General features: G+C 37.6%; 1 protein-coding gene across 1 annotated transcript; it reads left to right on the top strand.

The window, feature by feature from the left end:
• The first annotated feature begins 22,090 nt into the window (after positions 1-22,090).
• LOC140498849 (vomeronasal type-2 receptor 26-like) lies at positions 22,091-68,736 on the top strand. Its single transcript, XM_072599637.1, has 6 exons — positions 22,091-22,302; positions 24,874-25,165; positions 49,332-50,135; positions 62,700-62,921; positions 64,098-64,221; positions 67,772-68,736. The coding sequence occupies exons 1-6, from the start codon at positions 22,109-22,111 to the stop codon at positions 68,734-68,736; spliced, it is 2,601 nt and encodes an 866-aa protein (XP_072455738.1). The 5' UTR covers positions 22,091-22,108.
• The last annotated feature ends 3,353 nt before the right edge of the window (positions 68,737-72,089 follow it).

Genomic DNA, 72,089 nt, shown 5'->3' with positions numbered 1-72,089 from the left:
TTAGAAATCACCCAATAAGTTTTGAGGCCAAATTTGAACTCAGGTCCTTCTGACTCCAGAACCAGTGTTGTATCCACTGTACCACCTACCTGCCTACATCAATTACTTTCTACATTTTAACTCAACTTCAGGAAGGCATAAATTGTACCTTGATGTTAGTGCCCAGGGACATGAGAGGATCATGTTGTCACAGTACAAAATGGAACAGTTGGAAAAAGAAGGGAAAAAAAATGAAAAAAAAATATACCAGTCATCCCAGAGTGAAGGAAACAATGAGTTCTTGGGTACATGGAAAGCAGATATCTCTTCCTCAATTATAAAAATGTTGTTGGGCCTTGAATAAGATGCTTTTCAGGACATGGAAATGAGTGAAAAGGAACTGAGGATTCTGTCTTGAGATACCAATCTGTTTGATGGCAAATAAGCATTCTGAGTTTATATGAGAAACATGCTTGCCCTAGAAAGAAAATACTCCTTGTGAAGCCAGAAAGTTATCATTCTACATTGAATTTATTTTGCATTCTTCTGAATGAATAACTACCTAATGGAGCACACTTGCTCAGATAACTGTAAGGTATTTTTATTTCCTGTCACCAATTCATATTTCCCCTTTGTTCCCCACTGACTAGATGCTATTTCCTAGACCATGTCTTCCATGTTGTTCTGGATATGCTCCCCCTCAAAGAGCTTGTTAAGCATGCTTACCGGTTTCTGACCTTTTAGTTGATCAGAAGCCTGGTTAGGGCAGGTCATAGCGCTGGTTAGAACCAGTCACCTCTAACACAACCTGTTATCACTTCTGCAAAGCTGGGAGTAGTTTTTAATCCTGTGGAATTTTGTTTGTCACAATTTGTTTGTCACAAAATCCCTTTGTTTGTCACAATTACTATGGTCTCAATACTGTATTAGTTCCTGGAGATATCAAGGAAGGGAAAAATAGTCCCTCTATTCAAGGAAGTCAGACTATAAATGAAACACAATGTCTAAACTACTAGTAAACAGAAAATATATGCATAAGGGGTGAAGGTAATTTCAGACAAAATGGCCAAAGCAGCTGCTTGGACTACAAAAGCCTTCCCAGAAGATAAGGATTAGCCTTTGTCTTGAAAAGGGCATAGAATGCAAGGGACAAAGGTGAAAAAACAGAGAGCTTTCATAACATAAGGTACAGACTCCTATATAGAATATTAAGAAAAGTGATAAGTAGGAAAAATATTTGTATCAGATTTATTTCTTAGGAAAAGCTTTGGATTTACATAAGAGATGTCAAACCCATGGTCTGTGAGCCACATGGTGCCTGCCAAATTTCCTGGTAGGACCAGAACCAGATTAAAATGTCATTGGGAAATGTTTAAGAAAATTAATAACAGTTCAGTGCTTCATAAATAATGTTTAGTTGTGATTTTCTAACTCACTATGTGGCCTGCAGGGATTTATTTCTACTTGTCTTTTCAAGCACAAAATCCCTCAGATCACATCCGATTTCCATATGCATTCATAGACTATCTTGCTTCACCTATAAGGGAATTCTTTGGTAGTATCCCCTTTCACTGACCAAGGGAGGTCCCAAGAGTACAGGACAAGAGGAAATGTGCTCACATTTCAAGATAAGAATTAATGAAAAAAGGAGGGTAATTCACAGCTATTGTAATGCATTTGTTTGTCTTAAAGATCTCTCCTTAGGCATGACCTAGAGTTTTTTTTTTTATTTCTCTGCCCTTTGTAGAGCTATGAATTTCCATCTGCATCTGGTCTGTTCTTTGTTTCCTGGTGGCTAGTCATTATGCAGGCAATACAAGCAAGCCAGAGAAAAGTCCAGGTCCTCCTGATCCCTCTCAGTTAACAAGATTCTCTAGGCCAAACGAGAAAGAGTTAGTCTGTGACCAAGTCTAAGGCTTAGCACTTTACTCTTGTCCAAGCAATACATGACATCTAAGAGGACTGATCCTCTCTCTACTACCAACAACTGGTCTTTCTGATCCCAACTATTCCCTTGGAAGTATACAGCCTCCTGCAAATGAAGTTAATTCCCACAATTCACCCCATCAAATTTCCTGTTGCATCTAGAGATGTTTCCATTCATCAATCACACTTAGTGAAAAGCTGAGGTGTATTATCACCAGACAAGGAATCAGGGAATAACCCATTAACATTTAATTCAGTAAGGGTAGATGGTTTGACTGATTTACTAATTTGCCTTCCACTTCGACTTGAAGCTGATAATGTTTACTATAAATTTTTGGAATAATCTCTTTGTTCTCTCTGAAGCGGACTCAGAGAGTGCCTCTTCCTGTGTCAGCAAAAGCCAGCCAGAGCTGACTCTGCACTCTTTGGGAGACCTTTAACCTATGACATATCTTGAATAATGGACACATACTATGTTATGGGATATTAATGGTAAAGAAAAATAGGCATCCTGGGTTTCTATTGAACATTGTTTGCCCTTTCCTGCATCAGTTATCTGTTTGGGGCACGAAGCCTGCCACTTGCTAGTGGTGGGATTTCCTTCCTTCCTTGTCACCGAGACATATGTTTACCCAGCTTGGAATCCCAACATTTGATTGACATTGCTTTGTTAATTGTCTTGTCTTACTAAATTTATGATTTGTTCAACTAGGAGAGTTCCTTTCTCACGGCAAAATGTATATAAGTCAGAAGATTTCTGCACTGGGTAGCCAGAACATTTCTGGCTCCACAATGCATTATGTAACTGTTTTCTTTATGGGGAATTGATCAATTAATTAATTAAATCATAAAATGTATGCATTTAGCCATGTTGCCTTTCTTCAACAAGTTTTCAGGTCAACAAAGCATAGAAATGTATAAATTTGCTGGATATCACCATAAAGACCATTTTTAAAAAGATAAGATGTTGTACCAATACCTATATCCTAGTGAAATATAAAACCCTTATGAGAAGGTATTGTTCAGTTCTTTGGGTTTACAACTCAAGTTCCTGGTCCACAGCAGATAGTTAATTGTTGATTTATAACTTAGTATCTAGCAAACTTATCACACCATCCCAATCTAGAGTTCTTGCTACCATATAATGGATTCAGAAAGGATTGGATGAATGAAAGGAAAAGGTTCCAGTTTCCATGTCATTGTACTGTAACAATACATCGATAGCAAAAGTCCATATTCAGTTAGAAAGTCTGAATACTGGAAAATGAAATAGGATTTAGCAATAATAAGCCTAGTCAGAATGAGCCTGTATTATGTATTAACTTCTTTTTCAATATGTCTCCTTCCTCATTCTCATCTTCCTCAATACTCCCACCATTGTCCTAGTCATTATTTGATACTCCCTTCCACTTTGTCTTTTGGAATATCAGCTGCATAAATTACAAAAGTTCTTTCATCTTAAACTTCTTACATTCTCACTCCTTTCATGTTCAAGCACTTACTGAGACATACTTCTTTCCAGATGAAACTCATTCCTTCAACACACTTTCCAGTACTGGCAAACCTTCTGCCATGCCTCCCACATGCATTGCTTAATTCACTTGTTGGAGTGTGGGTTTGAGAATATTTTTTGCTCCACATTGCTGATCCTTGGCTTTCTTTCAAAATCCATCATTCATCAGCACCTCTATCTTTGATATTCTTATTATCCAAAATCAGTCAGCCAGGCTCTATTCCCCTGGCTATTATATGACATGTTGCCCACTTTGAACATTTTCCCTTCATAACTGAATTCAGTGTTTGAGGCTCATTTATCTTTCTGTTCTTCAGTTCCTGATATTATTCTATTTGATTTCAAAAGGGCTATTGATATTCCTTCTAATGCCACAACTTACCCATTCCTCAGTTTTCATGATCAATTCCTCAGCTCTCATAAAAAGAGACAGTAATTACCCTCATCTTGCTGACACAGTTTTGCACTCATATTCATGAACTGCAGTTCCTTCATCTGAATGTACTCATTTCTCTGAACCAGCAAGTTTAATTTTTGTATCTTTAGTCTTATTTTTATTTTCAGTTCAAAATTCAGTTCTTTCTTCTATCCATCTCTCCCATATTTAGGAGGCAAAAATTATGTCCTCATTAAAACTATGAAGTCACAAAATATATTTTCATTTTACCTATTTTTCAAAAAAAACCCAAGAAAAATAAATAGAGAAATTTAACATGCTTCAATATACATTCTGATTCCATCTTTTCTCTATGTGGAGGTGGATAACCTTTTTATTTATAATTATTTTCTTTTGAAATTTTATTTAATATGATTTGAAATAATCATTCCCTTTGCAACTGTGGTAAATTATTGCACTGATCAGAATTCTTAATTCTTTTTTTAGTTTATTATCTTTACTATTATTCTCATGGTTCTTCTTACTTCATTATGCATCACTTCATCTAAGCCTTTCCAGGTTTTTCTGAAACCATCCCTTTGTAATTTCTTACAGTACAAAAGTATTCCTTCAGAGTCCTCTGGTGCCAAGATGGAGGAATGAGGAAGAAACCCTGTCAAACCTATTAACTCCCCCTTCCTAGAATACCTCCACACAATTGATCTGGGAGCAAGGAAGCAGCTGAGTAGCCCAACAGAAAGCTCTGTCTCACTGGGGTGGGGTGGGGAGTGAGGTTCAAGCACAGCATCAGCAGTTAGCCTCATGGCAGGGGGCCAGTAGTTAGGCTCCCACCCTGGAGCAATCCACCAGTAAGACCCCACCCTAATGCAAACCAGCAGCCCCCTAGACAAGTGAACAGTCTGTGCAACTCAGCAAGTTCCCACATTAACCCCAGTACAAGCCACCAGGGAAATCTTGATCCCATTGCTAACCAATAGTGAAATGCCACCCTTGAGCTAGCAACTATCAAGGCCCTGTCACTGGGGTCTCCCAGCACAGATACCTGGTTTGCATTGTAACCAAGCATCACTTCCCTATCCCATGGGCAGGTCAGCACCAAAATCACTCCTCCTGGATCAGACACCAGTTAGACAGTCACCATAGCAGTCCAACAGCAAGGTTTCACCCCTGGAGAAGGGCAGCAGCTAAATTCTGCACCAAGGGGAGTCCAAAGCAGAGACCAACACCAATATAAAAACAATAAGGGTAGCCTTCTCTCCAGAGAAAGCAAGCAGCTAAACCCCAACTACCAGTGAAAGCCAGCTGTAAGACCCAGAACCCCAGCAAAAATAGCTTGAGACAGGGCAGGACCAGAACTCAACTCTCATGTGAACACACCAAGTCATGGGGGCCAGAGTCAAGATGGCAGAGTAAAAGAAAGAACTTTCTTGAGTTCTCTCCCAAAGTCCTCCAAATGCCTGCATAAACAGGACTAAAGGAATTCTAGAGCTACAGAACCCACAAAATGACAGAACAAAATAATTTCCCAGCCAAAGACTACCTGAAATGTCAAGAGGAACCATCTTTTGCACCAGGTAGTGGGCAGAGAAAAGTTGAGCATGAGCTCCACCAGTCAACAAACAAATACAGGAAGGTCAGTGGGAAAAATCTGTGGGATCTGGGTGAAGGAGGAGCTTGCAGTCTGCCAGGGTTAGGCCCCAGTCCCAGGATGGTGGAGGTGGGGGTGATGGTGGCTGTGGTGGCAGTGGCAGCAACAGCAACAGCAGCAGTGCAAGAGGCAACTTCCAGAACTCTGGGAAGATGGTGTCCCTGAAGGCTGGGACAGTACACCTACCTCCACCCCCACTGGAAGCAGAGTTATACCTTGAAAAAGAGGTATAAAGTCAAGTGCTTGGGTGGGAAGATGAGTAAACATTGTAAAAAGAATTCAGACTACAAAATCTTACTTTGGTGACAAAGAAGACCAAGGCATACAACCAGATGAGGACAGTAGAAGCAAAGCTCCTATATCAAAAGTCTCTAAGAGGAGTATGAATTGGTCACAGGCCATGGAAGAGCTCAAAAAGGATTTTGAAAATCAAGTAAGAGGAGTAGAGGATAAATTGGGAAGAGAAATGAGAGAGATGCAAGATAATCATGAAAATTGAGTCAACACCTTGCTAAAGTAGACTCAAAAAAATACTGAAGGAAGACCTTAAAAAACAGACTAATCCAAATGGCAAAAGAAGGCCAAAAAAGCCAATGAGGAGAAAAATACCTTAAAAAAGCACAATTAGCCAAATGCAAAAGGAGGTCCAAACCCTCATCTAAGAAAATAATTTCTTCAAAATTAGAATGGAGCAAATGGAAGCTAATGATTTAGGGAGAAATCAAGAAATTATAAAACAGAACCAAAAGAATGAAAAAATAGAAGACAATGTAAAATATCTCACTGCAGAAAACCACCAACCTGGAAAAATATATCCTGGAGAGATAATTTTAAAATTCCTGAACCACTTTCCTTAATCAACAAAAGAGCCTAGATATCATCTTTCAAGAAATTATCAAGGACAACTGCCATGATATTCTAGAACCAGAGTGTAAAACAGAAATTGGAAGAATTCACTGATCACCTCTGGAAAGAGATCTGAAAAAAAAAATCTCCTAGGAATATTATAGCCAAAATCCAGAGTTCTCAAGTCAAGGAGAAAATATTGCAAGCAGTCAGAAAGAAACAATTTCAATGTTGTGAAATTACAGTTAGAATAACACAAGATCTAGCAGCTTCTACATTAAGAGACTGAAGGGCTTGGAATATGATATTACCAGAGTTCAGATTTAACTAAGAATAAAAGCAAAAATCACCTCCTTGACAAAACTAAGTATAATCTTTCAGGGGAAAAAATGGAAATTCAATGAAATATTGAACTTCCTAGAATTCTTAATGAAAAGACCAAATCTGAATAGAAAATTTAACTTTCAAATATAAGCATCAAGAGAAGCATAAAAAGGTAAACAAAAAAAGAGAAATCATAAGAGTACCATTAAAGTTGAATTATTCACATTGTTACATGGAAAGATGATATTTGTAACTCATGAGACCTTTGTCATTATTAAGGTAGATGGAAAAAATAGATAGACAGATAGATGAGAAAAAAAATTCACCCCAAACCAAAAAAAGAGCTTGATTATAGAAATTTATTGGGGTGACAGGGAAGATCAAGCCATAAACTTAGAAGAGAAAAATAGGGTCAAAATGGCTACATATGAAGCCTCAAAGAAAAATGTAACTTGGTCTCAGGCCCAAAAATCATCTTGTAAGACCTGCAAAATGATTTGTAAAAGCAAATTATTAAAACAGAAGAGAAATTGGGTAAAGAAATGAGAATAATGGAAGAGAATGATGAAAAAAGAAGTCAACAGCATTAGAAAAGTTATACAAAAAATTACTTAGGAAAATGACTCCCTAAAAAATAGAATTGGTCAAATGGAAAAGGAAGTAAAAAAGCTGACTGAAGAAAATAATTATCTAAAAATTAGAATAAAAAAAGTAGAAAATAATAATTCCATGAGGCATCAAAACAATATCAAACAAAATCAGAAAAATAAAAGGAAATAGAAGAAAATGTGAAACTTCTTGTTGGAAAACAAATGACCTAGAAAATAGATCCAGGGGAGATAATAGAAGAATAATTGGTCTACTGAAAACCATGAATAATAAAAAAAGTCTGGACAGCATATTTCAAGAAATTAGCAAAAAAAAAAAAAAAAAAACAAATTCCTTTATATATTAGAACCCAAAGGCAAAATTGAAGTTGAAAAAATCCCCCAATCAATGACAGAAAGTGATTCTAAAATTAAAACTCCCAGGAAATCATAGCCAAATTCCAGAGTTCACAAATCAAGGATAAAGTATTGCAAACTGACAAAAGGAACAATTCAAATATGGTGGAGCTAGAGTCAGGATTCGGCAGCTTCCACATTAAAGAACTAGAGGAGTTGTAATATGATCTACTGAAAGGCAAAGTAGTTATGAATTTAACTAAGAAACACTAACTCGACAAAATTGAATATAAACTTTCAGGAGAAAAAATATTTAAGAAAGCAGAGGATTGTTAAGCGTTTCTAATTAAAAGACCAGAGCTGAATAAGACAATTGAACTCCAAACTCCAAAGACTCAAGGGAAAAATAAATAAATTAAATGGTTGAGAAATAAAATTACACTAGAAAAAGGAGGGGGGCAACTGAGTGGGATAAATTATCCCATATTAAAGAGACATCAAGGAGTTATTATAATGGAGGAGAAGAGGGAAGATGTGGCAGCACACAAAGCTGAAACCTTGCTCTGATCAAATTGACTAAAAGAAGGAATAACACACACACACACACACACACACACACAACCACAGAGTTGGATATAGAAAAATCCATCTTAAACTGTAAGGAAGGAAAAGAGGATAATAGAAAGGGAAGGGAGAACCAATAAAAGGGATAATATATTTGGGAAGATGGTGATCATGAGTTGTTGTTGTGTTTGTCCTTTGTTCTTGAAGAGGATCATGACATCAAGATGATGATATGACTTGCAGTTGACTTTGATTTGAGTGAGGGAGGGCTGTGCAAGGCCACCAACCTCACTTTGTTCTCCTGAGCCATCTGGCTTCAGTGGCCTGATATTCATCGGGACAATTGGAAATTGCCCAAGATGCAATGTGAGACCCTGGCCCTTCCAGGCTAAGGTCTTATCACATTATCACTTTGAGTGAGATCCACCCATTCAATGAATAGGCTTCTTTAAGCAGGTCACTCAAAGAATGGCCCCTTTAATCAAAAGAAAAAAAAATCATACTGCGAGGAGAAGACCCTCAGGGTCCCTGGGTAAAAAAAAAAAACAATTATTATTTGGGAATTACATTCACTCTGGGTTAGGTGGGTGGGAACTTGTGGTCCAGTCAATGAGCTCCAGAGTGAATTGCGTTTAAGTCTTGATCTCTGTGCAAGCAATGGAGCCAGTAAACTCAGAGGAAAAAATGGAGCTTTTGGGCATAGAGTGTACCTTTCCCTGTGTAGAACACCAGAGGAGAAGAGGGGAACAGGAGGAGAAAGAAAAGGAAGAGGAGGAGGAGGAGCTGCTACTCACTCACAGATTGTGTTAGTCCTTTGCCCTGGAAGAGGACCATGATATCAAGATGATGACATGACTTGCAGTTGACTGTGATTTGAGTGAGAGGCCTGTGCAAGATTACCAACTGCACTTTCTTCTCCTGAATCATCTTGGTCCAGTGGCCTGATATTCATCAGGACAGCTGGAGATGGCCCAGGATGTAACATGAGCATCATGAGATAAGCAATTGTGAAGAAGGAATGAGTGGAGAGTAAAAGAGAAGGGTGGGGATAAACAAGGGAATTAGAGCTCAGAGGGAAATACTTGTAACTATAAATGTGAATGGGATGAACTTTTCCATAATGGAAACTGGTATCATAATGGATGAAAAACCAGAGTCCTATAATATTTTATTTACAAGAAAGACATATGAACCAGAGAGAGACACACCTAGTGTCTGCTGGAGCACAATCTATTACACTTCAGTTGAAAACAACAAACACTAAGAGTAATCATGATCTCAGAGAAAGCAAAACCAAAATTCTAATTAAAAGAGATAAAGAAGGAAATGATATCTTCCTGCAAGGTACTATACAAGATGAAGTCTTATCAATACTAAGCATACATGCACCAAATGGTATAGTATCTATGTATTTTGAATTAGAAGTTGAATGAGTTAAAGGAGGAAACAGAAAATATAGTTATCCTAGTGAGGGAACTCAACTTTCCCCTTGCCAGAAGTAGATTCATCTAACCAAAAAAATAAAAAAGAAAGAAGTTAAGGAGGTGAACAAAATTCTGGAAAAGTTAGATATGATAGATCTCTGGTGAAAACTGAATGGGAATAGAAAGGAATATACCTTTTCTCAACAATACATGACAATTACACAAAAATTTGCCATGTATTTAGGGCATATAAAAACCTAATAACTAATCTGCAGAAAGAGTAAACACATCATTTTCAGATAACAATACAATAAAAATTAAATTCAATGATGGACAATGGAAAGAGAGATTAGAAGTTAATTGGAAATCAAATAATCTTATCCTAACAAAAACACATTTGGGACAAAGAGCAAATCACAGAAACAATCAATAACTTCATTAAAGAAAATGCCAGCAATGTGACAACATATAAAAGATGTCATGCAACCCAAACAGTACTTAGGGGAAAATTTGTACGTTTAGTTGATTGCATTCATAAAACAGAGTAAAATCAAACCCATGAACTGGGCTTGCAACTAAAAAAACCTTAAAAAAGAAAATTAAAACCCCCAATTAAACATCAAATTGGAAATCCTGAAAAGCAAAGAAGAGATTAATAAGATCAAAAATAGGAAAACCATTGAATTAATAAAAGCAAAAGTTGGTTTTATGGGAAAAATAAGTCCTACAAAATAGCTAAATTGTTGGTCAATTTGATTGCAAAAGAAAAGAAGAAAACGAAATTACTAGTATGAAATTGAAAGGGGTAAATTCACCACCAGTTAAGAGGAACTTAAGACAACTTTTAGGAGCTATTTTGTCCAGTTATATGCCAAGAACTATGACAATCTGAATGAAAGGAATGAATATCTACAAAAATATGAATTAACCAGATTAACAGAAGAAATAAACATTTAAATAAGTGAATAAAAGAAAAAGAAATTGAAGTAGTCCTTAATGAACTTCCAAAGAAAACATCCCCAGGACCAGATGCATTAGCAAAGGAACTCTGCCAAACCCATGAAAAACAACTAATCCCAATACTATGTAAACTCTTTGGGAAAAGAGGCAAAGAAAGATCTCACCAAATTCCTTTTATGACACAGATATGATGGGTATACCCAAATTAGGAAGACTCAAAACATAGAAAAAATTATAGACCAATTTCCCTAGTGAATATTGAGGCAAAAATTTAAAATAAAATACCAGCATAGAGATCACACCAATATATCACAAAATGAGATACACTATGACCAGATGAGATTTATACCAGGAAGGAAAGTTTGGTTCAATATTAGGAAAGCTATGAGCATAACTGACCATATCAATAACAAAACTAACAGAAATCATTCATAAACTCAATAGATGTAGAAAAAGCCTTTGACAAAATGCAGCACCCATTCCTATTAAAAATATTAGAGAACATAGGAATAAATGGAGTCTATGATAAAATGTCAAGTAATAGTAATCTACAACCATTAGTAAGCATTATCTGTAATGAAGAGAAGCTAGAGTCCAAATACAATCAGGGGAAAATCAAGGATGACTATGATCAACACTGTAATTCAATATAATACTAGAAATCATTTTTTTCTCTTTTTTATTATTTTATTTGTTTTCAGTGTTCTACAGTCACTTTCTTATACCTTAGATTTTTCCCCTTCTCTCACTCTTCTTTGCCCCCTCCCTCCCCCCTCCCTGAGACAGTATATAATTTCATATAGATTCCACACATATATTGCTATTAAGTACATTTTCACCTTACTCATGTTGCACAGGAGAATTAAAATGAATGAGAGAAATCATAAAACAAACCAAAACGTAATACAAAAGAAAATGATCTGCTACGTTGTGCGATGGAATTCCATAGTTCTTTCTCTGGATGTGGAAGGCATTTTTCCTTAAGAGACCACTGGGAATTTTTTAAGTCCTTGCATTACAATGAAGTATTAATTCTACCAGAAAAAATTCTCTCACGCTGTGTACAAAGTTCTCCTGGTTCTGCTCCTTTCACCCAGCATCAGTTCATATAACTCTTTCCAGGGCTCTCTGAAGTCTTCCTGTTCATCATTTCTTAGAACACATTACTATTCCATTACATTCATATACCACAATTTATTCAGCCATTTCCCAATTGATGGGCATCCCCTTGATTTCTAGTTTTGGCCACCGCAAAGAGAACTGCTATGAATATTTTTATACATGTGGGACCCTTTCCAATTTCTTAATCTCTCGGGGATACAGTCCTGGAAGCAGTACTGTTGGATCAAAGGATATGCCCATTTTTGTAGCCCTTTGGGCATAGTTCCAAATCACTCTCCAGAGTGGCTGGATCAGCTCACAGCCCTACCAACAATGAACTAGTGTTCTAACTCTCCCACATCTTCTGCAACATTTATCATCATCCTGTTTTGTCATGTTAGCCAATATTATAGGTGTGATGTGGTATCTCAGAGTTGTTTTGATTTTCATCTCTCTAATCAATAGTGATTTAGAGCACTTGTCCATATGACTATAGATAGCTTTATGTTATTCCTCTGAAAACTGCCTGTTCATATCATTTGACCATTTATCAATTAGGGAATGACTTATATTCTTGTAAATTTGACTCAGTTCTCTATACTTTTTAGAAATGAGGTCTTTATCACAGACCCTAGCTGCAAAAATTCTTTCCCAGTTTTCTGCTTCCCTCCTAATCTTGGTTGCATTGGGTTTGACTGTGCAAAAACTTTACAGTTTAATGTAATTGAAATTATCCATTTTGTACTTTCTAATGTTTTCTAACTCTTGTTTAGTCAAAAATTCTTCCCTTCTCCATAAATCTGATGAATTCACTATATCTTCCTCCACTAATTTGTTTATAGTACCAATATTTATACCTACATCATGTATCCATTTTGACTTTATTCTTGTGTACAGCGTCAGGCATTGGTCTATGCCTTGTTCCTACCACACAGTTATCCAGTTTTCCCAACAATTTTTGTTGAACAGTGAGTTCTTATCCCAGAAACTGGGATCCTTGGGTTTATCAAACAGTAGATTGCTATATTCATTGACTACTATGTCTTAAGTATCTAGCGTATTCTACTGGTGTACCCTACTGTTTCTTAACCAGTAGCAAGTGTTTTTGACTATTGCTGCTTTATAATACAATTTGAGATCTGGTAGAGCTGGGTTGGCCCATATTGTGTAAGAAGTATTTTTCCCCTGTTTACCTTTTTCCACCTCTCTTGAGAACTATGTTTGATGATCAAATTTTCTATTTAGTTCTGGCCTTTTCATCAGGAAAGTTTGGAAATTTCCTATTTTACTGAATGTTCATCTCCTTGACTGAAATATTATGCTCAACTTTGCTGGGTAATTAATTCTTGGTTGTAATCCCAGCTTCTTTGCCTTAAAAAATATCGTATTCTAATTCTTTCTATCTTTTAATGTAGAAACTGCATTGAAATGCAGCTTCTGTGATCCAGACTGCAGTTCCTCGATATTTTAATTATTTCTTTCTGATTACCTGCAGTAATTTCTCCTTCACTTGATAGTTCTGGAATTTGACAATGATGTTTCTTGATATTTTTCGTTTGGAGTCCCTTTCAAAAGCTGTATGGTGGATTCTTTCAAGGCCTATTTTGCCTTCTGGGTCTAGGACTTCTGGCCGATTTTCCTTGAAGATTTCTTGAATGATATATCCAGGCTCTTTTTATTCATCATGGCTTTCTGATAAACCAATAATCCTTAGATTTTCTCTCCTGGATCTATTTTCCAAGTCATTTGTTTTTTCATTTACATATTTTACATTTTCTTCTACTTTTTCCTTCCTTAGATTTTGTTTGCTGATTCTTGATGTCTCATAGATTCATTAGCTTTTACTTGCTGATTCTATTTTTTGTCAAATTGTTTTCTTCAGTTAACTTTTACATCTCCTTTTCTCTCTGTCCAATTTTTCCTTTAAAGGAGCTATTTTTCTCCAGTTAGGTTTTGTACTTCCTTTTCCATTTGTCCAATTGTCCTTTTAAGTTCTTCTTGATTTCTTTTTTCATATTTTTAAAGTCATTGGTCAATTTTTCTTCTAGTTCTATAATATGGGATTTAAAATCCTTTCTGAGCTCCTTCAAGAAGGCTCTTTGTGCTTTAGATCAGTACATAATTTCTTCTGAAGTTTCAGATGGAAGTTCAGTCTCAGTGCTGACCTCTTCGGTATTTATGTTTTGAATCTTGTCCCCATAGAAAGATTCCAGGCTCTTTTCTGTTCTGCTTTGTTTCTTACTCATGATGATGACCCTTTTCCTGGCTTTTAAAATAGATCTTTGCCTCTGGGGCACAGGAAGCTCTGTCCCACAGTTCTTGTACCTAAAACTTCAGGCTTTGTGTGTTGTAGCCTCTGGTTCTTTCAGCTAGTAGCTAAAATGCTGCAGTTTACCAGCTTCTCGGCTGGCTGGTGTTGGAAGGCAGAGGCCAGTGAGATCTTTTTGGGTTTCCCTGCAGTTACCTTAGAGTTAGCTCGTTAAGTGTGGGGGAGGGGTGATCTGGCCACACAGATCTCCTCTGCTGATCTAGAGCATAGACAAGCTCAGTAGTTGGTGATCCTATCTGGACTAGTATCTCCATGATTCCTCTGGGGTGCTGAGGCACTCTTGGGGTCCTGATGTTGGCAGTTGCTGGCTTCACCCTTCTGGGGCTCAGGATTTTCTCCAGTTTGTTGAGGTGGGGTTGTCTGAGATAGCTCTGATCCTGCACTGGTCCCTTTTGGCCACAGCAAGAGGAACCCTCCTTAGTGATCTTCCTTACCTCACTGAACAAGAGTCTATTTACCCCTTCTACTACTCCCTGTATTCCAAGATTTTTCCCAGGGGAGATATTCTCTGGGCTCGTCAAGGTCCACAAGGGGAACGAGATAGCAATTACCAATCGCTCCACCATCTTGGCTCCAGAACTGTTGCTTTTTCAATGAGATATTTGATATTGTCTTGTATTTTTTCATTCCTTTGGTTTTGTTTTATAATATATTGATTTCTCATAAAGTCAATAGCTTCTATTTTTCCATTTTTATTTTTAAGGTATTACTTACTTCAGTGAGCTTTTTGACCTCTTTTTCCATTTGACTGGTTCTGCTTTGTAAGTCATTCTTCTCCTTATTGGCTTTTTGGACCTCTTTTGACACTTGGGTTAGTCTATTTTTAAAGTGTTATTTTCTTCAGCATTTTTTCTGTCTCCTTTAGAAATTTGTTGATTCATTTTTCATGATTTTGATGCATCACAATCATTTCCCTTCCCAATTTTTCCTTTACTTCTCTTACTTGATTTTCAAAATATTTTTTTCAGGTCTTCCTTGACTATAACAGTAAGTACCCCAACATGCACAAGGGGTCTTTCTACCAAAGGTTCTTATATCTGCATTCATAAAAGGAAAGGCAACTTTTGAGAAGTCAGCAATCACTTTAATAAAGCACATGTATCATTCCTTTAACAAAGCACATATATCATTCACCTCTTTTAGGGGAATCAGCACCCAGAACTTCAAAAAAAAAAAAAATACAGAGAAATCAAAGAACAACAGACATGGCTTCCTCTGCCTGAATTCACCAGACAGGTCCAACTGTCTGACCATAGTTACCAGAGAGAGAAGTACAAACATTTGGGTTTTCAAAACCAGAGGGCTCCTTATCAGTTTCCCAGTGTCCTTGTCTGATCAAACAAACACTTCCAGTCAGTAAGCCCCAAAGTATAACTTCAATTCAGAGTATTTATACCTGTTACAGAGGAAGAGAACATCCCAACCCTTGAGAACCAGTGCCTCATTAACAAAAGACATGGGAGTTTCTACAAATATCCCCTAATCAAACAACCTTTAATGGGCACACTCATTAATGGGGGGAATATTTTTGATAAAATTAATAATACAAATACATAAACTCTTTCGAGTTAAAAAAACTCTTTTTTTTCTGTACTTTACTCCTAGTAAAGACTCTTGATTAATAAAGGCAAGATTTAATCAGAAGCACTTGATTATACTAAAAAACAACAAAAGATCTTATTTTGCTTGCCCTTACAACATCCTGAGATCTTTTCATATACATTTTTGGAGGCTTTGGATGTAGAACCCTTGAAATAATTTTTTTTCTCTGTTTGTATGCTTTGATCTTCCTCATCCAAAAAGATGGAAGAAAATTCATATTTACTAAAGAAGCAATCATTTCTATTCTTATTTTAGCCCTTTTGTGACATATTTCCAGGCAATTCCTTGACTTTTGAACTCTTCATTAAGTGGAGGTGGTACTACTCCAAGTTTCAGAGGTTTTGTGCAAGTATTTTCAGAGATATATCTAGGCACCAGTAAGTTCTCAGTTTCTCCACAGTGGTATAATCAAAGGAGAAGTGGTTACTTCTCTCCTGGCCTGCACTCTTGTCTGTGAGCAACTAAAAGCACTCATCTGCCCTGGAACTGCAAGTAGGATTCCCTCTCCACAGCCCCCACCATCTCTGTCACTGCAGTGCTCCTCTTCACCTCAGGACAGCCACTGACTACTGTGACCCAGATAAGACACTTGATTCCCCCATCATCTGAAGACCAAGTATTCCAGAAGCAGATACCGCTATGGCAGTTGCTGGTGCCACCCTGAGGCTGGAGCTGGACCGTGATCCCCTCTCATTGAGGTAAGAGAGTTTTTTCACTGACCTTTGATGTTTGTGGGTTGAGAAGTTTGAAGACCACAGTGGCTACCTGAGATTCAGCACCCTTTGCATACTCCAGTCCCATCTTTGCAGGTGTGACTCACACTGGGTGGTGTTCTGCTCTGAACCTGGTGCCGTAGACCCTTCCTGTCAGCCTTCCATATTGTCTTGGGCTGGAAATCTGTTTTCACTCTGTTATTTTGTAGTTTCTACTTCTCTAGAAGTTTTTTACAGTCATTTTTACAGGTATTTTAGGAGTTTTGGCAGAGAGTTCAATCAGGTCTCTACTTCTACACCACTACCTTGGCTCCACCTCCCCCCTCAAGATGTCGTTCATCATTTCCTATAGCACAGAAGTATAGCTTCAGAGACTTCCAGTGACATGATAGAGAAATAGTGAAGGAACCCTCTGATCCCAACCAGATTTCCCTCTAAACAACTAGAAAAGCACCTCAGAACTGATCTAAGAGCAGGGAAGCAGCTTACCAGCAGAGCAGGAAAACTCTGTCTCACTGTTGGGGAAAGGATGCAAGGTCCAAGAGTAGCTGCAGAAACCAGTCTAACAGTAGAGGGCCTGCCAACCCTGAGGCAATAGACCAGATTTCCCCCCCTGTTCCTGCAAAATGGCAGCTCCTAGGATAGCAAGCACAGCAAGGCTCCACCCTTGCAATCCCACCCACAGCACAAGCCATGAGTAAGTCCTAGATTCCATTGCTCACCATTAGACAAACCCTACCTTAGCAAGAGCCAACACTGAGACTACTCCTGGGACAAAGCAGCGCAGAGATCTTGTTTCCATAGCAATCCACCATCAGGGCCTCATTCTTTCTTCAGATCAGAAGCAAAATTACTCTATCAAGGCTAGACACCAGGGACACCCTATTACCTTAGTAACCCAGTAGCAAAGCACTGCCCCTGGAGCATGCTTGCAGCTAAATCCCACATCTGGGTGAGGCCAAAGGGAATGCCTCACACCCAAGTATAAGCAAGAAGGGAAGAAGATCCTCCATAGAAAGCGAACAGTTAAGCCATGAAGCTCAGTGAAAGCCAGCAGTAAAATGTAGGGCTCCAGGGCAAAAAAGGGCTTTGGACAGTGCTAGACCAGTGCCCACCTTCCACATAAAAACACCAAGTCTTTAATAAACCCAAGGATCCTTGCTTCTGGGACTAGAACTCAATGTTTGACAAAAATTATTGGGAAAACTGGATAAGAGTGTGGCAGAAACTGAGCATATATCAATGCCTGACACCATACACAAGAATATAATCCAAATGGATACATGATCTATGTATAAAGATTGATATTGTAAACAAATTGGGGAGCAAGGAATAGTGTATTTGTCAGATTTATGGAGAATGGAGAAATTTATGACCCAACCAGAGACAGAGAACATTATGAAGTGCAAAATGGATAATGTTGATTATGTTAAATTGAAAAATTTTTGCACAAACACAATGCAACCAAGATTAGGAGGGAAGCATAAAACTGGGAAAGAATTTTTGCAACTAGTATCTGTGATGAAGACCTCATTCCTAAAAAATATTGAGAACTGAGTCAAGTGTAGAAGAATACAAGTCATTCCCCAGTTGATAAATGATCAAAGGATATGTACAGGCAATTTTCAGAGAAAGAAATTAAAGCTATCTACAATCATGAAAAAAATGCTCTAAATCACTATTAATTAGACAGATGCAAATCAAAAGAACTCTGAGGTACCACATCACACGTATTGGATTGGCTAACAAGACAAAAGAGGAAGATGATAAATGTTGGAGAAGATGTGGGAGAGTTGGAACACTAATTCATTGTTGATGGAGTTGTGAGCTGGTCCAACCCTTCTGGAGAGCAATTTAGAACTATGCCCAAAGAGGTACAAAATTGTGTATACCCTTTGACCTAGAGCTCCTGGGACTCTATTTTTGAAATATCATAGAAATGGGAAAGGGTCCCACATGTACAAAAATATTTTTTCAGCCCTTTTTGTGGTGGCCAAAAACTGGAAACCAAGAGGTGTCCATCAATTATGGAATGGCTGAACAAGTTGTGGTATATGAATGTAATGGACTACTATTGTGCTATGAGAAATGATGAATAGGAAGACTTCAGAGAAGCCTAGAAAGACTTATATGAACTGATGTTGAGTGAAAGGAACAGAACCAGGAGAAATTTGTACACAGCAACAACCACAGTGTGAGACTTAGTACTTCATTGAAATGCATGGATTTAAAAAGTTTCCAATGGACTCGAGGCAAAACACCTTCCACATACAAAGAAAGAACTAAACAGATCATTTTCTTTTGTATTATGTTTTGTTTTGTTTTATGGTTTCCTCCATTCATTTTAATTCTTTTATGCAACATGCATTTAATAGGAATGTATGCATTGAACCTTAAAAAAAAGTCACAAAAATGGCAGAAAAATGAGCAAAAAAGACCCCAAAAAACAAAAAAATAAAACCTTGGCAAATATCAGTTGATCTTGCATTCAGTGTTAGTACAGGGGTTCCCTCCAATCAAAATTGTTGACATCCAGGTGAAACATGCTAGATATTGCATTAACTAGAGAAAAACACATTAAACCAACTATGACATAGCACTCCACACTCATCAAATTTGTAAAATTGACCAAAAGGATGATGATAAATGTGAGTAGGGTTGTGAGATAAATGAATTTTTGCTATGACAGTGAAACTGTCCATCTATTTTGGAAAGAGTTTGAAACTATTACCAAAAGGTATTTAAAACCTTTGGACTCAGTGTTACAGTTGTATGCCTAAATAATAAAGAGACCAAAGAAAAAGAAAAAAGAAAAATATGTACAAAAATATTTATACCCCTCTTTTTATGGTGAAAAATAAATAGAAAAAAAATAAATAGAAATAAACAGTGATAATCAGCTGAGACATGACTGAACAAACTGTGGCGAATAAATGTGATGGGATGTTATTTTGTCATAAGGAATAATGACGGAAGTAGTGTTGGAGGAACCTCTGGGAACACTCATATGAATAAAAACAAGTGAAGAAAACAGAACTGAACTCCAATCAATGCAATGGCCAACTGCAATTCTAGAGAACACGATGAAACATCACAAAGTTTCATATAGAGAGACGGGGGACTGATAATAAAGATTTGGGCTTTTCTGGGTGCAGGTAAACACACATATGAGTGTATGAAACTATATGAATGGATATGCATATACAGGTGCATAAGTATGCACACATATATGCTTGTGTATACATATATACAACAGTTTATGTGTGTGTCTGACGTGGCCAATATGCTCATTAGTGTTTCTTGGATATCCATGTGTGTAGTGAGTTTGGTTTTGTTTTTCTCACTGAGGGGAGATGAAAGGAGACATAAAGAATTGAAGTTTTATGTGGAAATGAAATAAAATTGAACTTTAGAAAGTCCTTTATGTTCCTGCTCTATTCAGATTATACTGTTATGAGCCCCCCTGATGCGTTATGTTTAATGGGCACTAAATACATTTACTCAACGAAAAGCATAAGCTGAAATGTTCCCCCACAAAGTTAGAGTTGACACATTATCTTACATGTCATCGAGAATCGAATGATCATTCTAACCCATATACATAAACCCTTCACATAAATACACGTTGCTTCTTAGAGATTCTCTTAAAGGAAGAACTTGTTTTACTTTCACATTTGTAATTCCAGCACCTAGTCCATCCCAACACAACAGGGAATACTGAATAAATGCTTAATGATTGACTGGTGGTGCTTAAAGGTTTGCTGGAATATAATGTGTCCAAAAGAAAGAATCTAAGAACATAGAACTGTAATGACTGACTATATGGAGGTCATTTGAAGGGATTGATGTTATAGAGTAAAGGTACAGCAGAAAACTTTGGGGGGACATGATAAGTGTCGTAAACAGTAGAACTTAGGAACAATGACTTCAAGGTGCAGAGGAAGATTGCTGCATGAGAAAAGGATAAAATTCCTAACAGTTGCAGCTGTGCAAAGAGTACAATGGACTGCTTTGAGACTCATTTGATTATTAGAAAACCATCCTTTTGGAGCTAATTGGTCATATGTTCAAGATGTCTTATCCAATTTTACCCATTATGTACTTGAAAGGTATTTTGTATTTAATTGTCCACACTGTCTTTCCTGTTAGAATGTAGGTGACCTAAGAGGAAGATGTGTTTCAATTTTGTTTTTGTATCACAGATACAGTGCATTGACAAATAATAGATACTCATTTAAAGACTAGTGGCTTATGGATTTATGTTAAAGGGGAAGGGTGAATGAGTATTTATTAAATGCCTACTGTATGCCACACAATGTGCTAAGGGCTTTACAAATATTATACTGTTAGATCTTCAAACAACCCTGAGAGTTAGGTGCTACTTATATCCCCATTATTCAGTTGAAAACCCTAAGTTTGACAGAAGTGTAGTGACTATGCTATGGTCATACAACTAGTATCTGTGAGGAAGGGTCTAAACTGAGGTCTTCCTGATTCTAGGTCCAGTGCACTATCCACTGTACCATCTAGCTATTTATGCTGTGTGTGCATGCCTTTCATTGAATTTTGCAGATCTCTGAAGGCGAAGTGACCTGAGCATTCTAGGGTTCCAACAACGATGGAGGGCATGCTTCCTTCTGCTTGCCCCTTTGGCCTACCTGTTCAGTCTCCACTCCCCTGGTCCTGGCTCAACAATCTTTAAAGGACCTTTTAGTCGTTGCACCCCTCTCCAAGGCCTTCTTTCTTCACATAATTTCCCTTGTCTGTAAGCCAACAATAGCTTTTCACTGATTTTGCTATAAGTTTTAAATTCTGAATTCCCCTCCTTTGCAGAACACAGAAATGGAAATAGGTCCAAAGCAGAACCATGTTGAGAGGGAAAATATATCTTTGCTATTCTCTATAGTCAACAATAATGTAAAGGATAAGGCCAGATTTAAAATTCAGTCTCCAAAAAGTCAGGAAGACCTGAGTTCAAATCCTTCATTACTGACTGTGAGACCCCTGACAAAATACTGAAAATGGTTATGGGGGTCAGCAGAGTTGGGAATTTTGGAAAGTGATTCTTTTCAGGCACCAGCTGGACTAAGTCACCTCTAATGTTCCATTTCTGTTCTCTCAGGCTCTATGATTCTATGAACCTGAGAATGGGAAGATCAGGGACTTGGGGGTTCATCAAAGCACAAGACTCTCAGCCCAGCTACCTTCTCTGAAAATATTTTATCTTGTATGCTCACATCAAACTCTACCTGAAGCAACATCTGCCAGATCCAGGATTCTGCAGCCCCCTGGGTCACACAAGGAAACACACAACCTTCCATGAGGGCTGCTGCCCAGTAGTCACTGTTGATAACATGGACAGAGATTCCAAAACATGTTTTTCTCCTTGTATTTTTCCTTGAATGAAGGGACACAGCTGGAGATGCCTGAGGCAAGAACGTGCTCAGAACTCCTCATAGACCTGTATATCTCTGTGGACACCACTGTGAACAACTAAGTACAAGTTAGCTGAAAGACAGAATATATTTTAGGAGTCAGGAAAAATTTATATTACCCTCTTGTGCTTACATTACTGTCCTTGTCCTTGATGTGGGCTCAGCTAATGTCACTTTGTGCTTCCTCAGGTGCAGAGGAGGAACTTGATTTGGCCATCTGCCCCAGAACAAAACACTGTAGCTCCAGGAATTTTTGCAGCACATCACACCTGGAATATGTGATTTTCCTATAGTTCTGGCAGCTCCTTGACTCCTACTAGGCTTGAGACTTTATCTGATATTCACTATGTGGCCTGGTGTTCAGAGAAATATTTCTCTGTTGCTTTCTGTCCTGCTCCTGTCTATGCTGCTGAAGCTTCCAGTCTCTGAGAACAGAACAGAGGAACCACCCTGCTTCCCCCAAATAAGTCCCAGCCTTGTCAGAAATGGAGATCTTGTTATTGGGACTTTTGTCCCCATGTATTCAGTTGAAGTGAGCAGTATCACAGGAGCAGGATTCTTTGGGAGTAAACCTGACAGGGACTGTCAAAATTATAAGTAAGTGCCTGCCTGCCTGTGCCTCTGAGAGGGCTGATGATTACTGAAGTCTTTATGGAAGAGGCAGGCAGGAAGGTGGGTCCATGACTGCTGATCTGAGGGTCTCTTCTACCCTCTCTTCTATGACTTTTGTTGCTAATGGTCAGTTCCCATCCTTCTGATTGTCTTTTAGAGTGAAGGAGTGAAAGGATTACTTCTGTCACCCTGTCTGATTTTTCTGTCTCTTCTTGTTTCTGTGTCTGTGTTTACCTCTCTGTCTATGTGTCTGTCTTCTCCATTACTGATCTGGAGGTAGTGTAGATATGTTGTACATTTGCCTTCACTGTTCTCATCTTGTGAACAATGCTAGTAAACACAAGAAGCCTGTATTTAGCAATGAAACCTCAAATACAAACAATGAATATCTTTACTATAGACACTGGATTTAGAGCTAAACACACACACACACACACACACACCACACACACACACACACATACACACACACTCCTTCCAGTGATATCTGCCCAAATTCATTGTGAGTGACCTGCAAGCTATAGCCCTGATAAGGAATTTACAATAATGGTTTTGGGAGGTGAAGAATGGGACTTGGAAGATGACAGTTTTGACCTCCTCTGTATCTCTCTGTGTCTATGCATCTCTATTGCTTTTGGGTTCTTTGTGCATGTTATATTGTATTTGTGCCTTTCTTTTCCCTGCTCCATATGTTTTATTGCATTTCATCTAAAGTAAGGAAATATTTTTATGTTTGCTTGTATTTCTTGAATATTTTAAGATGCTCCCAATTCTTTTCTGTTCTGTAATTGTTCACCACCTAAGCTCAGTGTATGATAGTTGTTCAGAGGCAGGTAAACATGCTGTCATACTCAGTGTAGCACTGGGAAAAAAGGCCACTGGGAACCAAATTTCCTTTTTTTGTTTCAATGTAGCCTTTGCCAGACTTTGCCTTGAGAACAGTGTTTATTCATGTGTACAGGAGAGCTGGGTTCTTCTCTCCTTTATTCTAATTGTAGCAGATGTGAATGAAGAAAGAATGGACAAAAGGTTTCAAAGTCTCCAAAAACAGTCAGTTAATAGAGGGGAAGTCAATTTGGCTGTTAACAATAGAGCGAATGAGAAAGCCTGAAGACTCCCTTGCGTTTGCCTGACACCTTCTGGAATATAGTCCTTAAAGATGAGAGTTGCTTGAGAAATATTTCTGGATTGTAAATATTTGGGAGCATATTGACATGAATGTGAGGTCTGTTTGGCTCTGAGTTTGGGACTGGCTGACTAAATTGCTGATAGTGATTTACTTTTTTTTTTAGTTTTTCTCAGTCCCTTCTGCAAAAGCAAAAAGGTAAGGAGAGATGATTGCACAGAGTGAACCCTCAAGATCATGAACCTAATACCATTAGACAATTGCTATCAGTCTGTGGGAACATATTTGGAATCTTTTCTATGCCTCAAATATGTTTCTGTGCTCCTGTATACTGATTTCTCTCTTCTGGACACCCTCATTTTCACTCATGAAAATCCCCATCCTTCCATGGTTAAGATAAACTTCACAAAGTCTTCCTCTGTTGGGAAGGTGCCTCTCCATGCACAGCATTCCAAACTCTCTCTTTATGAGTCACAGGTCAATTATTCATATTACCTTTTATTACAAGTTTGTGGATCTATCATTCTTCTATTGTCTCTAACCTAAGCATTCTGGGGACAGAAGATGTTTGGATTAGTTATGGGAACATAGACATGGCATGTTCTGTCCTAACACAGTCAGGAACATCCAGAATACCACCTAGGAAAGACAGCAATATTCATCATCTCCCACTTTTATTCTTGAATAAAATGGATGTTTTTTTCTGGATAAGACCCTTAGACACAGACATGGTTTCAAGAAAAAGAAGGAGGCCAGTGGCACTAAGGTACTAGATTCCCACTTCATCCCTTGTCCTCTATTTTCCCTCTCAGAAAACTTGGGAAATAGGTTCAGATAGTAAATTGTTAGTTACACATAATCCTAAGAAGAGAATTCTACAAGAACTGGAATGTCTGGAAGCTGAACAGCACTGGACAGAATCAAAAGGAAGTAGAAACAGATAAAGTATAGGAAGGAAGATTCTTTCATAGTGGATCAAGGAGATGCTCACAAAGGTACAGGGTGAGAAAGGAGGTGGGGCACACTTCAGTCTTCTGCTGTCTTGGATAGTATTAGTAGGCTGAGGAGGGTAAGTAGGAGTAGAGTTATATTGAGACACTATGTGGGGCAAGCAGAATCCGTCTTTGGGAACATGGATCAAAGGAGCTCATACCTGGTTGTGGGTCAATGAATGAATTACGAAGTGAAAGATTACATGAGTGAATGAATGAGTGACTCTGGCAGGCAGAACCATACTAGAAACTCGAAGAAAATAGTCCTCAATGTTCCAATCACAAGCAGTAAAACAACAAAGGAGGCTGATGTAAATACACTCAATATGAGCTATCAGCCTTAGGTTTAACCTTCACGTGGCTGGAATTTCCTCCTTCCTTAAGTTAACTTTTTTTTTTACAGACTTTCTTAATTGTTTCTGATTCTCTCTCCTTTAGGTGGCTGTACAAAAATTATCAACAAGCCTTGACGCTAATGTTTGCTGTAGAGGAAATCAACAAGGACCCTAACCTGCTGCCCAATATTTCCCTGGGATTCCACCTCTATAACACCTACCACAGTGATGAGAGGACCTTGGAAAGCTCCCTGAGGTGGCTGTCTGGGCAGGGCCAGCTCATCCCTAACTACAGCTGCTGGGAGCAGGACAAGTCTGTGTCTGTTATAGGAGGGGCCACATCAGCTCTATCTGTCCAGATGGGGACCCTACTGGAGCTCTACAAGTATCCCCAGGTGGGTAATATTGAACCTTACATCTTCTGAGGCTTCATGAGATCCTTGAGTCAGGAGGTCCAAGTTAATAAAAGCTGCCTCTGCCACATAGAAGCTCTGTGACCCTGGCCAAGTCCCATAACTTCTCAGAACTCTAAGCAACTCAGAGACTTTGCATTTCAGAGATGGTCATAACCTGCTTAGGTAGAAGTTCTAGCCTGTCTGCAAATTCCTATACCAGTGACATTCTCAGTACAATGCTGTAAACTTGCACAAGGCAGAGGGTGGGTCTGCCCTAGAGCACTGCACCCCCTTTAGTCAATATCCCCTATCTTCAGTAACATGAAGGAATCCTAGAGATTTTGTAGGCCTGATTTCCTCCTATCTAGAAAAAGTCTCTAACCATAAGGAGGATGAAACAGCTTTCTCAAAGTCTCAAATAAAATTGATGGGAGAACTGAGACTATAAGCTGCATGGTTTTAATATTAGTTCATTCATCTAAGCACTACATCACATGATCTGTTTCATCCTCTTGTGATTTTTGTCTCTGAATGTTACTATCAGTTTTCCCAAAGAATATATTTTTTTCAATAAAGGAATTAATGAGCATTGGTGTTGAAAGTTCGGGTTCTGGGCAGCAATGATGAAAATGTCTTAATTGTTAGAGAGGGCAGTGGAAGGACACTTTAATGAGATGACCTACTTAGTCAAAAGAAGAGCTTACTAATACAAATTTCCATTCTACCTCACACTATTAAATACATGACAATATAAATGTCTGAGGTCATAGAAGTGATTATGCTTCTTAAAGTCTACTTTGACTTTCACTTCAAAAATCAATCACTGTAACAGCTTCTCTAGGCTACAGTGAAAGCATGTGATTCAACCTTCTCACAGCAAAATTGAAGTTTTTCTATACATACTCTCAAATTCTCCCCTGACTCAGAGAAAACTACTTAGTTATACAGAGGGAGAGTTATGAAAATATTTTTTGTATTTCTACATTGAATGCTTGACGGATATTAAGGAAAGGCTGAATGGCTCTTAGTTTTAAGTTGTAAAATATAAAAAGCAACTTAATAAAGGATAATATATGGGACTTTCAGAAGTACACAAATATCCCACAGGAGTTATTGAAGTGCATGTAGGCATGAAACAGTCTAAAATGGATTCCTTTTCAAAACCTTACCATCATCCCTTGCAACCATAGTTGACCACTGTCAACTATTAGAGGTCTTATGGCTTTCCAGATTATTTTTTATTCACAATGTTGGTTTTATGTGAATTTTTCCCCTAGCCCTATTCACTTCACTTGATATTAGTGATACAAATCTTTCCAGGTGTCTCTGACTCCAACTACTTTATCATTTGTTACTGAGCATTGACATTTCATTACACTTATACACAATAGTGTGCTCACAGCAATTTACTAAGGAATGATAATTATCATATGTTCAACAAATTGAATATGACTTTAAAAAGCTACTCTAATCACTTACAAGCATACAGGACCCTTTTCTTTTTCCTTGGTTTATTTAGTTGAACTATGGCAGTTGGAATGGTACTTTTCCCCCAGTGAAACTTTCAAACTCTCCTTCTTCTTCCATTACTGAGCAAACCCTGTTCTTTGGAGAGTTTGAAAATTCATTTTAAATTTAATTCAATCCAAATTTACCTCTAGTTAAGACTCTAATATGTGTTATCTACTGACCTGTCCCATTCAGTATCTCTTTTCTACTCAACTCCTATGCTAGGTGACATCAGCAAACATAATGCTGTACACTCATTCCCAGTTACCTATTCCTTCATTTCCTCTCAGCTATACACAAAGAGGTTCACACCACTCATAGTGCCATCCCTCAAAAATGTTCCATTTTTTTTGTTCATAAACTTAGAGATTCTATTATTGAGTGACACTGTTGTGATTCTACATCTCCCTCTGCTCTTTAACTGTAAACCCTGCTCTTCCTTTTTATTATGTTCTAAAATTCATCCAGTCTCAGTTCATTTCAAGGTTATTACCCGTGCATAATGTACACCTCCACCCTTCCCCATATTGACCCAAACATGAACCAGTTAAATTATGTACTGTTCTCTTTAGTCACACACTCCCCATCAATAATATTACTGGAATATGAACGGTTTTATGTAACTTCCCACCATCCACTGCCTTTACACTTATTCTCACATTTCTGAAAGTAGCTGGAAAAAGTCATGAATTACGTTGTCTGGAACCCCTGCACATTACATAATTACATAATACTACATAATCTCAACAGGAGCATCACTGCAGCAAGGCAATTTTGATTGTATTCTCTCCCCTTTTTATATACAACCCAATTAGGGGCAGCTAAGTGGTGCAGTGGATAGAGCACCAGTGCAGGAGTCAAGAGGACCTGAGTTCAAATCTCATATCAGACACTTGACATTCACTAGCTGTGTGACTTTGGACAAGTCACTTAACCCCAATTGCCTCATCCTAGGTCATTTCCAATCATCCTGATGAATATCTGGTCACTGGATTCAGATGGCCCTGGAAGAGAAGTGAGGCTGGTGACCTTCACAGCCCTTCTTCACTCAAAACAAAGTCAAGTGCAAGTCATGTCACAATTTCTCTGATGGCATGGTCTTCTTTGGCAATGAAGGACGAACACACACAAACACACACAGACACACAGACACACACACCAATTGATTTACAAAGTTGATCACCAAAGTGACTTTCCAAAATATGTTATTTCAAGTTTTTCCTGGTTCCCCTTCCTGCCAACCCTTTTAACTGAGTAATTTGCTTCATGTTAATGGAATGAGGTCATTGGCTGAGATTTCTCTCTCTTATCCTCAGCTCTACCTATATATGACAGAAATAAGTATACATGCCAACATTTGAAAGTTGTAACCAAAGTCATCCTTAGATGAAAAAATATACCCCTGAACTATTTCTTCAGCAAAAAGAGAAAACATAAGCGTGAGAGAGAGGGAGAAACAGAGAAAGAGAGAGAGAGACAGACAGACAGACAGGCAGGCAGGCAGGAAGGCAGGCAGGCAGTCAGACAGACAGACAGAGAGAGAATACAAATCATAAAAAAGCAGATTACAAAATAGAAAGCATTTCAATGAATTGAGTACACACACACACACACACACACACACACACATGCACACATAGTTAGGTTGTACAGTGAATAGAGTTCTGAGGCTAAAGTCGGGAAGACATCTTCTGGAATTCAAACCTTGCCTTAGATATTCACTACCTTGTGATGACGAGCGTGCCACTTCACCATTTCTTGCTGCAGTTTGTCATCTGTGAAATGAACTGGAGAAGGAAATGGCAAACCATTCCAATGTCTTTGTCAGAAAACCCCAAATAGGGTCATAAAAGTCAAATATGACTGAAACAACTGGCCAACAAAATGCACATATGCACATAGGTTTATCTCTATATCTCTATCTCAATGCACAGTTCATTAATCTGCTTTCTCTATGTCATTCTTTTTTTTTTTGAAGAAATAACAAAGGTATAGAATTTTCTTTAAAGATTGCTTTATCTACATATTATGAATATTGGAATGATGTCTTATTTTTGCATTATTTAATTACATTTTCTATGGTATCTAAAATTTGTTCACTGACCCAGAAAATCCATAAAATGATGTTATGTAGTCACCATTTTTTTCACTTTAATAATATTTAAGTTTTTTGCAATTATACTCAAAGAAAAATTTTAACACTCTTTTTTTAAAATCTTTGAATTCAAAAATCTGTGCTTCCCTTCCCAGCTCCTCCCTAAGATGGTAAGGAATTAATTATAAGTTGTGTATTTGCAATAATGTAAAACATATTTCCATATTAGTCATGTTGTGAAAGAAGAAAAAGGCAAACGAACAGAACCACAAAAAAAGTGAAAAATAGTATGCTTGTATGTACATTCAGTTCTTTCTCTGTGTGTGGATAGCATTTTCCATCATGAGTCCTTTGGAACTGTTTTGGATAACTATGTTGCTAAGAATAACTAAGTCACTCATAGGCGGTCATCACACAACATTGCTGATACTGTGCAAAATGTTTTCCTGGTTCTGCTCACTTCACTTTGAATCAGTTCATCTAACCCTTTCGAGGTTTCTCTGAAATCTGCATGCTCATCGTTTCTTATAGCCCAATAGCATTCCTTTACGTTTGTTTTACCACAACTGTTCAGCCGTTCTAACTTTATGGGTATCCCCTTAATTTCCAATTCTCTCCCACCATAGAAAGCACTGCAATAGATATTTTTATTAATTTACTTGTTTTCAGTTTTCAACAATCACTTCCATATGTTTCAAATTTTCTCCCCCTCCCTGCCCAAGACAGCATGTGATCTTATATGGATTCTACACATATATTCTCATTAAACACATTTTCACATTAGTCATATTGTATGGAAGAAATAAAATGAATGGGAGAAACCATAAGAAGAAAAATACATAACAAAAGAGAAAATACTGTGCTTCACTCAGTGTTCTGATTCTATAGCTCTTTCTCTGGATGTGGATAGCATTTTGCATCAACAGTCCTTTGGAAATGTTTTAGGTCTTTGCATTGCTATGAAGGGCTAAGTCTATCAGAAAAAGTCCTCACACACTGTGGCTATTACTGTGTATAATGTTCTCCTCGTTCTGCTCATTTCACTCAGAATCAGTTCATATAAGTCTTTCCAGGTTTTTCTGAAGTCTGCCTCTTCATCATTTCTTATGGCACAATAATATTTCATTACATTTGTATACCACAACTTGTTCAAACATTCCCCAGTTGATGTGGATTACCCTGATTTCCAGTTCTTGGCCACCACCAAAAGAGTTACTCTAAATATTTTTGTACATGTGGGTTGCTTTCCTATTTTTATGATGTCTTTGGGATACAGATATTGAAGTGTTGTTGTTGGGTCAAAGAGTATGAAGATTTTTATAGCCCTTTGGGCATAGTTCCAAATTGCTCTCCAGAATGATTGGATCAGCTCACAGCTCTTCCAACAATAAATGAGTCTTTCAACTCTTCTACATCTTCTCCAGCATTTATCTACTATTTTTTCATGTTAGACAATCTTATAGGTATGGTGTGGTACTACAGAGCTGTTTTGATTTTCACCTCTCTGATCAATAGTAATATAGAACATTTTAATATGACTATAGATAGTTTTAATTTTTTCTACTGCAAATTGCCTTTTCACATTCTTTGACCATTTCTCAATTGGGTAATGACTTTTATCCTTGTAAATTTGACTCAGTTCTCTGTATATTTTGGAAATGAGGTCTTTATCATTGACACTAGCTTTAAAAATTCCTTATGTTTTAAATTATTTTTCTGCTTCCCTCCCAATCTTTGTTGCATTGGCTTTGTTTGTACAAATACTTTTCAATTTAATTCAATCAAAATAGTACATTTTGTATTTCATAATGTTCTCTATCTCTTATTTGGTCAGAAATTCCTCCACTCTCCATAAATATGACAGAAAAATTATTCCTTGTTCCCCTAATTTGTTTATAATATCAACCTTTATACCAAGGTGGGGTATCCGTTTGCATTTCATTCTCGTATGTGGTGTTAGATGTTGGTCAATGCCCAGTTTCTGCTACATTATTTTCCATTTTTCACAACAATTTCGGTCAAACAGTGAATTCTTATCCCAGAATCTGGGGTTCTTGGATTTATCAAACAGTGGACTGCTATAACCAATGACTAATGTGTCGTGTGTACATAACCTACTTAACTGATCTACCCCTCTATTTCTTTTTTTTAAATTTATTTTCAGTGTTCTGCAATCACTACCACATAATTTAGATTTTTCCCCTCCCCCATCCTTCCCTGAGACAGCATACAATTTTGTAACAGGTTCTACAGATACATTCCTATTAAATGCATTTTCACCTTAGTCATGTTGCATAAAAGAATTAAAATGAATGGGAGAAATCATCAAACAAAACAACACATAATACAAAAGGAAATAGTCTATTTCATTCAGTGATTGAATTCCATAATTCTTACTCTGGATATGGAAGGCATTTTTGACTCAAGAGTCCACTGTGAATTTTTTAAGTCCTTGCATTGCAATGAAATACTAAGTCAACCAGAACAATTCCTTGCACACTGTGGTTGTTGCTGTGCACAAAGTTCTCCTGGTGCTGCTCCTTTCACTAAGCATCAGCTCACACAGGTCTTTCCAGGCCTCTCTGAAGTCTTCCTGTTCATCATTTCTTATAGCACAATAGTATTCCATTACATTCATATACCATAATTTATTCAGCCATTCCCCAACTGATAGATATACCCTTGATTTCCAGATTTTAGCCACCACAAAGAGTGCTGCTATAAATGTTTTTGTACATGTGGGATCCGTTCCAATTTTTATGATCTCTTAGGGATACAGTCCTAGAAGCAGTATTTCTGGGTCAAAAAGTACACACATTTTTGTAGCCCTTTGGACATAGTTTCAAATTCCTTTCCAGAATGTTTGGATCAGTTCACAGCTCCCCCAACAATGAATTACTGTTCCAACTCTCTAACATCCTCTTCAACATTTATCATCTTCCTGTTTTGTCATGTTTGCCAATTTGATAGGTGTGATGTGGTACCTCAGAGTTGTTTTGATTTGCATCTCTCTAATCAATAGTGATTTAGAGTATTTTTTCATATGACTATAGATATCTTTAATTTCTTCCTCTGAAAACAGCCTGTTCATATCCTTTAACTATTTATCAATAGAGGAATGACGTATACTTGTACATTTGACTCAGTTTTCTATATATTTTAAAAATGAGGTCTTTACCGCAAAAGTTGGGGTCCTTGAGTTTATCAAACAGTACACTGCTGTATTCATTGCCTACTGTGTCTTAAGGACCTAGCATATTCCACTTTTCTACCCTTCTGTTTCTTAGCCAGTACCAAATGGTTTTGATTATTGCTGCTTTAAAATACAATTTGAGATCTCGTAGGGCTAGGCCACTTTCCCTACCATTTATTTTCATTAATCCCCTTAATATTCTGAAATTTTGTTCTTCCAGATAAATTTTGGTATTATTTTTTCCAGCTCTAGAAAATAATTATCTGATAGTTTTATTGGTATGGCACTAAATAAGTAAATGAATTTAGGTAGAATTGTCATTTTTATTGTGTTGACTGAGCCTACCCATGAGCAACTGATATTGTTCTATTTACTTAGATCTGACTTTATTTGTTTGAAAAGTGTCTTGTAATTGTGTTCGTAGAGTCCCTGCTTTTGTTTTGGCAGGTAAACTCACAAATATTTTGTAGCATCTACCCCAGCTTTAAATGGGATTTCTCTTTCTATCTCTTGCTGTTGGGCTTTGTCACTAATATATAGAAATGCAGGAGATTTGTGTGGGTTTATTCTGTAACCTTCAACTTTGCTAAAGTTGCTTATTGTTTCAAGTAGTTTTTTACTTCAGTTTCAGGGATTCTCTAAGTATATCATCATAGCATCTGCAAAGACTGATAATGTAGTTTCTTCTTTGCCTATTCTAATTCCTTCAATTTCTTTATCTTCTCTAATTACCACATCTACCATTTCTTGTATCATACTGAATAATAGTGGTGATAATGGACATCCTTGTTTCACCCCTGATCTTACTGAAAATTCATCTAGCTTATCTCCATTGAATATAATACTTGCTGAAAGTTTTAGGTAAATACTGCTCATTATTTTCTGGAAATTTTCCTTTATTCCTATGCTCTCCAGTGTTTTTAATAGGAATAGGTGTTTTTCTGTATCTATTGAGATAGTCGTGGTTCTGTTAGTTTTGTTTTTGATATGATCAATAATGGTAATAGTTTTCCTAATACTGAACCAGCCCTGCATTCCTGGTATGAATCCTAACTGATCATAATGTATTTTTCTCCTGATAAATTGTGTGTTCTTTTTGCTAAAATCTTATTTAAAGATTTTGCATCTATATTCATTAGGGAAATTGGTTTATATTTAATCTCTCCTTTGGTTTTCAGTATTTCTAATTTGGTATTTACTTGAGGATTTTCAATTTGTTCTTTTTCTAACTTTTTCAACTGCATGCACAAGTCATTGATCTCCTCTTTCTCTATTTTATTCATGTAGGCATTCAAAGATATAAAAATTCCCTTAAGAACTGCTTTTACAGCATCCCATAAGATTTGGTGGGTTGTCTCACTATTGTCATTCTCTTGAATGAAGTTGTTGATTGTTTCTATGATTTGTTGTTTAACTCACTCCTTCTTTAGGATTAGATTATTCAGTTACCAAATAATTTTTGGTTTATCTTTCCGTGGCCTTTAATTACATATAATTTTTATTGCATTATGATCTGAGAAGGATGCATTCAGTATCTCTGCCTTTCTGCACTGGATTGTGAGGTTTTTATGGTCAATTTTTGTATATGTGCCATATACTGCTCAGAAAAAGGTATATTCCTTTCTCTCTCCATTCAGTTTTCTCCAGAGATCTATCATATCTGCCTTATCCAGAGTTTTATTTACCTCCTTAACTTCTTTCCTATTTTAAAGTTAGATTTATGAAGGTAAGAGAGGGGGTGGTTGAGGTCACCCACTCGTATAGTTCTACTGTCTATTTCTTCCTCCAACTCCCCCAATCTCTCCTCTAAGAATATGGATGCTATACCACTTTGAGCATATATATTTAGCAATGATATTGCTTCATTGTCTATGGTGCCTTTTAGCAGGATACAGTTTCCTTCCTTATCTCTTCTGATTAGATCTATTTCTACTTTTGCTTTGCCTAAGATTAGGATTGCTACCCTTGCTTTTCTTATATCAGCTGAAGCACAGTATGTTCTGCTCCAACCTTTTACCTTTACCCTGTGTGTATCCCCTTGTTTCAAATATGTTTTTTGTAAACAACATATTGTTGGTTCATGGATTTTAATCCATTCTGCTATCTGTCTCCGTTTTATGGGAGAGTTCATTCCGTTCACATTCACAGTTATGATTACAATCTGTGTCTTTTCCTCTATCCTCTTTCCCACCATCTGCACTTTTAGTTCTCTCACCTCCCTTCCCCTACTCAGTAGAGTTTTCACTTTTCACCAGCACCTCCAGCAGTCTCCCCTTCCTTCTTTCAGCCCCTCTCTCTTTTACTCCCCTTTACCCTTGATACTTCTTCCCACCCTTTTAGCTTCCCCTCCTCTTTCTTCCCCTTTCCCTTTCTACTCCCTATAGAACTAGTTAGATTTATATACTTAATTAGGTTTATTGTTCCCTCCCTGAATCAAATCAGATGAGCATACCTGTCAAACAATGCTCATCTCACTCCCCTCTTTTCCTCCACTGTAATATAATTTTGTACTTCTTCCTGTGATGTAATTTACCATTTTCTGCTTCCTCTTTTTCACATCTCCTGTTACAATCCCTTTGCTTGTTTAAATCACGTTTTTGATATCACATCCTTTACTTTATACCAGTTCCTTCTATCTATGTACATCCCTTTTGTATTTCATAACAGATGTACAATTCTCCAGGTTAGCAAGTATCATCTTCCCTTATAGGGAGGTAAAAAGTTTGCCCAAATTGAGTAACAAGTTTTTCTTTTCACCTGTTTACCTTTTGATGCCTCTCTTGAGGCCTGCATTTGAAGGTTGAATTTTCTATTGAATTCTGACCTTTTTGTCAGGAACGTCTGGAAATCCCTTATTTTGTTGAATGTCCATCTCCTTACTTGAAATTTTATGCTGAACTTCGCTGCATAATTGATCCTTGGTTGTAGTCCCAGTTCCTTTGCCTTACAGAATATCGTATTCCATTTCCTTTGATTTTTAATATAAAAACTGAAAGGTCCTGTGTGATCCTGACTGTAGCTCCTCGATATTTGAATGGTTTCCTTCTGACTGCCTGTAATATTTTCTCCTTCACTTGATAGTTCTGCAATTTGACAACAATATTTCTTTTTTTTTATTTTATTTTTTTTATTTAACTTTTAACATTTATTTTCACACAATTTTGGGTTACAAATTTTCTCCCCTTTTATCCCCCTCCCCCAGACCCAAGCTTTCTAATTGCCCCTGTGACCTATCTGCTCTCTCCTCTATCCTCCCTCCCTGCCCTTGTCTCCGTCTTCTCTTTTGTCCTGTAGGGCCAGATAGCTTTCTTGGCCCCTTAACCTGCATTTCTTGTTACCCAGTGGTAAGAACATTACATTTTGTCCTAACACTTTGAGTTCCAACTTCTTTAGCTCCCTCCCTCTCCACCCCTTCCCCTTGGAAGACAGGAAATTCAATATAGGACATATCTGTTTAGTTTTGCAAATGATTTCCATACTAGTTGTGTTGTATAGGACTAACTATATTTCCCTCCATCCTATCCTGTCCCCCATTACTTCTATTTTCTTATGGTCCTTTCCCTCCCCATGAGTGTCGACCTCGTATTGCATTCTCCTCCCCATGCCCTCCCCTCTATCCTCCCCCCTACCCTGCTTGTGCCCCTGTCCCTCACTCTCCTGTATTATGAGATAGGTTTTCCTATCAAAATGAGTGTGCATTATATTCTTTCCTTTAGTGGAATGTGATGACAGTAGACCTCATGTTTTTCTCTTGCCTCCCCTCTTTACCCAACCACTAATAAGTCTTTTGCTTGCCTCTTTTATGAGAGATAATTTGCCCCATATAACTTCTCCCTTTCTCCTCCCAATATTTCTCTCTCACTGCTTGATTTCATTTTTTTTAAGATATGATCCCATCCTCTTCAATTCACTCTGTGCACTCTGTCTCTATGTATGTGTGCGTGTGTGCATGTGTGTGTGTGTGTGTGTGTGTGTACTCCCACCCAATACCCAGATACTGAAATGTTTCAAGAGTTACAAATATTGTCTTTCCATGTAGGAACGTAAACAGTTCAACTTTAGTAAGTCCCTTATGACTTCTCTTTGCTGTTCACCTTTTCATGGTTCTCTTCATTCTTGTGTTAGAAAGTTAAATTTTCTTTCCAGCTCTGGTCTTTTCATCAGGAAAATTTGAAAGTCCTCTATTTCATTGAAAGACCAATTTTTCTCCTGAAGTATTATACTCAGTTTTGCTGGGTAGGTGATTCTTGGCTTCAGTCCTAGTTCCTTTGACTTCTGGAATATCCTATTCCATTCCCTTATATCCCTCAATGTAGAGGGTGCCAGATCTTGTGCTATCCTGATTGTATTTCCACAATACTTGAATTGTTTCTTTCTAGCTGCTTGCAATATTTTCTCTTTCACCTGGGAATTCTGGAATTTGGCCACAATGCTCCTAGGAGTTTCTCTTTTTGGATCTCTTTCATGCGGTGTTCTGCGGATTCCTTGAATATTTATTTTGCCTTCTGGTTCTAGAATCTCAGGGCAGTTTTCCTTGATAATTTCATGGAAGATGATGTCTAGGCTCTTCTTTTGATCATGGTTTTCAGGTAGTCCCAGAATTTTTACATTGTCTCTCCTGATTCTATTTTCCAGGTCAGTTGTTTTTCCAATAAGATATTTCACATTATCTTCCATTTTTCGAATCTGCGTGGTATGTTCTGAGATATCTGTCTTTCTCATAAAGTCCTTAGCGTCCATCTGTACCATTCCAGTTTTGAAAGATCTATTTTCTTCAGTGAGCTTTTGAATCTCCTTTTCCATTTGGTTAATTCTGCTTTTGAAAGCATTCTTCTCCTCATTGGCCCCTTGCACCTCCCTTGCCAACTGAGTTAGGCTAGTTCTCAAGGTGCCAATTTCTTCAAGATTTTTTTGGTTCTCCTTTAGCAGGGAGCTGATCTGCTTTTCATGCTTCTCCCTCATGCCTCTCATTTCCCTTCCCAGTCTTTCCTCCACCTCTCTAACTTGATTTTCAAAATTCCTCTTGAGCTCTTCCATGGCCCGAGCCCATTGGGTGGGCTGGGACACAGAATCCTCGATTTCTGTGTCTTTGCCTGATGGCAAGCATTGTTCCTCCCCATCAGAAAGGAAGGGAGGAAGTGTCTTTTCTCCAAGAAAATACCCTTCAATAGTTTTATTTCTTTTCCCTTTTCTGGGCATTCTCCCCAACCAGTGACCTGACCTCTGAATGTTCTCCTCATACCCACCTCGCCTCCTGGTCCTCCCAGCCAGCGTTTGGGGACTGAGATTCAAATGCTGCTTCCCACCTTAGGGTTTTTGGCGGGGGCAGGGCTGCTATTCAGTGTGAGAATTAAGTTCAGGTGGTCAGGGGCAGGGCCGCCTCTCTGGCTCAGTTCCCTCAGGGGGTTTATGCACAGACCTTCCACAATGGATCCAGGCTCCCGCCCGTTTGGGGAGCCCCTGTCTGTAGCCACCTCTCAGCTTCTATCTCCTGGGGGGGCCCTAGCCATGGGGGCACCCCACTCCCCTCTCAACCCGCCAAAGAGACTCTCTCACCTACCCCCATCAGTCACCTGTTGGTGGGGGGGCTTGTGCGGCCGCTGGAGATCCCGTCTCTGGAGCCTTCTCGGATCTGTACCTCTTGGAGCCGCGGCCGCCGCCGCCGCAGGTCCATGCTGGGCTCCGCGTCTGCAGCACGACGGACCTTTTGCGAGAGGTTTGCAGGTCCCTCTGTGGGTGGGGGGACCCGCGTGGCCGCTGGAGATCCCGTCTCGCAGCCCTCTCGGATCTTTTCCTCATGGTGTCGTGGCCGCGGCAGGTCTGCCCTCTGCTCCCCGTCCCAGCGCCCAGTCCACGGCGCGAAGGACCCCCCGCGAGAGGTTTGCAGGTCTCTCCAGAACAGAAATCTCCCTCGCTCCAATATTCCGTGGTCTCTGGGTGCAGAATTTGCCCTGGCTTGGTCCCCTCTAGCCGTTCTGTGGTTTGTGGGTTCGGAGCTATGTGTATGTGCGTCTTTCTACTTCGCCATCTTGGCTCCGCCTCCAACAATATTTCTTAGTACTTTTAATTTGGGATCTCTTTCAGGAGGTAAACAGTGGATTCTTTTGACGACTATTTTGCCCTCTGGGTCTAGGACTTCTGGGCAGTTTTCCTTGATGATTTCTTGGAAGATATTGTCCAGACTCTTTTTTTCATCATGGTTATCTAGTAGGCCAATAATTCTTAAATTTTCTTTCCTGGATCTCTTTTTCAGGTCAGTTGTTTTTCCAATTAGGTATTTAATATTTTTTTCTATCTTTTCATTCTTTAGATTTTGATTGACTGATTCTTGATGTCTCATGAAGTCATCTATGACTAGGACATCATGACTAGAACATTTTCCCCAGCCTTTCTTTTCATTAATTGTTTTGATATACTGGATTTTTTGTTCTTTCAGATGAATTTTGATATTGTTTTTTTCAAGTCTGGAAAATAATTTTCTGGTATTTAGGTTGGCATGGCACTAAATAAGTAAATTAATTTAGATAGAATTGTCTATTTTATTATATTAGCTTGGCCTACCCATAAGCAACTCAAGTTTTTCCAGTTACTTAGATCTGACTTTATTTGAGTGAAGAGCACTTTGGAATTTTTTTCATATATGCACTGAGTTTGTTTTGACAGGTAGATTAAAATATTTTTTAATTTCTATAAAATACACACTAAAATAATGACTCCCAAATATTTTATAATGTCTACCATAAGTTTAAATGTAATTTCTCTTTCTATCTCTTCCTATTGTAATTGTCAGCAATATAGAGAAATGCAAACGATTTATGTGGGTTTATTTTATATACTACAACTTGCCAAAGTTTTCTTCTTATTTCAAATAATTTTTTTACTTCATTATCTAGGATTCTTTAAATAGAGCATCATTTCATCACATGCACACACAGACACAGACACACATATAAATATATATATATACATACATACACATACACACACTCACACACACACACACACTCACACACACACACACACACACACACACACACACACATATATATATATATATATACACATAAATATTATGTGTAGAGTGTACTCAGGGAGGACCAGGGCCTTTGGTGTAATGGCTGTCAAGCCCTCTTCAGGTCTCTTTCCACCTTTGGTGTCCACCCATTACATTAAATACTCACCTGTGGGTTCAAGAAGCTGCAGCATGCGCAGCAGTCACACCCCGGTAAACCATTTTGGTAGATGGGCTAAACCAGGGTGAGAGTAACTAAGGGTTTTCAAATCCATTATTGAATTAGGGGGGTGTCTTCTCCAAGCATGTAGAAACTTCCTCAGGTGGAACGAGAAGATGAGAACAATTTATTCCAATGACCATGAAGGCAGATGAATCAGGCAACGTGGAGCGCTTAGAGCTTGGTTAGACACCGAAGATGCCAAGGTCACCACCTGCATCCTGAGCAATCACCAGCAGTCTTGACTCTGTCCTGCCACTGTCCAGTGACTCTGGTGGAGAGAGTGAGGCTGACAACTTTGTGCAACCCTATCTCACTTAAATCCAGTTTATGCATGAATCAAAAGACATCAACCAAATCATTTCACCATTATGCCTCAAAGTCCTGTGGTGACAGGCAAGTGGTGCAGCAGCAGGTGCAGATACACTGGGAACTGTAGTCACAACCCTGTACACAGGAAGCCCAGGTCATAGGGTCTTTCTCACTGGAAGCGGCAGTGGGACTTGGCAACTGCCTGGGTGTCTGAGCAGCCTTTTAAGGATCGCACTGCTCACCTCCTGGTGTGAGGTAGGGGGATAGAAAAGGTGCCCTAAACACTGCTTATCCAAAGCTGGCATGATTCCACTCATCATCGGCACATAGAACATGTACACACTAAGACAACACAAAATCCAGTAGACCTGAAAGAAGAACTGCTCTTGTTGCAAGACAATTCAACAGGTATTGCATCCAAACAGTAGCCCTGAGTGAAACAAGGTTGACAAATGAAGGCCAGCTTACTGAAGTTGGAGCTGAATACAACTTTTTCTGGAGGAAGTGCAGTGAAGGGGAGTGCCGTGAAATTGGCACAGGTTTTGCAATCAAAATTAATCTAATCAGCAACCTGGTATGCCTGCCCAAAAGACAGGCTCATGACAATGCAGTTGACCACTCCCAGGGAAACGTCATGCCACCATCATCAGTGCCTATGCTCCCACCATGATAAACCCTGATGAAGTCAGTCATAAAAAATTTATGAAGATCTGGAGACCCTTATCATCAATGTCCAAAAAGAGGAGAAGCTTATAGTGGTGGGAAACTTTAATGCTAGAATAGGCTCAGACTACCAGATTTGGCAGGGAGTTCTAGAGAGGAATGGAGTCAGAAACAGCAACAGCAGTGATCATTTACTGCTAAACATTTGTGCATCGCATGACCTTTTCATCACCAACACAGTCTTCCGTTTACCTAAACACAATAAAACTTCATGGATACACCCTCGCAGCAAACATTGGCATCTAATAGACTATGCAATTGTAAGGAGAAGAGACAGACAAGATACGAGAGAGACAAAGGCAATGTGTGGTGCAGAGTGCTGGATTGATCATAGACTTATCCTTTCCAAGCTCAATATTAGCATTCTTCAAAAGCGCTGCCCCTGAGGCAAAATGACTACCAGAAGAATTAATATCAACAAATTAGAACTCTTCTCTGAGCTTGAACAGTTTGTTGCTGACTTGGAGGAAAAGTTGAGTCAACAGACAATTAGCCATAGTGGAGCAGAAAAGGAGTGTGCAGCTTTCAGAGATTTCCTGTATAGCACTGCATTTGCTCATCTGGATCAGAACACTCACAAGCACCGAGGCTAGTTTGATGAAAATGATGGGGAAATTCAGAAGCTGCTAAATGAAAAACAAGGACTCCACAGTATTTACCAACAGGACAGTTCATCCACCTATAAGAAGGCAGCATTTAACTCCATCAAAAGCAAAGTATAAACAAAGCTTAGAGAGATGCAGGATTCTTGGCTCAGTAAGAAGGCAGATGAAATTCAGTTTTATACTGATAGTAACAATCCAAAGCACTTTTATGATTCACTGAAAGCTATTTATGGAATAAGAACCTATGGTGCATTAAAACTACTAAGTGCTGATGGAGCCACATTGATTAGTGATAAGAACATGATCCTAGAGAAATGGTCTGAATACTTCCATAATGTTCTCAACAGACCATCATCAATCAATACTGAGGCCATTGACCATTTACCTGAGGTTGAAAGCAATCCCTCCTTAGCTGAACTTCCAACTGAAGAAGAGGTTTTGAGGACCATTAGGCTCCTTTCATGTGGCAAAGCACCTGATGCTGATTCCATTCCAGCTGAGATTTACAAGGTAGGGGGACTATGGCTCATATAAAAGCAGACTGAAATTTTCCAGGTTATATGGCAAGAAGTGATTATCCCCCAGGAGTTCAAGGATGCCTCCATTGTCCATCTTTATAAGGGTGAAGGGAAAATATTCTCCTGTGACGATCACAGGGATATCTCTCTCTTAGTCATTGTTGACAAAGTTCTTTCTAGAGTCCTCCTTAATAGACTGATCCTTCACCTGGAAGATGGGCATATATCTGAGAGCCAGTGTAGCTTCAGAAAGGGCTGAGGAACAGTCGATATGGTGTTTGCTGCCTGACAACACCAGGAAAAATGTCAGGAGCACAACAGAGGTCTGCACACAATGCTTGTAGATAAGACCAAGGTCTTTGACACTGTTAGTCATGAGAGTTAATGGAAAATTGTATCAAAATTTGGTTGCCTGGAGAAGTTCATCAATATTGTACATCAATTTCATGATGGCATGTTTGCCTGGGTTCTGGATAATGGACAATGCTCTCATGCCTTCCCAGTCACCAAGGAGGTGAAACAGGTGTGTATGCTTCTTCCTATGCCTTTTAGCATGATGTTTTCAGCCATGTTGCCAAATTCTTTCAATGAGGATGAACACGTCCTCAAGGTCAACTACCATGCTGATGGCAAGTTCTTCAATTTGAAAAGACTACAAGCCAAAACCAAAGTGGAGGGAGTGGTGGTGCATGATTTTCTATTTGCAGATGATTGTGCACTCAATGCAACCTCTGAAGCTGAGATGCAACAAAGTATGGATCAATTCTCTGCTACCTGTGCTAATATTGGCCTCATAATTAGCATCAAGAAAACATAGGTGCCCCATCAGCCACCACCACATCATCTATGCATGAAGCCATTTGTTAAAACAAATGGAGAAGTTTTGAATGTTGTGAATAAGTTCACTTACCTTGGTAGTGTACTTTCCAGCGATGTACATATTGACAATGAGGTTGATGCATGCATTGCCAGAGCTAGCTCAGTGCTTGGGAGGCTCTGAAGAAAAGTTTGAGAGAGAAGAGGTATGAGACTGACTACCAAACCTTCAGGTCTACAGAGCCATTGTGCTGACCTCATTGCTATATGCTTTTGAAACATGGCCGGTCTACCAGTGCCATTCCAGGAAACTGAATCCCTTCCATTTGAACTATCTTAGGAACATTCTGAGGATCACCTGGCATGATAAGGTATCAGCCACTGAAGTCCTTGCTATAGCTGATATGCCAAGTATTCAAACTGTGCTTCAGAGAGCGCAGCTCCTATGGGTTGACCACATTGTTTGAATGCAAAATTTACTCTTGCCAAAAAGACTATGTTATGGGGAGGGGCAGCTAGGTGGTGCAGTGGATAGAGCACCAGTGCAGGAATCAGAAGGACTCACATTAGACACTTGACACTCACTACCTGTGCAGCCTAGGGCGTCACTTAACCTCAATTGCCTCATCCTGAGTCATCTCCAGTCATCCTGATGAATATCTGGTCACTGGATTCAGATGGCTCTGGAGGAGAAGTGAGGCTGGTAACCTGCACAGCCCTCCTTCACTCAAAACAAAGTCAAGTGCAAGTCATGTCATTATTTCTCAAATGCCATGGTCTTCTTTGGCAATGAAGGACGAACACATACATTTTATGGAGAACTCGCATGGGGGAGGCGATCACATGGTGGCCAGAAGAAACGATACAAGGAAATTCCCAAGGTCTCTCTCAAGAACTTTGGATTTGACTGTGCAACATGTGAGACACTGGCACAGGACTGTTCAGCATGTCGTGCCCACATCAGAAAGGGTGCTATGTTCTTTGAACAAAGTAGAATTGAGATAGCAAAAAGTAAACTCAGGATGCTCAAATTTGGGATATCCACCCCAAATATTCACATGGACTACCTGTGCCCAATGTGTGGCAGAGCATTCTGAGCTCATATTAGTCTGATCAGCCACAGATGGACACATTAAAATTTCACTTTATCATGGTGATGTCATTTTGGTCCTCTTTGAAAGATGAAGGACAACAACCAACCATATGTGTATATGTACTTATACATATATGTACATGTATGTACATATGTACATATATGTGTGTATGTAAACATTTTACATATATACGTGTGTGTATATATATATATATGTAATTGCGAAAGCTTATTATTACAATCCTTAGTCATCCTGGTGTATGGAGAATGGTGCCTCTGGTCTCAGATCCTTCTTATTGTAATTTTTTGTTTTGTCCTGGGTCCAATTTCTGTACTCCTTACCCCTTCCAAGCTACAGCTAGCATTCCCCAGATCATTATTTTGGAAAGGTTCTTGCTCCCTTATAACTTTCCTGTTGCTTTCATCTTTAATTCTCTCCTCTGACATGGAACTGAGAAAAATTACTCAGCTCCTCTGCAAGTGCTCACAGTCTGCACTGTCCCTGCTCCATGCCCCACTACTTCTGCACTCAAAGGGCATGTGTTAGTTTTTTCTCACTCAGGACTTCTTCTGGGCAGAGTAGCAGGGCCTAGAGTACCTTATCAACAGAGGCTCCCTGAATCCGCCCTTGATCAGACTCCTGATTCCTTACACTGTCTGGAACATGAAAATTAATGTGACTGAGGTTAAGGCTACCTGACAAACCAGTGGCCCCCAGGGCTTCCATCTTGTTATTTCAGGGGGACTATCCTGGAGGTGTGCACATGTCATTAGCACTGAACTTCCATCCTGAAATTTTTCTTCAGATCCTCTCCTACCACCTCAGAAGGACCACTGTTATTTCTGAATTCTTATTTTTGCCATTCTGTGTTGACCCTGAGGCACTATCTTGCCTTGTTTGTGGAGGAAATATGGAGAGGTTAAATTCTTCTGACCTATTCCAACATCTTCCTCGATTCCTCTTTCAAAGAATGTTTGGAGAAATAAGCCCTCCTCTCACTGATTTCATCATGTAATAGGTCTGGCAAACAATTATAGACAAGTAGAATGTATAGAGAGTATTTTGGACACTGTCTCAAAAGGTGGGCACATATGTTAAAAATATGGTGCTAATACCTAACCATGGAAGACCCTAAACAGAGAAAGAAAATCACACACCAATTTCTCTAAATAATACAGAGGCAAACAATTAAATAAAATATTAGCAAAGAGATTTCAGCAACTTATTGAGGATAATCTGCTATGACCAGGTAGGATTTATACCAGGATTCAGGGTTGGTTCAATATTAGGAAAACTATCAGCATTTTCTCAATAGATCCAGAATAAGTTTTTTTTTTTTTAATGCAGCACCTATTCCTGTTAAAAATGCCAGAGAATATAGGAATCAATGGAGTTTTCCTTAAAATCATCAGTAGCATATATACCTAAAACCTTCAGCAAGTATTTTATGTAATGAGGATCAATTAGAAACATTTCTAGCAAGAATGGGGGCAAAAAAGGGATGTTTATTATTGCCACTTATTCAATATTTTATGTTACCTGTAGCAATAAGAGAAAAAAAGGAATTAAAAGAATTAGAATAGTTTAGAAGAAAGAAATCTATCACTCTTTGCAGATGACCTGATGGTATGCTTAGAGAATGCTAGTGAATCAAGTAAAAAACTACTTGAAATAATAAACAACTTTAGCAAATTCTCAGGATATAAAACCATCAGCATTTCTATATATTACTAACAAAGCCTAACCACAAGAGACAGAAAGAGAAACTCCATTTAAAGTTACTGAATATTTTAAAATGTTTGGCAAGCTACCTGCCAAAACAAATTCAGGAACCATATGAAGACAATTGCAAAATATTTTCACATAAATGAAGTCAGATGGAACACTATCAGGTGGTCATGGGTAGGCCCAATTAATGAAATAAAAAAGACAATTCTACAGAAAGTAATTTACTGGTTCAGTGCAGTACCAATCAAACTAACTAATTTTTTTCCAAAAATATTTTGTAGTATTAGAAAAAATAATAACAATAATCATCTGGAAGAATGAAAGGTCCAAAATATCAAGAGAATTAATTAGAAAAAGTGAAAAGGAAGGTGGCCATCTATACCAGATCTTAAATTGTTTTATAAAGCAGTGATCATTAACAGTACTTTGGACTGGCTAAGAGAGTAGTGGATCTATGGAATAGCTTAGGTACGCAAGACACAGTAGTCAATAACTAAAGTGTACTGTTTGACAAACCCAAAGATTCCATTCCAGAACTCACCATCTGACAGAAAATGCTGGGAAAATTGGAAAATATTAATGCAGAAACTAGGCATTGAGCAACATCTTACACCATATAACAAGATAAAATCAAAATAGGTACATGATTTAGACATGAAGTTTGATAACATAAGCAAATTAGGAAAACAAGGAATAGTTCACCTGTCAAATTTTTGAAGGGAAGAATTCATGACCAAGCAAGAGACAGATAACATTATGATATGCAATATGAATTATTTTTACCATAATAAATTAAGAGGGGTTTTTTTTGCATTAACAAAAGAAATACAAACAATATTAGAAGGGAAACAGAAAGTTGGGAAACACTTTTTATAGCCAGTGTCTCTGATAAAGACCTCATTTCTAAAATAGAGAAATTAGTCAAATTTCTAAGAATACAAGTCATTTCTAATTGAGAAATGGTCAAAGGATATGATCGGACAGTTTTAAGATTAAGAAATTACAGTTATACATAGTCATATGGAAATATACCCTAAATCGCTATTGATTAGAAAAATGCAAATCAAACCAATTCCGATGTGCCATATCACCCATATCAAATTGACTAGCAAGACAACACAGGAAAATGATAAATGTTGGAGAACATGTGAGAAAATTGGACCAGTAATGAATTGTTGGTGGAGATGTGGACTAATGCAATGATTCTGGAGAGCAGTTTGGAAGTATGCCCAAAGGGCTATGAAAATATTCATACCCATCAATACCATTTCAAGTTCTGTATGCCAAAGAGAACATAAAAATTGGAAAGGAACTCACCTGTATAAAAATATGTATACCAGTTTTTTTTATTTGTGGTGGCAAGGAATTGGAAATTTAGAGAATGACCATCAGTTGGAGAATGGCTGAACAAATTTGGTTTACGAATGTAATGGTATAGTATTGTTGTATATGAAATGATGAACAGGCAGACTACAATAAAACCTGGAAAGACTTATATGAACTGATGCTGAGTGAGGTTAGCAGAACCAGGAGAATATTGTACACAGTAACAGCCACCATGTGTGATGGCTCACTTTGATTGACTCAGCTCTTCTCAGCAATGTAAGGGTCTAAGACAACTCCAAAACACTCAAGACAGAAAATTCTATCCATATTAAGAGAAAGAACTTTGGAGTCTGAATGTAGATGGAAGAAGACTATTTTTCTCTCCTTTGTTATTGTTGTTGTTTTGTTCCTTCTTACTTGTGATTCCTCCCATTGGCTCTAATTTTTCTTTACAACATGACTAATGGGTAACTATGTTTAATTTGAATGAATAAGTAAATCTTATATCAGAATTCATACCATCTTGGGGAAGAGGGAGGGGAAAAAGGGGGAGAAAATTTAAAACTCAAAATCTTATGGAAGTGGATGTTGAAAACTTAAAATCAATATTTATGTATACATATACGCACATATGGATGTATACATGCACGTATAAATATATATACATACATACATATATATGTATATGTGGGTGTACATCACATACACCCAGACACAGACACATATACAAAGACATGTTAGACTGAAAATCAATCCTTCCATATGAACTATTACCAAAGTTGCAACACATCCAATATCTTTGGGTAGGGGAGTTGATATATTCTCACATGAACCAAAACAACAAAAGAATTAAAGAATTTTTCTTTTTAATAAAAGTTTTCTTAGCTCCCTCAGGAAAAAAGAAGATTCAAATTTTGAAGTTTGGGTAAATTATTATTTTTTCCATGACAATGAATTTATCCTGAAATTTGCAATCTTTCTTATAACAAACTAGGATGATGGTGAGAGTTTGTTTTTATCTACAATTCATTTATAAAATCCTTTCTGCAATGACTGGCATCTTTAAGCCTATTTGGCAATACAATGGATGCTAAGATGCAAATGATTTCTTCTCATTCTACTTTAGAGAGTTAATTTAGATAAAATATTGTCAATTCAGTCACGATTTCTCTAAGTTCAATTAGGAAAATTGCAGGAGAAACTGCTTAACTTTTCCTACATATCTTGCTCTAATTAATTTGAATTCTCCTTACTTGATACAAAAATCTATATATATTTCTTGTCCAGTATGTGTCATATACTTTATGAATCAAGTATGAGAGGTAAGAAACTTTTCAGCTGAGTGTGAGATTTAATCTTTGCACAGTTAGTCATGTCTTTCTTTAAAAAACTGGTTTTAAATCTTGTCTTTGGGTATACTAGCTCTGAACATGAATGCATAAACTAACACGTTCAGAAATGCAGAGATGATATTTACATGCCTCTGATATCTTCATGCCTACATGTTTTTCTAAATATCTTAATAAAAAATCCATATTCCACTTTCAACGAGAAAACCTCCAGATTGCCCAACTGTGAGTTCACCACTTTCTTATTCATTTTATCTATGATACCATTTGGAATTTTCTTGCTAAAGATATGAGAGTGAATTGTCATTTCCTTCTCCAGCTCATTTAACATATGATAAAATTGGGAAATAGGTGAAATGACTTCCCAAGGTTACGTAGCTAATAAGTGTCTGAGGCCAGATATGAACTCAGGTCTTCTCACTCCTGGCATGACACTCCTGGCCATTGTGTTGGCCAGCTGACCTAGTACAACCTTTAAACACTCCAAATTCACTTTGATATTAATCACTCTCTATCTCCTTAAAATACATACATCGATAAACACAAACAAACAGGCACATACTACTCAACTTTGTTTAATTTTTGCATACATATGTCACATGCACTATGAGTAAGATGTAATAATTTTAGCCTGGGAATCTACAATAGCAGAATAATGAAGACAAGAGGTAGAAATATATTCTACTGCCATTTGGGTAAAAGAAAGAAGACAGATATTATAGAACAAATAAAATAGAAAAAATCAGATTTTTTTCTTCAACCAAGAGTGGCCTTTTAGATGACTCAGAGAAATGAATAAATACACAAGTTTGGGGAAAACAAAATAACTTTGGTAACAAAGTATATTCTGAATCCACAACCTTTCTCCCAACAAGGAAAAGATGACACGGGGAGAATGAGTACTTATCCACACTTAATTTTTATGACATTAAAATAATTAGCCTATTTAAATGTCCTTGTAGTTCCTTCATTTTCATTTTTTGGAAAGCTTTTGTTTACAGGTATGATAACCCTGGTTAAAATAATGAGAAGTCCGCAGTTACAAAAAAAAAATATCTTACTATGAAAAATTAAGAAATCTAACATTATATTTACATTTATCTCTAGTTAATTTCGGGCCGCTTTGTGGCTGAAGAAAATTGATCTTACTGGAAATGTTTGGGTAATGTAACAACAATTCATAATATAGGTCTCCAGAGAGATAGGCACCTGGACGGGAAGCAGGGGAAACAGTCAATATTGTTTTGACATTTCCTACAGCCTGAGCCTTCTGCTCTGAGATGCCTATAGAGCTTATGACACTCCTTGATTCCCCTTTTCTTTTCCATAGCTCATGCTTGCCTTTGCATCAGAGAGGTGTGATGAAAAATCATGCACTAAAATTTCTGGTGTTATCCTGTCCTCTCCAGTTCACTGATAGCATATAGATGATCTCTAGAGGCATGAACACTTTTCTCAGGCTATTGAAAAAGATTGCCTTTTCATTTTCATTTCATGTAATTCAATGATTTCAAATCATTGAAAGCTTAATACAAGGATTTGATTAATTGAAACAAAGTCTCTCCTAATTTAAATATGAAATCTAAAATTTAATTGATTGGTTTCATTCCCACACTTACATAATATTATTAAATCTCAGATTTTCCCATATTTCTTTCACATTCAGATCACCTTTGGGCCATTTGATCCCATGCTGAGCAACAAGGTGCAGTCTCCTTCTCTTTACCAAATGGCACCCAGGGACTCTTCTCTACATAAAGGTCTGGTCAGATTGATGATTCACTTTGAATGGACATGGGTAGCTCTGGTGACTGTAGACGATCTAAGAGGTGAGGAATTCCTTCAGGAAATGAAATTGGAAATGACAAATAATGGTATCTGTGTGTCCTTCACGGAGAAGATCCCTGTCAGTGAGAGAAGACACACAGAATCACAGATGACATTCATGCCCAGGATCATGGCATCACCAACCAGAGTGATTTTCATTCATGGTGACACAGATTCATTAATGATTTTGAGATATTCACAATTTCCTTTTTTTTCAAATTACAAGGTATGGGTCACCACTTCTCACTGGGATATTACGATGAGACCCAAATATATTGATGGTTATAATTTCCATGGGGCACTTACATTTTCACACCTAACAAATGATGTCCCTGGTTTTAAGGATTTTCTCAAGACAGTGAACCCTGCTAAATACCCAGAGGACATTGTACTGAAAGAATTCTGGCACTCAACATTCAGATGTACAGATGAACCTGAAAAAGTGAAACAAGAAGAATGTTCACTAAATGCCTCCTTGGAGACGCTGTCTTTGCTTTACTTTGACATGACCATGTCTGACATGAGTTACACCCTCTACAATGCTGTCTATGCTGTGGCTTGGACTTTCCATGAAATGTTTCTGATGATATTAGAAAAAGAATCTATGATAGAGGAAGAAATATGGGCGCCTCATCCATGGCAGGTAATATTCCTTTAAAATTGTGCATTTTCTATTTCAGGCAATGACACCTGGATCAGGGAGTGCATAAGCAAGATTCTTCACAAAAAATATTTTATCTGGTAATCATTCACCCAACAAATATTTATTAAGTGTCTACTATGAGTCATGTACTGTGATAAGGGCTTGGGATACAAAGGAAGGTAAAAGTTTCTCTCATCTCAAGTAGTTTAATCTAATGGGGGACATTACATGCAAACAACTCTGTACAGATAATATTGACAAAGTATAAATTTGAAAAAAAAATCAATAGAGGGAATGTATTAGAATTCATGGTGATTGTGAAGGGCCCCCTACAAAAGGTAGGGTTTAAGTTAGGCTTGAATGAATCCGGAAAATCCAGGAAGCACAGATGAGGAACAATAACAATGCAGGCATAAAGGATAGTGAGAATGCATAAATATAAGAGACGGTGTGTCTTTTTGGAAGAACAATGAGGAAGCCAGTGTCACTGGATCCCAAAATATTTGTTTTGGAAAAGTTTGGGTTAGATTATAGAGGACTTTGAAGAAAAAAAAACAGATAATTTTAAACTTGATTCTGCAGTTTTAGTCACAGGAACAAATTTAATGTGGGGTTGTAAATTCAGATTTGAAATTTAGGAAACTGTCTTTGACAGCTGAGGAGAGAAAGATATATTGTGGGGAGAGACTTATGGAATGCCAATCAACCATCACACTATTGCAATAGTCCAAGTTGAAAGTGATGAGGGTGGTGGGAATATGTGAGGAGAGAACATGGAAAATATGAGAAATATTATGAAATGAAGTAAACAATATTTGGTAACAGATTGGATATTGGAAGATAAAAAATGAGTGAGGATTTCTGGATGACACCTTTGCTGCCATTCTGAGTGACTGGCAACAAAGTAGTATCCTCAACAGTGATGAGGAAGTTCATAAGAAGGAAGCATTTGGGAGAGAAAAGAAGACTCCCAGGAAAGCCAGAAGTATCATACAGGAACACTCTTAAGGTCTTTCTGTACAACTTTGGTGTTGATTATGAGACGCAGGAGATATCTGCTTAGGAATGCCCAGCATGGTGTGCCAGCATCAATGAATGCCTTCTGTACTATGATTAAAGCAGGATTCCAGTGGCTCAAAAGAAACATGATATGTGCAAATTTAGAGACATCTCCACTCCAAATTTTCATACAGACTATTTGTTCCTCATCTGTGATGGAAACTTTCAAACTCCTGTTGGTCTAATCAGTCACAGCTAGGCATAGTGATGTCATTTAGTTCTCCTTTAGCACAAAGGACAACAATCTTACTGGCACTTTATTAAAGTTTTTAAATAATATTCACTAGCAAATAGGTCTACATTTTTTCTGGTTTTGTTCTCCCTGGTTTAAGTATTGAAACAAATGTGTGTAGTATGAACAATTTCAAACTTTTTCAACCTGATTTTTAAAACCTGTTTTTCCAAGCAATTTATGTAATATTGGACTTTATTGTTCCTTAAATTTTTTAAAGTCCATCTTGTTCTATTATTTTTATCTTATGGACATCATTAATAACTTGTTCAAATATTTTTCTAAGGTAGAGTTATGCATTATATTTCTTCTGTTGTTTTGTAAAAAAAAAAGCATATATTCTTTTAAATGTTTATCCAGTTCACTTAGATTGCTAGGAGTTTTTGCATATACTTTTAAAAAAATTTTCAATAATTGCTTTTTTTTCTTATTGGTTATTAAATTACCCTTTTCAATTTTTGAGACTTGTAATTTGATTTTGTTTTTTATTTTAAAACATCAAGTTGGCTGGTAGGTGGAACCAAGATACTAGAATACAAGTAGCAACCCAGATGAACTCCCCCAACTCTCCTCTTCAAAGTACTTCAATATAATACCTTACTTCAAATTTTGGAATAGAAGACCCAACAAAATGTGAGAGTGACACATTTTTTCCAGTCCAAGATAAATTTTGGAGATCAGAAAGAGAGGTCTGTGACATTGTGATGAGGATTTTTCCAGACCATGCAGTATCAACACCGGTAACAACGGTGGGCCTTGGAAGTGGGACAGCAGCAGGAGCAGCAAAAACATCAGTTTCTGAAGTTTGAAGCCCAGTGACATTAAAGGAGAAAGCCAGCTTGTGAGGGATGCTTTCTTAACACTGGGTGTAGCTAGCATTGATATATAACTCTATTGCCTATATGCAGTTCTGGGTCACAGTTCCAGGGCAGAGAGATGTACTTCCAGTTGACAGCAAGGGAGAAGAGGCCTTGCTCAAAGTTTCAAGGCAGAAAGGAGAGCTAACTAGAACTTCTGGCTGAAGGAGAGCAAAAGGCATGGTCACAGTTCCAGGGCTAAAAGGAGTTCTAATGCTTATGGGTGCAGAAGAATAGAAGCCATTCCTGGTCAGACCATAGCATAGACCAAGAGAGAAATGATAACTCTTCTTCTTGGATCACAGCTCTTTGGAAGCACTGAAAATTTGCAGACCCTTAGAACTAGCTTCAGAAACTGTAACATGAAAAAGAACCTGAATCCACACTCCCAGGTAAGAAAAGTCCAACATTTATCTAAACAAACAAATAGGATGGAAAAATGAATGCTAAAATATAAATAACAAAAAATTGTCATAAAATAATACTGCAGTGGAAGGAAAGACATAAACTCAGAGGAAAATAGTGAGAAAGTAACTAGAAGCAAAGCCTCCAAGAAAAATTCTATTTAAACCTAAACCAACCAGAATTCTTAGAAGAGCTGATGAATTAAATGAGTGAGAGAAGAAAAATTGGGGAAAAAAAGGTTAATGGTTCAAGTATGAAAAGAAAATTACCAGCTTAGTAAAAAGACACAAAAATATTGAAGAAAATAGCACCTTAAAAACAGATTTGGGGGGCAGCTAGGTGGTGCAGTGGATAGAGCACTAGTCCTGGAGTCAGGGACCTGAGTTAATTTAAGCTTCAGACACTTGATACTTACTAGCTGTGTGACCTTGAGTAAGTCACTTAACCCTGATTGGTTTGATGGTTTAAAAAAAGGCACACAAATGCATTGAGGAAAATAATTCCTTTAAAATTGGAATTGAGTAAGAAAAAGCAAATGATTCATTCAGTTATAAAGAAACAAAAAACAAAGGCAAACAAAAGAAGCAAATGTCAAATGCATCATTGGGAAAACAACTGAACTAAAAATTCATTGTGGGGAGATAATTTTAGAATTATTGGACTGCCTAAAAGCCATGATAAACAAAAGGATATTGAAATTGTATTTGAAGAAACTGTTAAGTAATCATGTTTGATTATCTACAATTCTCAGGGCAAAAGAGAAATTTAAAAATCCACTGTGAATCTTCTAAAGATATCCCAAAATGAAACCTCCCAGGAATATTATAGGAAAATAATAGAGCTCCTACTTCAAAGCAAATAAAAAAAAGAAAAGAAAACCCATTGCAAACAGCTAGAAAGAAATAGTTTAATTACTATGAAATTACAGTCAAATTACAAGAGCTTCCATATTAAACAAAGGGACAGAAGGGAACATGACTTTCTGGAAAGTGAGCTAGGATTAAAATCAAGAATTAACTATCCAGCAAAAACGAGTATAAACTATTAAGGGGAGAATGGATATTTAATGAAATAGAGGACTTTCAGGTATTCCTAATAAAAAGCAAGAACTAAATAGAAAATTTGAAATCCAAGCCCAAGATTCAAGAGAAACATAAAAATGTAAATATGAAAAAGCAATCAAAAGAAACTCAAAAAAGTTAAATTCTTTACATTCCTATATGGGAAGATAGCAGATGTAACTCTTAAGGACTTTATCAGTACTGGAGCAGTTAGAAGGGATCTACATAGACAGAAAATGTGTGTGAGTTGATTATTCAGGGACCATATAAAGAAGTGAAGGGATGAATAAGAGGCTTTATCAGTAAGCACCCTAACATACACAGAGAGGCCTGTTATAACGGGTTCTTAGATCTGCATACATAAAAGGAAAGCAACTTTCAAAGGGTTAACAATCACTTTAATCAACCACACTTATCATTCCTTTAACCAAGTACATACATCATTCACCTAATTCAGGAGAGTCAGTACCCTGAACTTCAAAGAAAATACAGAGAAATCAAAAGTCAACTGACATGGCTTTCTCTGCCTGACCATCAATGGACAGGTCCAAATGTCTGACCATAGTCACCAGAGAGGGAAGCAACAACCTCTGGGTTTTCAAATATGGGGGCTTGTTAGTGGCTTCCCAGAGTCCATGTGTGGTCAAACACTTCCAGGCAGTAAGCCCTAAAGTAAAGTATTTGTACCAATTTTAGAGCCAGAGGGCATCACAACGTTTGAGAACTAGTGGCTTATTAATAAAAGGCATGGGCCTTCCCACAAATCTTCCCTAATCAAACTCCCCTTAATGGGCAGGACCATCAATGGATGAGGAAAATTTTTAATCACCTTAAAACAGCTAACAATACAAATACATATACTTTTTCTAGTTAAACTAACTCTTGTCTCTGTACTTTAATCCTAGTAAAGAGTCTTGATTGATAAAGGCAAGATTCGATCAGAGGCACTTGATTACATTCAAACAAAAAGAGCAGAGAAATCCTATTTTGCTTGCCATCACAGAGGCATGCGTTGATAGAAGGAGCATGTGAGAGGTAAATTGGAGAAAATTAACACACAGAGAAGAGGGATCCAAAGAAGAGTTTTTATACTGGAGAGGAAAATGTGGAGTAGTTTGTGGATAATGCTTGAATCTCAACCTCATCAAAATTAATTCAGAGGGAAGAATATAGGTATATATGAATCTATTGTATGCATACATACACACACATATAGGCACAAACGTGCCTATATGTATGTCTATATTACAGAAAAGTGCAATAAGAGGAGAAATGGGGAAAGGGGAAAGAAACAATGGAGAAATGTTTAATGGAGAGAGTGGTCAGAAAGAAAACAGACTTCTGAGAAGGGAAAGACTGAAAAGAGGGAAGTATAAATGGAAGAAAACAGAATGGAGAAAATACACTGTTAGTAATCATAACTGTGTATGTGAATGGCATGACCTCACCCAGAAAACAGAAACAGATAGCAGAATAGATTAGAAACCAGAATCCAACAATATGCTTTTGTTATTATTTTTTTTAACTAGAGACACAATTGAAACTTAAAGATTCATAGAGTTTTGAAATAAGAGACCAGAACAGAATCTATATGTTTCATTCAAAGTAAAAATAAAGGCATGATGTCAAATAGGACAAATTCAGGAACAGACCTAGTTAGAAGGAGATAATCTGGGAAGCTATATTTTACTGGAGTTGCCAGAAATAATGAAGGAATATGAAAAAATTTTACAGCAAGTTTCTCTGTTAAATGCCTCATTTCTCATATCTATATGAGAAATCTATAAAAGGAAGAGCTGTTCACTAATATATAATTTATCAATGGTCAAAAATTTTCAGCTGAAGAAACTAAAGCTATCTACAGTAATATAAAATGCTTTAAATCATTATTGATTAGACAAATTTAAACTAATACACCTCTGAAGAAATTCCTCACACCTATCAGAAATGGCAAATGCTGAAGGGTATGAGGGGAAATAGGTAAAATAATAAGTTTTGGTGGAATTGTAAACCATTCCAACTACTCTGGAGATCAAGCTGGAACTATGGCCTCCCAAAGCTATAAATATTTGCATATTCTGTGACCCAACAATACCACTACTAGTTCAATATAGAAGTCGATGAAAGAAAAAGGAAAAGGACATATTTGTAAAAAATCATAAAAACTCTTTTTCTTTGGCAGTAAAGAATTGAAAATTGAAAGGATGGTCATCAATTGGAGAACGACTGACAAAGTTATTAATATGATTATGATAGGACAATATTGTGCTATAAGAATTGGTGAGAGAGTAATTTCAGAACAAAATAAGACATGGAAAGCCCTTTATGAACTGAATCAAAGTGAAGTGAGAACTGGGAGGTCATTGTGCAGAGTGACAGCAATGTTGCAATGATGATCAACTGTGATTGACTTAGCTACTCTAATCAAGCTAATGATACAGGAGATTCCCAATGGTGAATGAATAAAAAATAATAACATCAACTTTTAGAGAGAGAACTGAAGAAATCTTAGTGGGATTCAGAGAATATTTTTGTTACTATTTTCCCCTTTGTTGTCTTATGGTTACTGAGGAAATATGTTTGTATGATTTCATATGTGCAGTTGTATGATTTTTCTTACTTTCTCAGGGTGTAGGGGGAGGGATGATAGAGAGGAAGAGAACTTCAAAATCTAAATTTAAATCTAAATTTAAAAGAAAAGAATGTTAAGCGTGAAGAAATTCTAAAAATAAAGTTAAAGAATTACCTATTAGATATGTGTGTGTGTGTGTATACCAGCTACTTCTTTTATTTATTCAGTTTTTTATTTATATTTTATTATTTTTACCTTTATTTTAAGGATTTATAATATGCTGTGGAATTTCTAATTTATCCTTATACTTGTTGTTGGATATCCAATTCATTGACGTACTTTCCCCCTCTCTTACTGATGTAGACATTTGGATATTTAATATTTCTCCTAAGTATTATTTTGGCTTCATTCTGCAAATTTTTGCATATGTTACATTATTCTTATCTTTAAGGAAATTTTTCTTATTGTTGAGATGATTTGTTGCTTAAACCACTCATTTTTTCAGATTAGATTACTTTATTGTTTAGATCATTATAATGAGACATTGTGACTTTAAAAAAAATTCACAATGATAGCTGCTGCATTTTTGTATTCACTTGATGCAAAGTAATTTTTTTTTAAATTTCCTCCTGGTTTTATTTTGTGCTTGTCTTTGTATTTTAATGTCCTTCTTAAAAGTAATCAATTCTAGGGTTTTGTTTTAGTATTCAGTTTGACAGTCTTTTTAATTTTAGTGTACTGTTTAATCCATTCACATTTAAATTTATGAGTTACATCTTGATTTTCTTTCATCTGTCTCTATTTTTTTCAAGTTAAGGTTTTCCTTTTTTCCTACTGTAAGCACATTATTATTTTCATTCATTTTTATTATTTCTGTTGAGTTATTTCAGTCATGTTGGCTATTCCTGACCACATTTGTGATTTCTTGGCAGAGATGCTGGAGTGTATTGCCATTTCCTTCTGCACCTCATTTTAAAGATGAAGAAATTAATGTAAACATGTTTGAGTAACTTGTCTAAGGTCAAAAACATATCAAGTATCTTAGGCCATACTTGAACTCCCAGTCTAGTGCCCTATCCACTGTGTTAACTAGCTGCTGTTCATTCACTTTCTTTTAATCTTCATTTAGGCAACATTGTTTCCAGTGGCACTCTTCCTCTCCAACGTAGGCACCCTTTGCATTTGTTGCCTCTTCCCCTTCAGGGTTTTCTTTATTAGTGATTTTTCTCTCCTGTTTTTGTGCAGTTGTATATTTCTTCCCTTTTTTTCTTAATTTAGAAAAAAAATCAGTGAAATTTCCCTTCCAAGTCTCCTCCCCTTTAGCTAGCCTTCTTCATTTAAAAATCAATTTTAAGAGAAGAAAAATAAATAGAAGAAATCAGAAAAGAGAATGAGGTAATAAAACTATCTCTTTTGAAGACAATAGGATAATATGGTTAGGAAATTCAAAAGACTCAACTAAAAGATTGCTTAAAACAATTAACAAATTTAGCAAATTATCAAGATAAAAAGTAAATTGACAGAAAGCATCAGCATTCCTATATATCACGAAGAAAACCCTGCATGAAGAGATCATAAAAGATTCTCAATTTAAAATAATTCTACATACTATAAAATATTAAGGAGTACATCTGTATAAACAAGTGCTGGAAATACATAAACAAAATTATTTTTTAAATTATACAAATAAAATAAGACTTAAATAATTAGAGAAATATTTATTCTTCATGGGTAGACTGGCCAATATAATAGAAGAGACAATTTTATTTAAAATAATTTAGATATTCAATGCTAACAAAATTAAATTACAAAATATTTTACAAAATGGGAAGAGGGTGAAGCCAAGATGGCAGAGTAGAAAGATACACATAGGGAGGTTCTCTCCACACAGCCGATAAAATACCTGTAGAGAGGGACTCTCAACAAATTTTGGCGCAGCAGAAGTGGAGAACAACAGAGTGGAAGAGATTTCCAGCCCAGGGCGACCTGAAAGGCCCACGGGAAACGTAGGTTGCACAGGAGGCAGAGGGGAGCCCAGCCCAGCCTTGGCCATGCAGCCACAGTGTGACTCTGAGAGGAGGAGATGGTCGCAGTAGCAGTAGCAGCAAATCCCCAGTCCCAGCAGCAGCGGGTTCTCAGATCCCTCAACCCACAGATGCCAAAGGTCAGTGACAGGGTTTTTTCAGCTGGCCAGGAAGGGAGAAGGACTTCCCATAGCTCTGACCTCAGACAACCACAGAGACCACATCTGGCAGGCGGCAGCAGTTCCCACTGCAGCCAGTACAGCCACCCGCATCCATTATTACAGCATAAAAACCCCTGGGGGCACTAAAGAGCTGAATTTTACCTCAGCTCCGTGTAGAGGCCCTGAGGGAACTGATCTTTATCACCCACTGAATGGCAGCTCTGCCCATCCAGCTTATCTGAAAATCAACCCCCAGTGTTGACTTAGTGGAACTGGAGACCAGGTGGCTGTGGAGAGGTAACTGCTAGGATTCTGGGCACAAAAATTTCTCCTGTTCCCAGACCAGTGTACATGTTTGATTGTGCCACCTTGGAGGAACTGAGATTTACAGATTCCCAGACTATACCCTACTCTTGACAAAGGACACAAAAATCAGGTAACTGGTTGGGAAAATGCCCAAAAAAGGGGAAAAAAATAAGACTATAGAAGGTTACTTTATTGATGAACAGATACCTTCTTCCATCCTTTCAGATGAGGAAGAACAATGTTTACCATCAGGGAAAGACATAAAAATCAAGGCTTCTGTATCCCAAACATCCAAAGTAAATATTCAAAGGGCTCAGGCCATGAAAGAGCTCAAAAATAATTTTGAAAATCAAGTAAGAGAAGTGGAGAAAAAACTGGGAAGAGAAATGAAAGAGATGCAAGAAAAGCATGAAAAGCAGATGAACACCTTGCTAAAGGAGACCCAAAAAAATGCTGAAGAAAATAACACCTTTAAAAATATTTTACAAAATAAAATCAAAACAATTCATTTAGAAGAGCAAAAAAGCAAGAAGATCAAAGGAAATAATGAGAAAAATGTAAAGAAAAGTGGCTTAGCTGGACCAGGCCTTAAATTACATTTTAAGGCAGTAATTATCAAAACTATGTGTTACTGGCTCAGAAACAGAAAGAAAGATTAACGTAATAGAGTATACATACAATTTACAGCAGCAAATAAATGTAATAACTCTGTATTCTATAAGTCTAAAGACTTAAGATTTTGGGATAAGAACTCATCATTTGGTAAAAATTGTGGGGAAAACTGGAAAGCAGTTAGGCAGGCAGACATAGATGAATATCACGCAACATTTGCTAAGAAAAGGTCAAAATGAATATGCAAATGAGATTTAAAGAGAGACAGCACAAGAAAATTAGACTATGTTGCTTCTCATTAGGCAAACAATTTATGAATAAGCAGGAGATGAAAAGCCAAGTTGGATATAAAATGGATTACTTTGATTACATTGAATTAAAAAGTTTTATATGAATAAAAAATATTTCCAAGATCAGAAGTAAAGCAGAAAATTGGAGGAAACATTTTATGTACAGTTAATCAGATAAAGGTATCATATCAAAAACATTTAAGTTATGTTGTCAAAACTATAAGAATATGAGTCATTTATGCCCATTTTCAAAAAGATTTCTTATTTTTCATCTCTTTATATCAGATCTAGACCCTCCTCTGATTTATCATGTCAGTGATTGACTTTTTTTCTGTATTCTTCATGTTATCAAATTTCTAATGTTTCATTCTAGGTTTTGCACTCTATGCACTTTCTGTCACTTCTTCATTGGGCTTACCCTCATGTGTTCCCCTGTTTCATTCTACCTCAGTCACAGTGCAATGTAAGTTATTGAAGGTGTTAGAAAAGACACTGCTCCATGGTAGGATACCTTCCCCACCACTAATCTATACCCTCTCTTTTAGAATTTCTTTCTACTGTAGTCTAGAAATTTCCTTTCTGTGTTCATGTTCTCCCATTCCTCCAGTGTGGTGAGATAGGAGCAAAGCCAGGAGAAAGAACTGTCATAAAAACCTAGACAGAAGAAAAAAATATCAAAGAAAAGATATTGCTTGACAATGTCAGTGGATAAAGAGAGGTCAAGAAGGGAAAGAATTCAAGCACTATTGATACTAATAAGTATGAGAACAGGAATCTTTTGGGCCAGAACATCAACAAAATTTCCTTTTGGCTTTGCCCTGGTGCCTTTAAGGGATTTGGAGCAGCCACCATCACCTCTCAAGGACACCCATTCCTTTATGAAACTCTAGTTGTTAGAAAAATGCTCCTGTCATGACATCTCATCTCTCATTACCTTACATTAAAAGTACCAAATTGTGTCCTATGGAGTCAGATGGAAATTAAATTGTTCTTCTACATGAGTGTCCTTAAAATACTTGAAAAGACAGTCATTAGCTACACCTTCTTTTTCTAGAATAAACACCCCAATTCTATCAAAATCACTCTTGTATTCCAAGGTTTAAATAGGTCTTACAATCCTTGTCCTCGTATGGACAATCTCTAGCTCGTCTATTCCCTTACTAAGTTTTTTGACTCAGAAAATACGATGACCAGAATTTCTGTCGCACATGAAGGGACATAAAGCACTTCCAACACAGTTTTTTTTTCATTTCATATGTGTAAGGACCATGAGAGTTAGTTGCTATAATTACTCTAATGATCTACGTAAAGCAACTGGGGCTGAGAAAGGTTGAAAAGGTTGCCCAATATGACAGAGTTAGTTTGTGTCTGAGACAGGACAACAACTAAAGCCTTCCTGATTTGATATTCAGCCCTCTCTCCCTTCACTCAGCATTCTATCTCAGATCAAAGTCCCAGTGCCACAGCTGGTCCAGAAAGGACAGAATTCAATGAAGTTGTTCCCCATCATATTCTAGAAATAAACTATAGTAACTAATTGAAAAATCTCACATTCCAAGAAATTCCCAAAATAAATTAGCATCAAAATCAGCTGTATCTACTCTAGAGACTTGAGGATGATCAGCGTCTGCATAAATACCCCAAAGATTAATAAGTAGAAGATATTTGCCTCAACTCCAGCAATATCATCTGCCCATAGCCGAAAAAAATGACAGTGGAGTCAGGGGTTATCTGGAGAGTTGACAGAAATATAAAGGAATTCTTAAATTGGAATTAACATGGCTATTTTTTTAAGAAATCAATATTAGACTTAAAATCACCATAGCAGCTTATTATATTTTACTTGAACTTGTGTTTGGATAGAGACTAATCCTTAGTATGAAAGTGTGAAGATGATTATGGAGAAGGATCCAAATATTCTGAAAAGATTTTGCCCTCCCCCAAATTATAGCTTTGGCTGAAATTCCTGAATTAGAAGCACCGTTTGAGTCTGAGAATTGTCTTTTTCTAAAGAACATATATACTTGCCAATATCTTTAAGATGCAGCTGCTCTATCATAATAGTTAAGTGAGATTTGAAGTTTGATGGTTTTAAATCCAGTGTTTTTACTGACAGAAAGGAACTAACTTGGTAATACAGGCCAATGGGAGCAGGGTGGACTAAGGAGGCAAGTAAGATCTGATGGCTTGATGTTAAAAATTCAATAAAGTCTGGACTCATTTGTTCTGAGAAACCACAGGAGTGATGTGTGCAGCAAGAGGGCAGTACACTGACTAGACCTTTACAGGGACAATGAAAGCAGTGATTTGATTTCAGTTTTCAGAGCAAAAGATAGAAAATAGAGAGGTAGGTTAGGTTTCCAAGGTAGCAGTACAGAATAAAACCAGTTTGAACAGGAAGCAAATGCTTTAAAAAAGAATTCATTCTTCCTAAAGATTGAAGTGACAACTGGGAAAATGTAACCCCACAATTATATCAAGGGGTTAATTAGCTAACAGCTAATCCTACCAGAACTGTGAAATAAATTCCCTTTTGTAAAAATTAACTAATATTAACAAGTTAAGTGAAATGGGATACTAATTACAGGTCATTATGTTTGCTGAAGGCACAATAAAATAGGTCAGGGCTTAAACTGATTTCAGTGGAGAGAACCTGCCTCAAATCCTGAACAGAACATTAAGCCTTCTTCACGAACTTGAAACACGCGTAATTATGGGAGTTTGCACAAAGCTCATAGGGAAAACATCTGTTTTATTTATATGCATCTTCTCTCTTCAGTTGTAATATAAGGGACCTTCAAAAGAGAAATGGATTTTATGTGCCTTTGTATCTCAGATTCTTCACATAATTTGAAATATATAACAGGTACTCAATTAAATCTTGTTGACTATGGACTGACTTCCTGAACAACTCACACGTCTTCATTCTGTGAGATTACTGACCTCAGACACCAGGCAGTGACAGAGATTTCTCTTCTCTTATAGCTCCATTCATTTCTAAAGAAGATCCAGTTCAACAACAGTGCAGGTGATCAGGTGTTTATGGATGAGAATAAAAACCCGGAGTCTCAGTACAAAATTCTTAACTATGTAACCTTTGATAATGAAGCTCTGGTGAAAGTCGGGCAGTTCAACCCTAAGGCTCAGCCTAATGAAGATTTTACCATTAATGAGGAGGCCATAGTGTGGGGCTGGACATATACCAAGGTCAGAAACATTTGTAATATCAATCTTATTATGTAACCATGAAAAGATATTTTACCCTTCTTAGTTCAGTACTCATTCTATTTTATGGATAGATAATCCTCATACCCCATGATTTCTTTTCCCTTAGTAGGAAAAGTTTGGGTGAAAAAGTCAAATAAGCTTTCTATCAGATGATTTTAAACTTAGGGTCTATAGCACCACTGGAGTTACAGCTGGAATGGACTTTAAAGCTCATCTTGCTCAGTCATATAATTTGTCATAAATAAGAAGCTGAGACAAAGAACGATAGTGATTAATTCAATATCCTCTAATACTATGGCCAGTGTTTTTGTCAAATATCTAGCATGTTTGTCAATGATGCCACCCAACCATTCACTTTACTTCAGTACAAGTAAAGTTATATTTGTGTTTGCCCTTTATTTTCAAAGAGGACCATGAATCAGGAAAATGATGATATGACTTGCAGTTGACTTTGATTTGAGGGAGGGAGGACTGTGCAAAGGTATTAGTCTCACTTTCTGCTCCAGAGCCATCTGGATCCAGTGAACTAATATTAATCAGGATGACTGGAGAAGGCCCAGGATGCAATGGGAAACCCTGCCTCTTTTATACTAAGTCCTTTTCAGGTACTCAGAGTGAGGTAAAGCCTATTCATTGAATAGGCATCTTTAAGAAGTAATCAAAGTATGGCCCCTTTAATTAGAAAAAGAAAAAAAAATCAAACTGGGAGGGAAAGACCCTTAGGGTTACTGTTGCAAAGAGAAACAGTTTCCATTGACTTTCACTCTAATCCAAGAGGGTCCAAAACTAACCACTAAGTGGAGCTGGGGCAGGTGACTTTGAGAATTACACAATTCTAGATAAATAAGGGCTGCAAAATAGCATTATGTTCAAACTACTCTGCTTACGAATTACAAGTTCACAGGGTTTAAAAGGTTCAGCCAGTTTTCCACAGCTAGTGGCAGAAATGGTACTAACATCCAACTCTCTGTTTTTAACGCAGGTCAGTGCTCCTTCTAGCTCAGATTCCATTGATATATGAACAATTCTCATATTTCTCCTCTAGAATTAGCTTTCGTTGATCCAAATCAATATCATTCACCCTCTGATAATGATATACCATCCTCTGTCCTGTTTACTTCCAGAGTCATCATGCATTTACTCCCTTGTCACTAGGTACCCTGTGCCATATGCAGTGAGAGCTGTGGTCCTGGATTCAGGCAAATCCCACTGGAGGGACAACCCATCTGCTGCTTCAACTGTTCTCTGTGTCCTGAAGGGGAGATCTCCAATCAGATGAGTAAGTGTCTACTGGTAGTTTTTCTTTTATACCCACTGGATATAAGAAACTGGTGTTTTGAACCAGGGTCACAAATAATTTCATCACTGTCTGAGGAAAAGGATACCCAAGAGCAAAGTGAGTCAGCAGAAAAATTCTGGTCAAGGACAAGTGGCTTGAATTAATGATACATGTCTAAAACATGGTGTTCAGCTTTACTTTTCTCTTCAAAATGAAATCCACAAATATTTTTTGAAAAGTATCTATCTTTCCCCCTGTTTTTGTAGAATATATTTGCATAGTCCTTTCAGGGTATCACATGCAGTGGAAAAGAGTTATCTAGAGAGTTGTGGAGTATGTACTCTTAAAAATATTTGTGATAAGGAGAAAATGAGTTTATGTGTCTCTTGGGTGTAAGAATCATTAGAAATTTTAGAGTAGTGTAGATTTGGGAAAACTATTCCAAGAATAAATGGGTACCCATGATATATATTTGAGGTGCTGTCATCACTACTTCTTGCCAGAATTTGAAGTTATACTTTGATAAATCATCTGGAGAGGGAATTCTATCATGAAACCTTGGTAAGAGTTTCTACATTCCCTCTAAGTCTTGTCACAGGAGACCTTGCCCTTCTTTTCAGAGTCAGCATGGGTTGGGTTACTTGGATTGTTTATGCAACCCCACTAATATAACACCCTATTATATTTACAGATTATGAAAAAGTCACACTCTTATAGTAAAAAAAAAATTAAGACTTGAAACCATGTAAAATAATAACAACGAAAGTTAATAGATTAGAATCATTCTTTGCTTCTGTACCTAAATGACTTCATAGTATTAAACCTCCTAAGGTGGTGACAGGATTAAAGAATCAGGGAATTTTTGAGGGGGAAGGGTCTACCACTGTAGATGGGGGAATAAATCACCTGGGGATGATTAATAGATAAATGGGGATTTTTTTCTTTAGTACTTGAGAAGTTTGGAGTAAGGAAGCTTTCAATAATTCTCCATCATTCTCTAGGTTTGAATTCAGTGGTTGGCATTGAGATGTAATGTGGTTCTTGGATCTGGATGTACTGACAGAGTTGTCAGCTACCTTCCTGTGGGTTCAAACTCTTGCATTAATTCTTCCCATTTATTGCAATTGTTTTTCTTGATTTAGATTTTTCCATATAGGAAGCAGTCAGTCAATGGAAAGTTCAAAACAATTGCAATTTTCTTTTCTTTTTCTTAAAATAGTCCAGGTCAAATACTTTGCCCAAGGTTACACAAGTAATAAGTGTATGAGGTCAGATTTGAACTCAGGTCATCCTGATCCCAGGGATTTTCATGACTTTGGTATCCACTATACCACCTAGTTGCACCTTGAAATTTCTTTTCTACATTTTATAAGACCACAGGAAGGCATAACCTCTGCCTTGATGTTGGTGCTCAGGAAGATGAGAGAATGCTGCTGTCATCATCCAAAATGGAACAAGGAAAGATAAAGGTCACCTTGGAAAGATATAATCAGTTCTTGGAGCAGGGATAGCAATTATCTATTCCTCAGTTATAGAGGTGATGTTGAGCCTTGAATAAGATGATTTTCAGGACATGAAACTGAACGAAAGGAGATTGGAGGCACTTAACATGATACTCTCTTGACATGTCAGTCTGTGAGATGACAAACATTCATTCAGGGGTCACTATGTTCCAGGCATTCAATCATTTCCTGAAGATATAAAGGCAAAAACAGTCCCTGTACTCGAGGAAGTCATTATAAAAGTAAGCCATTGTATAAATAACTAGGACATAGAAAATATATGTAGAACAGATGAAGGTATCTCAGAGAAAAAGCAGTTGGCTAGACTTCCCAGAAGATAGGATGCAATTCATCTCTGTCTTGAAAAAGGCTGGAGGATCCAAGAGACAAAGGCAAAAAAAGAGAGAGCATTCATGATGTAAGACACAGTGTCCTATCTGGAATATTAAGAGAAGTGTGATGAATAGGAAAAATATCTTTATCAGACTTATTTCTGAGAAAAAGGTTTGTTATACCTCAGGGATGTCAAACTTATGGCCAATAGACCACATGATGCATGTCAAACTCCCTGGAGCCAGAATTACATTAAAATGCCATTGAGAAACCTTTAGGGAAGTTAATAATAGTGTAATACTTCATAAATAATGTTAACTAGTGGTTTCCTAAATTACTGTGTGGCCCACAAGGATCAAGTTCTGTTTGACTTTTTAATCACTAAATGCCTCAGGTCACACCCAAATTACGTCCCCATTCCTACACTGTTTCTCTTCACTTGTAAGAGAAGACATTGGTGGAATTCCTTCTTCCAGACCAAGTGAGGCCCTACTTGTGTGTATAGACTGTACAAGAGGAAAAGTACTTGGAATTTGAAAATTAGTATAATAAAGAAGGGTGATCCAAAGCTACTGAAAATGCTTTAGTTAGTCTAAAAGATCTCTCCCTAGGCATGAAGTAGTGGTTTTTGTTTCCCTTCTATGCCCTTTGAAGAGCCTCAGTTCTTTGCGTTAAATACATACTCTGTGGGTAACCATTATGCAGGTGATACAAGCATGCCAGAGAAGAAGTCCAAAACTTCCTAATACTTGACAGTTAACAAGATTTCCTCAGCCTGCCAATGAAGAAGAACTAGTTAGACTTCTCACTCTACTGTTATCCTAGTAATCCATGGAAACAAGGGGCTTACCTGGAAAAGTGTCTCCTCCCTCCACTGCCAAAAACTAATGTTTCTGGTCCCAACTGTATCTCTTGACTTGCACAGGTTCCTGAAAATAAGGATAACCCCCTCAAGTCTGCCAATTCAATTTTCTGTTACATCTAGATATATGTCCATGTATTACTCACACCTAGTGAACAATTGAGGTGTATTGTCACCAGATGAAGGAATCAGGGAGTAATTTAGTAAGGGGCAGATGATTTGACTGATTTACTCATTTGACTACAACTAATACATGAAGTATGACAATGTACAGATTTACTGGACATCACCATAAAGACCATTAAAAAGGTGAAATATTGTGCCATTATCTATGTCCTATTAGAATATAAGGCCCTTGTGAGTAGGTATTGTCTAATTCTTTGAGTTTGCACCTCAAGTAACTGGCCCACAAAAGACAGTTAACTGTTGATTTATAGCTTAGTATCTACCAACACATCAGACCATCTCAATCTGAAGTTGAGTGGTTGTAATTATAGTACTTGCTACAGCATAATGGATTTAGAAAGGATTGAGAGAATGAAACGAAAAGGTTACAGTTACTATGTCACTGGACTATAGCAATAGATGCACTGGAAAAATGTGTATTCAAAAACATGTAAATAATCTGAATACTGGAAAAATAAAATCAAAATGCAAAAAATTAAGTATGGATAGAATGAACGTGGATTGGCCACTAGGTTACTTTTCAATAACAATCACCTAGCATAGAAAGAGCTCTTATGCCTTGTGACATAAGAAATACTGCTTTGAGCAATTTCATCTACTTTATGTAAATGGGGGTGGGAATGACATGTTGAATCTGAAGTCCTACGAACTGGTTTGTCTCTTGCAGATATGAAGCATTGTACGAAGTGTCCAGAAGATGAGTATCCCAATAAGGAAAGAAATCAATGCCTTCCCAAGGTTGTGACATTCCTGGATGTTTCCGAACCTTTGGGGATGATTCTGACCTGTGTAGCTCTTTCTTTTTCTCTAATGACATCTCTGATTCTCTGTGTATTTGTGAAGTTTAAAGACACCCCCATAGTCAAGGCCAATAACCGGACTCTCAGCTATACTCTCCTCATCTCCCTTACCTTCTGTTTCCTCTGCTCCCTGCTATTCATTGGCCGTCCCACTGCAGCCACCTGCCTCCTCAGACAAACAACATTTGGGGTTGTGTTTACTGTAGCTGTGTCCTGCATTTTAGCCAAAACTATCACAGTGGTCCTAGCCTTTAGGGTTACAATACCAGGGAGCAGGAGCAGGATATGGTTGCAGCCTAAGGTGTCTAACTCTTTTGTCATTATCTGTTCTGGGATTCAAGTGGTTCTCTGTGGCATCTGGCTGGGAACATCTCCTCCCTTTCCTGACATTGACCCACACTCTGAACCTGGCCACATCATCATTAAGTGCAATGAGGGCTCTGACTTTGCCTTCAACTGTGTTCTGGGATACGTGGGATTCTTATCACTGTGCAGCTTTTTAGTAGCTTTCCTGGCCAGAAGTTTACCTGACACCTTCAATGAAGCCAAGTTCATCACGTTCAGCATGCTGGTCTTCTGTAGTGTATGGGTCTCCTTCCTCCCAACATATCAGAGTACCAAGGGAAAGGCCATGGTTATTGTGGAAATCTTCTCCATCATGGCATCCAGTGTTGGGCTACTGAGTTGCATCTTTATTCCCAAGTTTTACATAATCCTAGTGAGGCCTGACAAAAACACTCAGGGAAGTATAAAGAATAAAGTAATTTCCAGGGACATGAAACCTTCTGGATCATTGTGTGCTAATTCCTCCCAGAGGCATAATCAATTTTAAGGATAAGCATACCAATATGGCAGGGGTCCTGATACATTCTCCCTCTTGTCTGCTCTCTAAGATCCCACAATTCCATACCATACCTCTTTCTATTTGTGCCTGCCCTCAGATGACTTTCCTGACCCTTCACAATATACAGAAATCACAATTTATCATCAAGTCAGGATTGAACAATGATACTGACATTTCTAATCCCCTGCCTCCTTTAGCAGAAATCTTGCCATTCACTAATGTCCTTCCTAGACTACTAATAAAATATTTTGGATACCATCATCCTCCTTTATTTTAACAATCCAAGATATTCCTTCAGAGACTTCCACTGTCATGGTGGAGGAACAAGAAAGGAACCCTCTGAATCCCTCTAAAATTTCTTGTTTGTCAATTTCCCAAATGATTGGCATCCCCTAGATTTCCATTTTTTTGCCCATGACAGATGCAGAATTCTTGGCTCAATAAGAAGGCATATGAATTTCAGTTTTATGTTGATAGTAACAATCCACAATTACTTTGATGATGTTGTGAAGGCTGTTTGTGACTCAAAGACCTATGGTGCATCTCAACTATTCAGTGTTGCTGGAGTCACATTGATTACTGATAAAGACATGATCCTACAGCGATGGGCTGAACACTTCCATAGAGTTCTGAACAGACTGTTATCATTCAATGAAGTAGTCACTCCCTTTCAATGATGAAGTCACTCACTGTTTACCTCAGGCTGAAGTTAATCTCTCCCTAGATGAAGATCCAAATTAAGAGCAGGTTTTGGGTGCTATTTGGCTCCATATGTGTGGGAAAATACCTGATGTTGATTCTATTTCAGCTGAGATTTACAAAGTAGGGGTTCCATTTCTCATACAAAAACTGACTCAAATTTTCCAGGCTATATGATGAGGAGGTTATCCCCCAGGATTTCAAGGATGCCTCCATTGTTTGTCTCTGTAAAGGTAAAGGAAATAGATTGTCCTGTGAAAATCAACAGAGGGTTCTCTCTCTTAGTCATTGCTGGCAAGATTCTTTTCTGCATCCTCCTTAATAGACTGATCCTTCACCTGGAAGATGGTCATATACCTGAGAGCCAGTATGGCTTCAGAAAGGGTAGAGGGATGATTGACATGATATTTGCTGCCCAACAACTCCAGAAGAATTCCAGGAGTAGAAGAGAGGTCTGTACACACCATTTGTAGATCATTCCAAAGCCTTTAATACTGTTAGTCATGAGGGCTTATGAAAAATTATGTCAAAATCTCGATGCCCTGAGAAGTTCCTCAGCATCATATATCAATTTAATGATGTCACGCTTGCCAAGATTCTGGATAATGGACAATGCTCTTGTGCTTTCCCAGTCACCAGTGGAGTGAAACAAGGCTGTGTGCTTGCTCCTGTGCTTTCTAGCGTGATGTTTTCCGCTATGTTGTCAAACTCCTTCAATTAATGATGAATGTGGAGTCAAGATCAGTAGCCACAACGACACTAAATTCAACTTGAAAAGGCTACAAGCCAAGGCCAAAATGGAAAGAGCGTTTATGGTTTTTTTTGTTTACAGATGATTGTACATTCAGTGCAGTTTCTGAAGCTGAGACTGAACAAAGTACATATCGATTATCTGTTGCTTTTGCCAATTTTGGCCTAACAATTAATACCAAGAAAACACAGGTGCTCCATCAGGCAGTCCCCCACGATCCCTATCTGAAACCATTGATTTCAACAAGTAGAGAAGTTTGGAATACTGTGGATAAGTTCACTTACTTTGGCAGTATACTTTTCATGGCTGTACACATTGACAATAAGGTTGACAAATGCACTACCGGAGCTAGTGCCATGCTTGCGAGGCTCCAAAGAAAAGTGGAGGAGAGAAGTGATAGTATAGTCACCAACAAATTGAAGATTTACACGGCCATTGTGCTGATATCATTATTGTTCAACTGTGAAACCTGGACGGTATACTAGTGCCATGCATCATAACTCAATAGCTTCCATGTAAATTTTTTTAAGAAGATTCTTAAGATCACCTGCCAGGATGAGATACCAGATACTGAGGTCTTTTGAACTAAACTACCAAGCACTCAAAATCCACTGAAGAGAGTGCCACTCCAATGGACTGTTTGAATGCCAGACTTTTTTGGAGAACTCACATAGGGCAAGTGTTCACATGGTTGTCAGAAAAAAAAAATATACAGGGATACTCTCAGAATCTCTCTCAAGAACTTTGTACTTCATTGTGTGACCTGGGAGAAACTGTCATAGGACTGCCCAGCAGGGTGTGCTCTTACGAGGGAAGTCACTCTGCTCCATGATGAAAGTATTGTTGACATAGCTCAAAAGAAACACAAGATGCCTAAATTTAGAGAATCTATTAAAATTTTCACATGGACTATTCCTGCCAGATCTATGGTAGAGCATTCTATGTTTGTATTGCTCTGAACAGCAATAATTGTCACATCGTAATTTGACTCTAGCATAGAGATGTCATTTTGATCTTTTTTTCAAGAATGAAGGACAACAGCAACCAATCAACCAACCCACCAATGATCATTTACTTTTGGGTATTATTTATCTAATGCATTTCACTAATATACCACTGTATTTCTTAGCCAGTAACAGATTGTTTCAATGATTACAACTTTGTAATGAAGTTTGAAATCTGAAATGATTAGTCTTCCTTCCTTCACATTTTCTTTTGTTAACTTTCTTGCTATTCTTGACCTTTTGTTCTTACTGGTGTATTTTGTTACTCTTGTGTGTTCACACTGTATGAATGGTTCTCTTTCTATGCAGAATTTGCTACTTTCTTTTTTACCCAGGAGCCCTACCATGCCATTCACCTCCCTGAAAAAGAAGAGAAAATCAAAGAAAGGAAAAGTTAAGAGAAGCAATACAAGCCAATGTAAAGTCATGATAAAAGAGAATCAATGAGAGGAGGAAATATGGCAGGTAAAGAAGTGAGAGCAAGGGTGAGAGGAAAGATGACCTGTTGCCTGAATGACTGATTCAACTATGAAACAGCAAGTCCAGGAAAAAAATGGTATGCTACAGAAAGCTCCAGAGAAAGAAGAAGAAGCATTGAGGAAGGAGTCTGTCTCCGTAGACTTGTCCAAAGATAGAGGCTTAGGGTGGGATGGGTGGAGGAAAAGAAAGGCACAAGATGGTGCCCTGTTACCACCAAATATGAAACTACCTCTAAACATGGTACAGAATCCTGGCATCCTATCCAGGAGACCTGATGATTGATCATGTTCCCACCAGATGGAGGCATGAGGCTGTGCTACTGTCTGAACAGCTTACGTGCCATTATGAAGAATGATTAAAAGTTTTGTTTTCACAAAATTTATATAATATATGACTTATGAAATCTA

Source organism: Notamacropus eugenii, chromosome 4, assembly GCF_028372415.1.
Source record: "Notamacropus eugenii isolate mMacEug1 chromosome 4, mMacEug1.pri_v2, whole genome shotgun sequence".
Taxonomy (NCBI): domain Eukaryota; kingdom Metazoa; phylum Chordata; class Mammalia; order Diprotodontia; family Macropodidae; genus Notamacropus; species Notamacropus eugenii.
Note: the sequence above shows the minus strand (reverse complement) of the source record. Positions and strands in the feature narration are given on the sequence as shown.

Coding starts and splice junctions, on each gene's coding strand:
- LOC140498849 (XM_072599637.1), top strand. CDS start 22,109: ATGCTGCTGAAGCTTCCAGTCTCTGAGAACAGAACAGAGGAACCACCC. Junction 25,166..49,331: donor AGCTCTACAAGTATCCCCAG/GTGGGTAATATT, acceptor TTTCACATTCAG/ATCACCTTTGGGCCATTTGA. Junction 64,222..67,771: donor GGAGATCTCCAATCAGATGA/GTAAGTGTCTAC, acceptor TGTCTCTTGCAG/ATATGAAGCATTGTACGAAG.